General features: G+C 38.5%; 2 protein-coding genes across 2 annotated transcripts; one reads left to right on the forward strand and one right to left on the reverse strand.

The window, feature by feature from the left end:
- Positions 1-28185: 28185 nt before the first annotated feature.
- On the reverse strand, positions 28186-35991 carry LOC110924984. The gene is made up of 3 exons (XM_022168956.1): positions 35536-35991; positions 34869-35415; positions 28186-28319 (listed from the first exon to the last, which is right to left on the reverse strand). The coding sequence occupies exons 1-3, from the start codon at positions 35989-35991 to the stop codon at positions 28186-28188; spliced, it is 1137 nt and encodes a 378-aa protein (XP_022024648.1).
- Positions 35992-49733: 13742 nt separating this feature from the next.
- Positions 49734-56329, forward strand: LOC110921148 (protein pleiotropic regulatory locus 1). Its single transcript, XM_022165423.2, has 17 exons — positions 49734-49951; positions 50054-50078; positions 50990-51095; positions 51398-51461; positions 51557-51619; positions 52814-52898; positions 53637-53729; positions 53825-53888; positions 54037-54122; positions 54215-54316; positions 54819-54902; positions 54994-55054; positions 55147-55213; positions 55297-55374; positions 55518-55582; positions 55693-55770; positions 55961-56329. The coding sequence occupies exons 1-17, from the start codon at positions 49815-49817 to the stop codon at positions 56131-56133; spliced, it is 1431 nt and encodes a 476-aa protein (XP_022021115.1). The 5' UTR covers positions 49734-49814; the 3' UTR covers positions 56134-56329.
- Positions 56330-72089: the final 15760 nt, after the last annotated feature.

Genomic DNA, 72089 nt, shown 5'->3' on the forward strand with positions numbered 1-72089 from the left:
TGAGGGTCTCATCTGACAGACACTTCTTCAGATTCGACACGGGGAAAACGTTGTGCACTCCGCTGAGTTCTTCGGGTAGGTTCAATTTGTAGGCTACTTTGCCTATTTTCTCTATGATTTCGGAAGGTCCAACGTATCGCGGGTTGAGTTTGCCTCGTTTGCCAAAACGAACAACACCTTTCCAAGGTGAGACTTTGAGTAGCACTTGATCCCCAACCTGAAACTCGAGTGGTTTCCTGCGCTTATCAGCGTAGCTTTTCTGACAGTCACGAGTCGCCGCCATTCGTTGCCGTATCTGAGCAATCTTCTCGGTTGTATCTACTAGAAGTTCTGGGCCAGTGATTTGGCTGTCACCAACCTCTGCCCAACAAAGAGGTGATCGACACTTACGCCCGTATAATGCCTCAAACAGAGCAGCCTGAATACTTGTGTGGTAACTATTGTTATACGAGAACTCCACTAACGGGAGATGTTTACCAAAGTCGATCAAACATGCCCTAAGCATGTCTTCAAGGGTTTGGATGGTGTGCTCAAACTGCCCATCTGTTTGTGGATGATATGCCGTGCTCATGTCTAATCGAGAACCAAAGTACTTGTGCAAAGCTTGCCACAATTCAGATGTAAAACGTGAGTCACGATCAGAAATGATAGATGTTGGCACCCCGTGCCTTGATACTACTTCCTTTAGGTAAATGTCTGCTAGAGTAGAAAACTTATCCGTTTCCTTGATAGCCAGAAAATGTACAGACTTGGTCAGTCGATCCACAATCACCCAAATGGTATCATTTCCACATTGGGATCTAGGCAGGCCAGTAACGAAATCCATGGAAAATTGCTCCCATTTCCATTTCGGTATCTCTGGTTGTTGAAGTAGGCCTGATGGTTTCTGGTATTCGATTTTGACTCTCGCACAAGTCAAACATTTACTAACGTAGGTTGCTATATTGGCTTTCATACTAGGCCACCAATACGTAGGTTTGAGGTCGTGATACATCTTATCAGAACCAGGATGTACTGAGTAACGAGACTTGTGTGCTTCATCCATCACAAGCTCGCATAGATTACCATATAGTGGAACCCAGATACGCCCTGTTACGTAATAAGCTCCGTCTTCCTTTTGTTCTAACTGTTGCTTCGATCCTCGCAGGGACTCAGCCTTGATGTTCTCTGCTTTCAATGCTTCGACCTGAGCATCACGAATTTGAGTGGGAAGGCTAGAGTGGATGGTAAGCTGTAACGCACGTACACGCTTAGGTTTTGTTTCCTTTCGACTGAGGGCGTCACCCACTACGTTGGCTTTGCCTGGATGATACTTGATTGCGCATTCGTAGTCGTTAAGGAGTTCGACCCATCGACGATGTCGCATGTTCAACTCCTTCTGATCGAAGATATGCTGGAGGCTCTTGTGATCGGTGTAAATGGTGCACTTGGTACCGTACAAGTAATGCCTCCATATCTTGAGAGCAAACACCACTGCTCCCAACTCCAAGTCGTGAGTAGTGTAGTTCTTTTCGTGAACTTTAAGTTGGCGCGATGCATAAGCAATGACTTTATCCCGTTGCATCAACACACAACCACGTCCTTGGATTGACGCGTCGCAATAAACCACGAAATCATCTGTGCCCTCAGGCAATGAGAGAATAGGTGCGCTACAAAGCTTTAACTTCAGCTGCTGAAATGCGGATTCCTGAGCATCACCCCAACGGTAGGTGACACCCTTCTGGGTAAGAATAGTAAGAGGCTGCGCAATCTTCGAGAAATCTTTGATAAACCTTCTGTAGTAACCTGCCAAACCTAAGAATTGACGGATTTCAGTTGGTGTTCTAGGTGCAAGCCAATTCCTGATTGAGTCAACCTTGGATGGATCAACGTGAATTCCATCCTTGTTTACCACGTGGCCTAGGAAATGGACTTCACGAAGCCAGAAGTCACATTTCGAAAACTTAGCATAAAGCTATTCTGTTCGAAGAAGTTCAAAAATGAGTCGCAGATGACGCTCGTGTTCCTCCTGACTCTTGGAATAGATCAGGATGTCGTCGATGAAAACAATAACGAACTTATCCAGGTAAGGTTTGCACACTCGGTTCATAAGATCCATGAAGACCACAGGTGCGTTCGTCAACCCAAAAGGCATAACCAGAAACTCGTAATGTCCATAACGAGCCCTGAATGATGTCTTGGAGATGTCCTCGTCTCGGACTCTCAGCTGGTGATAGCCCGATCTCAGATCAATCTTAGAGTAGAAGCTCGATCCTTGCAACTGGTCGAACAGGTCATCAATGTGAGGAAGAGGATAACGATTCTTCACAGTCACCTTGTTGAGTTCACGATAGTCAATACACATTCGAGAGGTACCGTCCTTCTTCTTCACAAACAAGACTGGAGCTCCCCAGGGCGAAGAGCTAGGACGAATGAAACCCTTGTCCAAAAGCTCTTGTAGTTGCGTAGACAGCTCTTCTAGTTCTGATGGGGCAAAGTGATAAGGTGCACGAGCTATTGGTGCTGCTCCAGGAGCTAGCTCGATTTGAAACTCGACCTGACAATGAGGTGAAAGACTAGGTAATTCCTCAGGGAATACCTCAGGGAAGTCGCGTACGATAGGAATGTCTTCAATTCTCTTCTCTTTCGTTGATGTGTCAGTAACGAGGGCTAGGACAACTGTGTGGCCCTTTCGCAAGCACTTCTGGGCCTTAAGGAAAGAGATGATGCCTACAACTGCACCACTCTTGTCACCACGAATCACGAGGGGTTCTTCACCAGAACGAGGGATGCGGACAATTTTCTCATTGCAAAGAATTTCCGCATGGTGATGAGATAACCAATCCATTCCAATAACAACGTCGAAACTACCCAGAACGATAGGAATGAGGTCGATAGAGAAGGTCTGACCAGCAAGAACAAGCTTACAACCCTTAACTATGTGTGTGGCCTCTAGACTTTTACCATTTGCTAATTCTACAACGTGCTTGGTGTTCAAAAGTGTTGAAGTATGCTTAAGCAATTGACTAACTTCTATGGACATGTAGCTAGTATCGGCACCCGAATCAAATAAAACAGTAACATAAAAGTCGTCCAGTAGGAACTTACCCGTCACAACATTGGGATCGTTCCTTGCATCACCCTCACCAATCACGAAGACACGTCCCCTGGCACCATTACCGTCATTGTTACCCCCATTGTTGTTCTCATTTCCTTGGTTGTTGTTGTTGTTGTTCTGATTCTGATTCAAGGGAGGACAGTGTCTCTTGAAATGACCTTCAGCACCACATTGAAAACATCCCTTATTACCCTGCTGTTGCTGTTGATTCTGGGGAGCTTGTGGCTGCTGCTGACGATTCTGATTCGCAGGACGTGAGCTCCTGCAATCCTTGGCTTCATGACCAAGCCTGTTACATCTCTGGCAACGACCCTTGTTGCACGACCCACTGTGGTGCAAATTACATCGATTGCACTTAGGGTGATTTCCCCTGTATCCACCCTGACCCTGATTCTGACTACTTGAAGATTGCTGACCAGGGCTCTTGAAGTCGTCAGTCCTTCGCTGCTGAGACTGAGACTGAACCGAAGTAGAACCCTTGCTCGAATTTCCATCCCACTTGCGCTTGTTGTCGCTAGGAACATCTGAAGTAGTTGTAGCACTGATACGCTTGGGGAGCTTGTTTTGCTCAACTGCCTGATCTGTGAGACGATGAGCTAGTCGTATAACTTGTTGAATGGTACCAAGGTTAGCCGCAGTCACATGGCTCTAAATTTCTGGTACAAGACCCTTGAGATACAGCTCAATACGCTTGATAGGAGGATCCACCATAGTAGGACACAGGATAGCTAGCTCATTCGACCTCTTCGTATACGCCTCGATTTCAGACCCCGTCATCTTTAAATTGTAGAACTCCACCTCTAAGTTGTGAATGTCGTCGCGGTGACAGTACTCCTCCTTGATCAGATCTTTGAAATCATTCCATGGGGTGGCGTTAGCAGCTGCCGACCCTAGCATTTGTACTTGCGCGTTCCACCATGTCAAAGCAACACCTTCGAGTGTTCCAGTAGCAAATTTCACCCTACGAGCTTCAGGGCATTCACACATTTCAAAGACAGATTCAAGCTTCTCGAACCAGTGAAAAAGACCTATAGCTCCCTTTGTGCCGTTAAAGGTACTGGGTCGGCAATCCATGAAAGTTTTGAACGTACATACAGGAGGCTGAACATGTTGACCTCCTGCAGGGGCTGCTGCGAGTGCCTCAGCAACTCGTTCATTGATTAGAGCCGTCAGCTGGGCTTGAGTCAAGTTCAGGTGTCCACTCATGATCTTCACATCGAAGGAAACACAAGTAAGAAAAGTGTCGCGAAAGTGCGTACGTGTGGTGTGACAGAAGAGAGCAAACACATGGGGTTTCAAGCAATAGTTGTTACGCTAACTAAACATACCATGATCAAATGCACTACTTAGACTAACAGGCAGGCAATATAAACATAAACCATATTACCTATAGTGTCGAGTCTTGCACGTGGAGCGAAGTGTCGTTGTGGATCGTTGAGCACTGTACAGGTTATAGTCTAGTCTTGTCAAAAAGCTTTTTCCCCTTTTTACAACCAAGTTCACTATAACCAATGGCTCTGATACCAATCTGTCACACCTCCAAATTCCACAAGCGGAGTATCACCGCAGGAGGCGTGACATGACCAGGATCAAGCCACCAATCATATTGAACAATAAATAATAATAAAGATAAAACCAACCACAATATAATTGGTGTCCAAAACAATTTAACCAAGTTCAAGTTATCAGCAGAAGCATAAGGTGTAAAACCAAAACATAAGTTTTAAAGTTCAAAGGTTTAACATGGAACTCAACAGTCCATGTCCCACAACGACTCCTCCTTCTCGTGTAAGCTCCATAAAAGTACCTAACGACCTGCAAGGCATGTAACAACGAGTCAACAACAAAGTTAAGCGAGTTCACAGTTGGTTGTTCAGTTTAAAGTTGTTTCAAAACCAGAAGTTCGTTCGAAAACCAATAGTTGATTAGTTCTTTGGTTCCCAAAACCATAACCAGTGGGGGCTACCCCATACTGTAAACCACTAGACCGTTACCATATCGACAACTGACTGAGGAAGTTGTGCCCTACGTCAATGTCTATCATCATTGACTAAGTGCCCAGGTCCATTAGTACACGCCCGTCTGTAACATCCTGCTATTATTTTTGTGATATCGTATAATGTACGAAGGTAACCTTGTAATTATGATTACATATCAATTGAAAATACAAGTTAATTAAAACTTTTCTAAATTTTATAACGTTACATCATGACCGGTAAAAATTTGTTGTTTTGAAATAACAACTAAACTATACGCGGAAGCTTGTGACTGCATCGTGTTCGGTTCTACGTTGAGCTTGATCTTCATCCGGTACTCCTGATATTCACCTATGATCAAAACCAACTAAAAAGTTAGTTTTGATATCTTAAATAATAGTATAATCAAATTCTAGTATCAAAACAATCGAAACAAAACAAATTTTCAGACTTTTGGTCTGTCGCGCCCCGCGACAAATCACACTGATGTATTGCAAAATACATCTTTTATTCGTGTAAAGTTTGTATAGTTTTCGTTATATTTAGTTTTGATTTTTGTTAGAATATGCATACTATTGGTTAAATCGTGTTTCACATGTCTTGACGTTCAAATATGCGAGAAACCGAGTAAAACGAGAGAAAATATTGAAGTGTCAAGTCTTGAAGCGTGTTGGAAAGGTCGAGGAGTTGAAATAGAGTTTAAAAGCTGAAGAATCACTTTCTGGCACCCCATCACCCACTGAGCAAGTTTCTGGCACCTGGCGAGAGTCTGAAGTTAATACATGAGCTGAAAAACAAGGTGGCACCCCACCACCAAGTCCCTGATTTTCTGGCGCCCAGCCAGAACGTTCTGATTGGTAATTATTATGAATTTAGTAAAGGGTTTTTATGGAAAGTCATATATAACCATCCAAAACGTGGGAAAACCCTAATTTTCGACTGGAGGGACTTCTTGGGCGATCATTGAGCATTCTTTGAAGGCAATCGGAGATTTGAAGGCACGGGAATCATTGGTACGAGTCAAGAGTGAAGAATCGAAGATTTAATCGGGTTTTCTAATCCCTTATTTTGTCGATTACTTTCTTGAAACTTTGTTACAATGAATTCTTTGTTAGACATTTTCGTTTTGTGTTTGATTACTGAGATGCTTGGCTAAACATTTAAACCACCTAGACTATGATGATTGGATTGATATAAAGATTTTACCTTTTTCGTTATTTGCACGATGTTTATGGATTGATTGTGTCTTGTAAAAGGTTTGATTTAATGATTTGATGTGTATGCGTGCTTTGATTCGGTTTATTATTGTTATTTGCTTCATATGATTCTTAGTGACGGTCTATATCACAACATAGAGTCATATTAGGGTTTAGGGTTTCGGTGAGTGTCTATATCACATAAGAGAACCTTCACTCTTTAGGGAGAATCGCGCGATAACCTCTAGAAGTAACTAATAATAATTTGCTAGGTCTTAGTGTTCTACTAGTCCTAATAACTGGGAAGTGAGGGGCTATTGGTAGGTCTTACCCGGCGAATTGCTTTAGATAGGCCTTGGGAAAGGTTATGTCTTGGTTTACCTGTCGGTCTTATTAGTCTGTCAAGTCAAATCTATTACTTCAAACTACCCTAGATCTAGGATTGGGAAAGAATAGGTCAACATTAGGGTACTTACGCAATAATTAGATAACTGGGAAGAAGTCTAATAACCGGTAGGATTAACGGCCTAGGTAGTGTCACAGGTTTCTCCTTGAGAAGGGTCGAGGGGCCTCGTTGATTCTTAATAGGTTTAGTATCATACGATCCCGGTTCCATAACTCGTGCATTTAAATTTATTGGTAATTTCTTAAAAACAATCCAGGATTCTTGTCTAGGTAGTCCAGTTCTCATATAAGTAAAGTTCACAGTCTTTGTTCGTCTTTAGTCTAGTTCTAGTTATTTTAGTAGTTTAATATAGATTTCCTTAGTTTTCAGTAACCCCCCCCCCCCAAACAAATAAACAAGTTAAGTCATGTCTGTCAGTGTCTAGTCAGAGTCTAGTTTACGTGATAAATAGAGTCTCGTGGTTCGATATCCGGACTTCCTAGTTTATACTACATTGATCGGTACACTTGCCGATTGTGTGGTTTAGGTCAAGTCTAGAATTTAAAGCTTTTTAGTGTCTAGCTTAGAGAGTCTAATTTAGTTAGTTTTTAATAGTCTGTTTAGCACACATCAAGTTTTTGGAGCCGTTGCCGGGGACTCTTGGTAATTGCGTTCATTAGCTTTGATAGATTTACTTGACAAATACGTGCTACGTGTTTATTTTGTTTTGTGTCTTTTGTTTTCATCTTGAGTCGTAGTAACTTCTGTTTTCTTTTCTTGTGTTCAGGTTTTTGCTTGTAGTGGATGCCACATCTGCGCTCGCACGGACCACCACCACCAGTCAAGCAGTCATCATCTCAATTGGGACAAGGCCCTCAGGTTGCTTCTTCATCCTCTTCTCATTTTCCCAATTTCGATTCAACCCCGTTACCCACCCCACCTCCTACACCACCACCTTCGCCAAACCATTCACCTAAAACTTCACCCAAGGTTACACCACCCGATAGCCCTACTTCTAGTAACCTAGAAAACTTAGAACACATGGCCAACCCTAGGCAAACCGTCCATCAGCAGGCTACTCAGGATTTCACCGGCCTTGCTTCACCCATCACCGTCCCACCCATAGTTAATGAAAATTCATGGCAAATTCCATCTTATGCCATGCAGGCCATCACCAATAGTATCCAATTCCATGGCCGAGATGATGAGGACGCCCCGGCCCACATTAACCGTTTCTCTAGGATGCTAGCTACCTTTAGCCTTAGCGGTGCACCCAACGATGCCACCTACTTACAGCTTTTCCCGTTTTCATTAGCCGGCCGTGCGGCTACTTGGTTGGACTCTCAACCAACCGGTACCTTTACCACTTGGGCGGGGCTTCGTCAAGCCTTTTTGAATAAGTATTTCCCGCCCGCTAAGGCCTCATGGCTTAGAGACGAAATCCACTCTTTCCGCATGGGGCCCGATGAGCCTTACTACCTTGCTTGGGAGCGTTTCCAAAACCTTTGTGCTCGTTGCTCCCAGCATGGTCTTTCTGATTAGGCTTTATGTGAGAAATTCTATAATGGTCTTACCCAAGAGACTAGAGATAGGTTCGATACCAATGCGGGGGGGCATATGATGGGTATTCTTACAGTTGCAGAGTGTCTAGAGCGTTTTGAGTCGTTTGCTCAGTCTCAATCCCAATCGCGTTCCGATCAGAGGTATCAAAGTGGTAATTCTAATACCACTACTAGTGCACCCACCCGTGGGGTAAACCATGTCACCATGGACCCTAGTTTAGCCTCTGTTTTGGAAAACATGAATAGGCAACTTAACGAAATTAAGGCTAAGGTAGACAAATGTGAGTATTGCCGAGGGGGTCACGATACGAATGCGTGCCCATTGCTTGTAGGAGAGGAGCAGGTAGACTACTTAGGAGGAGGTTTTGGTAGAGGTCAGTCTAGTGGTTTTGGGGGTAATAACAATTTTGGGTCGGGTTGGCGTAATAATAATAATAACATGAATAATAACACATTTCGCCCAAATGGACCTCCTGGCTTCAAATGGCTCAAAACCCGAATAGGGGCCAAAATTCACTCTTTGGTGGGGGTTCAACTGGGCAATTCAACAAAGGTTTCAATGGGCAGGTCAAGGATGGGGGGTCAAATACTCAGGTTCAAACAGGTCAAGGTTCAAGTTATGACCTAGGAGGTAGTCTAGAACGAATGGAGTCCATGATGAGTCAACTAATTGTTAGAGACCAAACTACCCAAAAGACCTTAAGTGAACATGACCTTTTGCTTAAAAACCATCAAGCTTCGTTTCAGGACCTTCAACGAGTTGTAGGGGATATGTCTAGGAAGCTAGAAGAGAGGTTACCCGGTCAGTTCGCAGGTAACACAAAACCCAATCCTAATGCCCATGCTAAAGCCATTACCACCCGCAGTGGCAAGACTGTAGGAAACCCTAGAGTTGTTGAGGAGAAGGAAGTAGATGAAGATGGAGATGTGATAGATGAAGTGATAGAGATGGAGGCTCCCGGCAAAGTGCAAAACAGGCTAAGCCCAGCAAGTACCGCACAGCCCGGTGAGCCTCAAGGTGAGAAGAAAGTCGAAAAAACACCGATAGATGTTAGACCTTCACCCTTAGTGAACCATGCGTATGTTCCCTTTCCCTCCCGCCTTAAGAACCAAAAATACTCTAGGGAATACGGGCAGTTTTTGGATATCTTCAAGCAATTGAAGATTAACCTTCCCTTCATTGAGGCACTCCAATCAATGCCCAAATACGCTAAGTTTTTGAAGGATCTCCTTAGGAACAAAGAAAAATTAGGAGAGTTGTCCAACGTCCCGTTGAATGGGGGATGTTCCGCCGTTGTGCTAAATAAGCTTCCCGAAAAGCTTACCGATCCGGGTATTTTCACCATCCCTTGTCTATTCGGTAGTAACACCAACACTCGAGCCTTAGCCGATTTAGGTGCTAGCATCAACTTGATGCCCTTTTCTCTTTATGAGAAGCTAGACCTAGGAGAGCTTGCACCTACCCGAATGACATTGTCCTTAGCCGATCGGTCCGTTAAGTACCCTAGGGGTATAGTTGAGAACTTGTTAGCTAAGGTAGACAAATTCGTGTTTCCCGCTGATTTCGTAATTCTAGATATGGAAGCGGATGAGAGAGTGCCCATTATCTTAGGTCGTCCTTTCTTACGTACCGCCAAAGCTCTCATTGATGTCTACGATGGTAAGATCACCCTTAGGGTCGGTGAGGAGAGAGTTACCTTTGAGATAGACCGTTCCATGAACCACCCGAGTGGTTCGGATGACTATAGTGGTCCTTGCCATTCCGTCTACTTTTTGAACTCGTTTATCTCGTGTGTCGACCATTGCTTAGAGTACATTAGTGGAGCGGACCTAGTGGTAGGAGAGAAGGAAGAAGAGAAGTTAGAGAGTGTAGGTGAAGTCGAAGAGGAGGGGATTCCTTTAATCCCCGATGTGTTAGCGGTTAGTGATGACACCACCCAACCCCCACCCTTAGAGCTTAAGGTACTTCCATCTCATTTAGAGTGTGCTTTCTTAGGGGAGGGTTCCGAGCTACCCGTTATTATTTCATCCGCGTTAGATGAGAGTGAAAAAGTGAGGTTGTTAGATGTTTTGAGGGCCAACAAAGAGGCCATTGCATGGAGGTTGTCCGACATTAAGGGCATAAGCCCTTCCTATTGCCCCCACCGGATACTCATGGAGGATGATTATAAACCGGTGGTGCAACCACAAAGGAGGCTTAACCCTAACATGCAAGATGTAGTGAAAAAAGAGGTTCTTAAACTCTTAGATGCCGGGATGATATATCCCATTTCCGATTCACCTTGGGTTAGTCCCACACAGGTTGTCCCCAAGAAGGGGGGGATGACCGTTGTCATGAACGAAAAGAACGAGCTTATCCCTTCACGCACGGTCACGGGTTGGCGCGTGTGCATCGACTACCGAAAGTTGAATGATGCCACCCGTAAAGACCACTTCCCACTGCCTTTCATAGATAAAATGTTGGAGCGTTTAGCCGGTCAACAATTCTATTGTTTCTTAGACGGCTTTTCCGGTTACTTCCAGATCCCCATTTCACCGGAGGATCAGGATAAAACCACTTTCACATGCCCTTACGGCACCTATGCGTACCGACGCATGCCATTCGGGTTATGTAACGCTCCGGCTACCTTTCAGCGTTGTATGGTCGCCATATTTCAGGATATGTTAGAGACTTCCATGGAGGTTTTCATGGATGATTTTTCGGTTTATGGTGATTCTTTTGAGGTGTGTTTGAAGAATTTGGAGAGAATGTTAAAGCGATGTGTAGAGACGAAGCTTATGCTAAACTGGGAGAAGTGTCACTTCATGGTGACGGAAGGTATAGTTTTAGGGCATAAGATTTCTAGAGAGGGTATAGAGGTAGATCGTGCGAAAATAGATACCATTAGTAGGTTGCCTCCACCCACGAGTATTAAGTCGATTAGGAGTTTTCTAGGGCATGCGGGCTTTTATAGACGCTTCATTAGGGATTTTTCGAAAATCACCCGCCCCATGACCCGCTTGCTAGAGAAAGATGTTCCATTCGTCTTCGACGAGGAGTGTCTTAAGGCCTTCAACTTTTTGAAGGAACAGTTGGTTAGTGCACCTATTCTTATCTCGCCCGACTGGAGCTTGCCCTTTGAGCTCATGTGCGATGCGAGTGACTATGCCATTGGAGCGGTTTTAGGACAAAGAAAGGATAAGCACTTCCACCCCATCTACTATGCAAGCAAAACACTCAATGATGCTCAAGAAAACTACACTACCACGGAGAAAGAGCTTTTAGCCGTAGTTTTCGCTTTTGATAAATTCCGCTCATACCTCGTTTTGTCCAAGACCATAGTTTTCACCGATCATTCCGCGTTACGTTTTCTCTTTCAAAAGAAAGACGCTAAACCCCGACTCATTCGGTGGATTCTTTTGCTTAGTGAGTTTGATATTGAGATTAGGGACAAGAAAGGGGCCGAGAATGTAGCGGCTGATCACTTATCGAGGCTAGAGGATCCCAAGAGGGAAGATATTCGTGAGGAGGAGATTGGAGATACGTTCCCTCACGAGTCTATAGAGTTTATTGAGGCCGAAAAAGAGGGATTGCCATGGTTTTGCGATTTAGCAAATTATCTCTCTAGTGGCAATGTTGTGAAAGGGATGTCGAATCAACAAAGGAAAAGATTGTTTAGTGAGGCGAAGAAATATGTTTGGGATGATCCGTTTCTTTTTAGGATAGGAGGAGATAGAGTCCTTAGACGTTGTGTGTCGAGAGAGGAGGGTTGGAACATTATAAAGCATGTGCATGAAGGCCTTACGGGAGGGCATCATGGTGCCCACGCCACCGCCCAAAAGGTATTTGATTGTGGTTTCTATTGGCCTACCGTTCTTAGAGATGCCGAGGAGTTCGTGAAGATGTGTGATGCATGTCAACGAACCGGCAACATTTCCACCAAAGATGAGATGCCTCAAAATCCAATACAAGTAGTAGAGGTTTTTGATGTTTGGGGCATCGATTTCATGGGACCCTTCCCAAACTCCAAAGGAAACCGTTACATACTTGTGGCAATCGATTACGTTTCCAAATGGGTTGAGGCTCAAGCTCTTCCCACTAACGAAGCCCGAGTTGTTTTGAATTTCCTTAAAAAGCTCTTTTCACGATTCGGTACTCCTAAAGCCTTAATTAGTGACCGTGGCACTCACTTTTGCAATGCATTAATGGAGAAGTTGCTTGCACGCTACGGTGTCACTCATCGTTTATCTACCGCATATCATCCACAAACGAGTGGACAAGTGGAGAATGCGAATCGCGGTATTAAACGAATCCTAGAGAAGACCGTTGGTAAGAATAGAAAAGATTGGACCGACAAGCTAGACGATGCTTTGTGGGCGTTTAGAACCGCCTACAAAACCCCGTTAGGAACTACACCTTTCATGATCGTCTACGGAAAAGCTTGTCATCTCCCCGTCGAGTTAGAGCATAGGGCGCTTTGGGCTTTGAAAACCGTTAATTTAGATATGACCGAAGCCGCTAGGAAGCGTTTCTTCCAAATTCATGAGCTTGAGGAGCTTAGAGATACGGCATATGCTCGATCGTTGGGAATAAAGGAGAAAACGAAGTTGTTGCATGATAAGAGGTTGAGGAAAGTGAAAGAATTTAGCAAGGGTGATAAAGTGCTTCTTTACAACTCGAGATTGAAGCTTTTTGCGGGAAAATTGAAATCGAAGTGGTCGGGACCTTTTATGGTTCATTACGTGTTTCCGTATGGAGCGGTGGAGATCATGGATGAAAAGGATGGCCGTAGTTGGAAGGTGAACGGCCATCGTTTGAAACATTATATTGGAGGAGCGATAAACAAGGACGAGAGGGAGGAAACTCCTCTCGAAATCCCACCAAAAGCCGCCAACTAGTGTTTCGGGTGAAAACCCCAGTGTATATTTTGTACCGCTTGTATCTTCGTTTATTTTTCGTATTTTTTGATAGCTAACGGTCGTTTTTGTTAGTTTTTCGGGTCCTTGTTTGTGATTTGAGTCGTTTGCAGGAGGACACTACCGAGGATTTGCAGGAAATTGCGAGAGAAATTAAGGTTCCAGGTGAGTTTTGATACTTAGAAACATTTTGGGTTGCTTTTTGATGGGTTGAAAGGAAAACAACAATTTTTCGGAAATTATTACGTGGTGGCAGGCCGCCACCCCATTCAGATTTTTCTGGCCACCCGCCAGAAGTTATGTCTGCAACCACAACTATAAAAAAATTTTCGGAAATTAATCACGTGCTGGCGGGCCGCCACCCACCTATTGATTTTTTTTAGCCGCCGCCAGCACGAAGAAGGAGTTTTTTTTTCGGAACCTTATCGTAACTCGGTGGCGGGCCGCCACCCACCACATAATTTTCTAGTTGCCCGCCACTTACCACATCTGAAGCAAATTTTTATTAAACAAATTCAAACAGCAGACCTGTACCCTCACCCTACCTTTATCCACTAAAAACAACTTTCCCCTTTCTCTCCTTCGTCTACACAGCAGACCCTATTCCCCTTTCTCCCTTCCCAACTGCCGATAACCTACCTCCCTTCCCCTCCATCCATCACAGCCGACATCACCACACCACCGTTCACTGCCGACCACCGCTTCCCTCCTCCCTCTCCTTACACTTCGCCGGCCGACCTCACCACACCATCTTTTCCCCAATCGCCGACCACCATTACCCCTCACCCTCCACTCTACACAGCCCCCTAGCCTACAACCGCCGGTCATCAACCTCCTCCCTTCCGCCGCCGGTAACACTTCCTTTCCCCTCCCCTTTCACCAATCGCCGACCACATCTTCCCCTTTTCACAATTGCCGCCAACCTCACCACACCACCGTACATCACCACCCATCCACCCTATCTCCCCTTCTTTTTCTTCTCTGCCGACAGCCCCTAACCCACCCCCACTAATAGCCACCGAAATTTCTACTGTGGAGTTGAAGTTTAACCAAAATTTCTTCTATTTCTTCGTGTTTCTCTCATCCCCGAGGTATGTCTCTTGCAAGCTATGTATTGTGAGTCAATTAGTTTACTTTTTATGTAGATTAGGGATTTATTTAGGGTGAGTCTAGTGTCTAAGTTCGTGTAGTAAAGATATGGTGTTGCAGTTTGTGAATCGGTTGAGTATAGTTTGGTATGTAAATGTTGCGGTTGGGTTCGGTTTCGGTGTTTAGGCAGAATATTGTTGGCGGGTCGTTCGGTTTGGGGTTCGGTTGCAATGTTCATCAAAACTTGGTTTAGGGTGCGCTAACATTGAGTGTGGGGATTCGGTTGGGTGAACTGGTGAAATAAACACAGATTTAGTCATTGTTTTGACCCGTTTCGCTAATGCAAAATGTAAGTTTTTCAACTTTCATCGGTTTACACTCAATGTTGGTTCGGATTGCGGTTTGGTTTGGGATGTGAATGATTGTCGGGTTGGAGTTGAACTTGATTTGCTGAATTTTGTTTGGTTTATGGTACATTGACGCGCTTGTATCCAAACTGGCATTTTTGAACCGAATTTTTGCGAAGAATTCAAACCTCCTTTAATTAGGCGGCACTTTTCGACGCTAAAGTTTGTTTTAAATTAACTCAAGGCTGATTTTAAGCAAGTTTGGATGGCGATGTCGGTTTGGTAGACACTTGGGTTTACTTGAGGGCAAGTAAAGTGCCGGGAGAAGGTATAGTTTGTAATTTGTGTACTTTGCGTCTAAGTTAGTTCGAGTCTAGTCCAATGGTTAGTTTAGGGTCTTTAGTGTCGTTTTAATTGTGTTGGAGTCGTCTTAGTGTCTTATGGCGTCTTTTGCTTACTTGAATTGTGATACCACTCGCCCGTACTCAATCTCCATTCGGGCGAGATTCGGTTTATGCTTAAAAAGGATTTGCAAAACGTCGCTTTAATACCACTTTGTTTCTAAACTTCGGCCGCGAACGAAATGCTATACGGCCGTTATTTTTGTATATTTTATATATATTTAAAAAAAATAAAAATAAAAAAAATAAAAATAAAAAATAAAAAAATACCAAAAAAATAGTTCGTAACTAATATTCTGCTTTTCTTTGTCTTGTCATACTTGAATTGTTTTGCAGAATGCCAGGTGCAGGAACTTCGAGTCGGGCTAGCAGGAAACGGGGCACAGACACTCGCCCAGTGAGTAGGGAGCTCGAGCCGGTTCAGCAGGATGAACCGGAACCGGTACGGGTTGTGAAACAGTCGGATTCCAGAAGGGCTATTGGGTATACGGGGCCGGGACGTCCGCATGGTCCACGTCAAAGGATCTTAGATAGCCCTCTTTTACAGTTTGTGCAGAATTCAGAGGAGTTTCGGAAGTTAGGTGCTTTGTATACGGCAGAGCTGCTGCCGTATAGGAGGATTGATTGGGAGGTGTTGGATCGTTTAGGGGCGAGGGCTTAGGTGGAACAGTTGTTGGGACCGAAATTCAGGAAAATTTTGGATTGTGATGCGCGACAATACAAGGAAATCACGATAGAGTTTCACTCGACTTTCGACTATAAGCTAGGAAGTTTTAACAAAAAAGGTGCAGTATTCTTTGCCTTGGGTAGGAAGTCTTATGAGATGACGGTCCCTGAGTTTGCAGTGGCAACTCAGTTTTACACGGAAGAAGAGGTTAGGGCTCCCGAGTTTATTAATAGTTTGCAGGGGGTGGTTAAGAAGCAGCGTAAGTTTTGTGTTCCGAAAAGTGAGTTAGCGAGGTTTTGGAGCACCATATCGAGGGTGCCATATGCTTTAGGGGCAGTTGCTAGTGATATTACTGATCCAGTTCTTCGTTATATCCACAAAATTCTAGCAGCGACTCTGGTTGGTAGAGGAGAGGGAGACAACAAGGTTAATCAGGTGAGCTTATTTTGTCTGATGTGTATGGTTGAGCAGAGGCCAGTCAACTTGGCGACTGTGTTTGCTATGTCTATCAAGAGGTTATGGAGGGGTGGTGCTGGAGCCCGTATTTACTGTGGGCCGTTGATTACTTGGTTGGCCGAGAGTTTAGGTGTGTTCGAAAGGTACCCGGCTGATAGGATGAAGAAGGGCCCTGACCCTTGCTTTATGAGTGTCAGGGATTTACAGTCTGCTGCGATTATAGCTCGTACTGATCCGATTACTTGGGAGCCGATACGAGAGGGTCCACAGGTTCAGCCTCCGCCTGGTTCAGGTGCTGCGGAGGCTATGCAGGGTGCGGTCCCCACCCGTTGTCAGAGGCCTTATATTCCCCGTATTCGTCAGGATATTCTTGCTAGGCAATATCCGTTAGCGCAGCCACGACCCGATCCACTTACTTTGGATTCTTTATATGATTCTATGCAGGCGGGTTTTGATGAGTTGCGTATGTTTATTGATGATCAGATTAGTGGGCTTAGGCAGGAGGTGTTAGCAGAGATTGTGGCAGGTCAGAGGCGATTGGAGGATGGTATGCGAGTCATTATGCAGGGTATTCGTGTGCAGCCGCCGCCTTCTTGGCAGCCGTCTGAGGCAGGTCCCAGTGGGACGCATGCAGGTGATGAGGAGTAGAGCGAGGATGCAGCGAGGATGACAGCTTATATCTTTTGTTTATTTTTATCTTTATGCTGTTTTTGATCCTCGTTTGTTGGTTTGTACTTACATACGTTAAACAGGTTGGTTGGGATTTTGGGGATGGTTGACTTTTGGTTGTTGGATGCTTGCACTAACACTTAGTAGCTTACATATTATCTTTTGCTAGTGTTTGGTGTTTGCTTGATTAGGTTGATGTTAGTAGCCGCTTTCATTCGCGTGTCCGAGGTTAGGAGTTGTTTGCTGAGCGCGTATCGAATTGGAGGGCTTATGTGGAAACGACTGGCACTTTGACAGTCTCACATACTCAGCTAAGTCGTTTTCCTTTTTGTTGTTGTTGTATATTTTTATTTATTTCGTTGCAGTTTTTATTTGTAGGTAGTTGTAGAGTCGTATTTTCGTTCTTGCATTAGGGACAATGCAATCTCTAAGTGTATGGATGGGATACATGTAAATATCGAGTCTAAATTATTAAAAATACAAAAAAATTAAAAAATTGAAAAATCCAAAAAAATTGAAAAAATCAGAAAATGTCCTTTGAAATAAAAGAAGTTTGCATTTTTAAACGGAAAATGATAGAAAAGATAAATTTTTGCTCGGGTTCAATTAATAATAATATGAGATTATAACAAATCGAGCTTGCGTCTAGTTAGGGATATGTGGATAGGCCCGGGTTTGATTTTAATTCCCTTTGAGCTAATATACCTTAATTGTCAGTCTGCTAGTGGGTTTTCGCCTGGGAGATATGGGAAATTAAAACCGCCGATAATAGTATAAGGGGCACCGTTATAAGTTAAAATCGTTAGAGTTTTTGATCATGAAAAAAAAGAATAAAAGTGAGCTAGAAACTAAATGAAAGTAACACAGGTCTATGTAATCCGAGTTGGGGATAGCGACTCTACAGCCGGAATGCCTCTGGGATGTGTGAAATCGAATTGCCGATTAAAAGTACCGAAACCTAAGTAATCTGTGGTTGGGGATAGCGACTCTACAGCCGGAATACCTCTTGGTTAGGGAAAGCATCGTCTAGACTCACGAAAAAGAAAAAAAAAAGAAGCAAAGCAAAAATAGAAAAAAAAAGAAAAAAAAATATGATTGTAAACTCTCCTGGTTTTGATATAAGACGGTTGGGAATTGGTCAAATGATCGTTCCTTTAGTCCTATAAGCTTGAGGTGGGAGTAGATGGACTGTAGATTCTAGCGTGAGACCCTAGGTAGACTGACCGTACTTAAATTAAATTCACATGATAAGGGCTTAGGATTGGATGCGGGTTTAAGGGGACAAGTATATTCGCAATCGCAGCTAACGCAAGCTTTGGTTTTAATTAAATATACCTATGCTTTTGACCTGAGTGAATATTTGTCTATGATTCCGTTGCATAATTCTTTTTCGAGGACGAAAAAAGAGTAAGTGTGGGGATGTTTGATGTATTGCAAAATACATCTTTTATTCGTGTAAAGTTTGTATAGTTTTCGTTATATTTAGTTTTGATTTTTGTCAGAATATGCATACTATTGATTAAATCGTGTTTCACAGGTCTTGACGTTCAAATATGCGAGAAACCGAGTAAAACGAGAGAAAATATTGAAGTGTCAAGTCTTGAAGCGTGTTGGAAAGGTCGAGGAGTTGAAATAGAGTTTAAAAGCTGAAGAATCACTTTCTGGCACCCCATCACCCACTGAGCAAGTTTCTGGCACCTGGCGAGAGTCTGAAGTTAATACATGAGCTGAAAAACAAGGTGGCACCCCACCACCAAGTCCCTGATTTTCTCAGCCAGAACGTTCTGATTGGTAATTATTACGAATTTAGTAAAGGGTTTTTATGGAAAGTCATATATAACCATCCAAAACGTGGGAAAACCCTAATTTTCGACTGGAGGGACTTCTTGGGCGATCATTGAGCATTCTTTGAAGGCAATCGGAGATTTGAAGGCACGGGAATCATTGGTACGAGTCAAGAGTGAAGAATCGAAGATTTAATCGGGTTTTCTAATCCCTTATTTTGTCGATTACTTTCTTGAAACTTTGTTACAATGAATTCTTTGTTAGACATTTTCGTTTTGTGTTTGATTACTGAGATGCTTGGCTAAACATTTAAACCACCTAGACTATGATGATTGGATTGATATAAAGATTTTACCTTTTTCGTTATTTGCACGATGTTTATGGATTGATTGTGTCTTGTAAAAGGTTTGATTTAATGATTTGATGTGTATGCGTGCTTTGATTCGGTTTATTATTGTTATTTGCTTCATATGATTCTTAGTGACGGTCTATATCACAACATAGAGTCATATTAGGGTTTAGGGTTCCGGTGAGTGTCTATATCACATAAGAGAACCTTCACTCTTTAGGGAGAATCGCGCGATAACTGGGAAGTGAGGGGCTATTGGTAGGTCTTACCCGGCGAATTGCTTTAGATAGGCCTTGGGAAAGGTTATGTCTTGGTTTACCTGTCGGTCTTATTAGTCTGTCAAGTCAAATCTATTACTTCAAACTACCCTAGATCTAGGATTGGGAAAGAATAGGTCAACATTAGGGTACTTATGTAACGCTCCGCTTTTTCGTAACTTTCCTTAATTAGAAAACGTGTCTTGTATTTTTATTTTTGGAAGCTTGTTTCAAACCATTCTAAATCCGAGACTTCGATCATAATAAAACTTATTATTTATGAGAATTATACATTACCTATTCATGTTTACATAGTCGTTTAAATTCATATTCAAGTTTGATGCTTATTCGTCATTCGTATAAACACAATACTTTTGTGCACAACCACTCCATCCAATATTTACAACACGTCACCTATGATTGATATACTCCGATTTATACTTGAACCACGTTATACATACTTGTTACTACTTAACCACATACTTCCTTCTTTTCTTACCTGAAAACATATTTATTTTGTATATGAAATCTTAGGTTATACCTTAAAAAAAACATCATGTAACTAGGATAAGTAAAATATGTTATATGCATTACTTATATTCTTAAAACAAAAAAAAAAACAAAAAAAAATATAAAGATGGTAACAACTTCGATCACAACTCATGGTTGTGTAGTTGTTTTGTTTTTTTTTCTTTCTACTCTCCCCACTACACAATGTTATAATTAATTTAGAGGTTAGTTAGGTGGTAAACTAATATAACATGACATATTAAATACCTAACTTATGTTTTTAACAAAAAAAAAGAGATAAACAAGCATGGCCTTGCGATCGGCCAGCCTTATTGGCTGCAACTTATTGTTTTTTTTTTATGTTAACATTGTTACTTTTGATTAATAGAAAGTGGTGTGATTAATAAATACTACAACTAACCTTTATTGCAACAAAAAGGATATATGTTGGCTGTATGCCTCTCGGCCGCCAGCCTCAAAAACAGCAACAATTTTATTTTTTTTAATTACTTAACACCCAACTAATTATCATTATGTCCACCAACCCAACCCTAATCCATCTTCTATATAACCCAAGCCTCCTCTAAGCCATTTTCACTTTACAAACACCCTCACAACTCTCTCAATCATCTAAATTCGCAGCAACATCAGATTTTCGGCCAGATTCAGCAAGCTTCACTAAAGTGAGCATAACTTCTTCGTTTCTTATCCGTTTTGCCTCATTTTTTTTCCTATGTGCTTGGATTGACCTTAGCTTCGATCCCATGGGTTTTTCACAGTAAATAAGTCCCTGGAACTCTGGCAAAAAGGCTCCAAAGTTCACTGTTCGTTTTTGTTTTTATTCAAACTTTACTAAACTTGTTCAAACTTGAGTCTAGCTCATCTCAAACCTATGTCCTTATGCTTATAACCACTTTTATGGTTAGTTAGGCTTAAAAACAAGGTTGAGACATTTAAAATTAGAGGATTTATCCTCACAAACTTTCTGTTTTGTTCAAGGGTTTAACCCACAAGTAATGTTCAAGCTCAAAGCTTGATGTATGTGTGATATAGGATTAACTTGGGTTGTCCTACATAAAAATCCACACATTGCTTGATGATTTCTTATAGATTAGTTGTTTATATTCTTGTATTACTTGTAGTTCATGACCCTCCTTGAATGTTTTTACATCAAGTGTAGTGGTGAACACTTAGAGGTGCCTAAATGGAAGCGTGTTCTTCCTACCTCCTACATGAATTCTATGACACAATAGAGGTACCTAAATGAAGATTTATCTTCTACCTCATGCTTGACTAATGGACTAAATAATATCTATAATACTTATATATATATATATATATATATATATATATATATACTATTCTAACCCTTGATGTTGGACTCGTGTTCATTCGTCAAGATATTAGAATAACATCACCTAAGACATAAGACTTGTCACGATTCTAATGGAACCTTGTTCCATGAAACCATATAAACTCCTTGGAGTACATAGTGTCAAGAACAAGTATCATATGTATTAGATGATTATTTTCACATGTTATTCTCATATGTTATTTTCATGATGTTTTATTCCGAATCTCGACTCTAAACATACTTGAACTTTAACCCATATACATTCGGACTCTAAATCTCTACTCGTCAACAATTGGATAATCGGAAAGCATATGCAAACTTAGTGAGTACACTCGACCCATATACATTTTAAACCACTTTTGGGTTGTAACATGTTACCATACAAAAATTTCACTTACACACACTTAAACATACTTTGTGAACTCAATCCGTTATACATGCTACTTGTTATGCTAGATAATACATGCTTTATACCATTACTATGTTATACCCTCGCTTAACAATTATAGCGCTATAGGAGTAGCACACCACCCGACGGGGGTTTGTTAAGTCAATATACTATACGGTCTCGTCACTTTTGTGGCGAGGGATGCTAAATACTAGTGGACACTTTGGGTTTAGACGTAATGTTATGCATGATAATTACCTTGTATACAAATTGTCATGTGGATTCGAGTAAAATGCTTTATACTTATGCTATACTATTTAAACCTTGTGTACTCGCCTTTGCTTTTGCATTGAACTTTATTTTAACATGTTACAGGTTGATGATGACGATGCTATGAAATGAAGTAGCAATGATGCCTAGATACACACATAGACGTTTAGGTTTAATTATTGTATCAATTTTGATTATGTTGTTTTGTATTTCATTTGAACTTGTCGTTATTTGAATTTCCTTGTATTGTTGACAATTTAGTTTATGAAATGAAATTGGTTTATTAAATATTGACGCAAATAGTGTTATGAAGTCTCTAGCAATCTTCACACTTCGTCTCATCCCGATATTTCCGCCATTGGTTGGGGTGTGACAACTTACGCAATAATTAGATAACTGGGAAGAAGTCTAATAACCGGTAGGATTAACGGCCTAGGTAGTGTCACATGTTTCTCCTTGAGAAGGGTCGAGGGGCCTCGTTGATTCTTAATAGGTTTAGTATCATACGATCCCGGTTCCATAACTCGTGCATTTAACTTTATTGGTAATTTCTTAAAAACAATCCAGGATTCTTGTCTAGGTGGTCCAGTTCTCATATAAGTAAAGTTCACAGTCTTTGTTCGTCTTTAGTCTAGTTCTAGTTATTTTAGTAGTTTAATATAGATTTCCTTAGTTTTCAGTAACCCCCCCCCCCCAAACAAATAAACAAGTTAAGTCGTGTCTGTCAGTGTCTAGTCAGAGTCTAGTTTACGTGATAAATAGAGTCTCGTGGTTCGATATCCGGACTTCCTAGTTTATACTACATTGATCGGTACACTTGCCGATTGTGTGGTTTAGGTCAAGTCTAGAATTTAAAGCTTTTTAGTGTCTAGCTTAGAGAGTCTAATTTAGTTAGTTTTTAATAGTCTGTTTAGCACACATCACACACCACAACTTACGGGGCCGCGAGTAAGCCCCGCGTGTCGCGATGGAATGAATGTCTCCCTCCGCGTGCTGCGGGGGAGACTGTTTTCCAGCGATTGCAGGTTGCAGACCTGCATTTCCAGCCCAGGTTTATTTTCTGAAATTCCAACTTTAAACGGTCATATCTTTTTATCTACTAGTCCGTTTTAGGCGATTCTTTTTCCTATGCGTTCCAAATTCAATTATCCATCTTATGGAGTTAAAACCTGACAGTCCACTAGTTCAAAAATTCAGATTTCAAGCTCTCGGCTTGAAGTCTCTTTTTAACACTTTTGACCCGTTTCATGATTCCTTAAACCACTTTCACCCATCATTTTGCTACATTAAAGTATCTACTTTTATTTCGTAATCTTAGTACTAATTCCTAAACAACCTCTAAGGGTCGTTTGCCCGGTTTTCCCATCAAGGGCTTTTTGGTCAATTTTAATCCTTCATTTTACGACAAAGGACTTTCGCTAATATTTGACCAAGAATATCGCTTTTAACAAAAATTCTAAATATGCGTACCTGGCTCGAGTCATAGGATTGACCCGTTTAAATATCTTTCACTATTAATTTCTAATTAATACCAACGCGAACCGTATGATATCTCCTGTAATCACAAAACTCAACAAGCAATCATCAATTAATATTGTCAAATGATCTCGCCAATGTCATTTAACCCGTTTAGTCCGAACGACCCTTTTCTGTTATGAAATGATATCTAGTTACCATCTCGCCCATTTACCCATTCCGGTTTACACCATAACGTAGTGTTTCAAAATTTCTTATTAGTTCATCGTCATATGACTAATTTACCAATTTACCCCTTTTTGCCATTGTTTATGATTTCTCACCATTGCACTAGTTCCGACTCATATTATTTGCGTTGGAACATTATAACTCTATTACCAACTTTTCCTTATTCATGTTCAATACACACAACTGATGTATACTAAAAAGGGTGTAAGCTTTTACTTACCTCGCATCCAAATTACGCTTTCCTTTTCGTACTTGCTCCGTTTGACCCGCTTCATTCCCAAGCCTCCATCTAGCTTGTCAAGAGTCAAACTATCATCATAATTCACAAGGTGGTTAGATTAGTCATTATAACCACGACTATTCCACCTTACGTATTTTCTATGTCAAAACTACCATTCGACTCCGTCCATGGTTAGTTTAACTTTTCAAAAGTTAACTACCCTTAATTATATGATATGTGCATATAAGCTAAATCGACTTCATAATTAAAATTTGTATTACCCCACATCACACGTAATTAGTCGAACTAGGAAATTACGCGTTTGATTCATAATTTCAACATATGAACATTGTGGGCATAATTTATAACATCAACAATCAAGTTTCGTATCACTGAAAATAGGCTGTTTTTGGTGACCTGTTTAACCTGTTTACAAGTCTTCAAAAATTATGATTTTTTTATGTAGCGTACCTATCAGAGGGTTAGCCCTTGTGTTAAAATTTCAAGATCTAACTCTTTACCAAAAATTTGTAAAAATTCATCTACTAAGCTGCAATCAGATTCGTCACTTCTGACTGCAGCTTACGGAAAAATTCATTAAAAATTCCTTGTTTATCCGATTGACGAAATGCCAATTGGTGATTCTTCTAATCACTTAATACTTTCTACAGTAAGAATTTGAGATCATAACTCAATTCCTAAATTGAGTTATGACATTCGTAATGGGCTGCAAATTCAGCCAGAAAACGCAGCTTGAACCTTTGAAACGGAAAAATTCATAAAACGCTCAATTTTCGTCAAAAAATGCGATTCCAGCGGGGTTTTAAAGATATTTCCTGGAATTACATTTTAGACTCAAGAAACAAACGTTTTTGTCACGTTTTCTCCATGTTACAGCCAATACAAGTCGGCTGTAAATTCTGATCAGAAGCTGTTTGAATTCAGCTTTCAATCGAAACATGTTTATGATATTATAACACTATTTTTAGCCATCAAAAACCCTAAAAACATCACATTACACGAATTTAGCATCATCACACTTATCACCTTCAATGGTGATCATGAATTCACAAGATTTAGACCTAATTTCATCATATGCTTGTCTAGGGTTTACTCCTAGACACTACAATGTTCCTATTTCATCATATAACAAACATGCAACCATCTCATTCGAATTATTTAAGTTCATCCAGAAATTCAAGTAGAGAATTTTTATCAAATATTGCATACCTTATGATCTCCTTGCGATGGGGATCATTAATCTATGCTCGGAATTTGATTTGGGACTGAAATTTGCCTTCAATTGATCAAATAGCATGAACTTAGGGTTTGAGAAATCTGGGTCGCCCCTCCTTGCTCTGGTCGATCTCCAGAAGACTCCAAATGGAATGTTTGTGTTTTAATAGAATGTTTTTATTAAAACTAGTTTCAAGTTAAACACTTTTGGTCCCTCTAGTTTCTCTTAGTTTATTTTTAGATCTTTAACTACACACAAGTCATCATCTAACTAGGTTAATTATTCCTAGTTATTTTAACGGGTTCGGGAAGTTATAACCCGTTATGTTTTATGTCCCGTTAATTTGGGCTTTTTTTTATATATACTTTGTTTTCTCAAAGTATTTATTTTTCCTAATTAATTAATATTAGGTTTATTTATTTAAGTCCTAATATTTACCGGGTTAAATTTTACCACTAACAATATTTTACCCGTCCTTTAGTATTAACGTGGTTTGATTACCAAACCCGTTTTCGGGGTGTTACAAGTCTACCCCCTTAAAGAGGTTTCGTCCTCGAAACCTTTTCTTACATAATTCATTGAGTTTAAACTCAATGTATTCGATCCGAGAAATCTTTTAAACATTACTTATACTTTTAACCAATCGTTAGCATTACCCGAAAAGTATGGTAACATCTTTTTGGTTACTAATTGTCTACATATCTCATACGACATAGTGTAACTTTGAAATAACGTAATCTCGTTATTTCCACTAGTTTAGTTAACTTAGCGATATCCATTGCTTCCATATACTATCGAATTCTTTATGAATCCGTTACTTTGACCCATTTAAAAGCCTCTAGTGAAATCTTTCACTTTTAGCTGCTATTTCTTTTGTTTTCAAATTTATTTATTCGGTTTAGTTATACCGAATCCACCGCTTACAAGCAAACTAAATTTCTTGATTTGAATTGCTGACCTTAACCAGTTTCACTAGCTAGACTTATTAGTCCAGTTACTTTTTACCACTCGCTTGGTTGTAATGTGATTCTACTTCACAGTACATTTCTTAACCGTGATCGTGTCATATCATGTTTAATTTATATCACCCTTTTTATTTTCGAAAATATCACTTTATCGAATATATCGTCTTACGCCTATTAGCATCAAGACTTGTATCCTTCATGCTTACTATTTAAATTCCTATCAGAATTTATATTTGTAAAAACGTTATTTCTTACTAAAACCAAAGTTTTAGTTTTAGGATCTTCTCTTTGACTTTTGTCAGAATTATGGATATTGACAGTCCATAATTTATTCTTTTACAGTCTTAGTTTTATGAAGGGAATCGTAACAAGTTCCCTCACCTTACACTATTGACCCGTAGGTTCCTTTACTTAACCTCGTAGGCTATTTCCTTAAGCTCTCACCTCTTTAAGGCGAGGCCCTTATGATCCCTTTGCTTCACTTCATGACCCGTGGGTCATTTTGGCCTCGTAGACCTTTACACTAATTAATATCCCGTAGGTTATGATGATCCCGTAGATCATCTTTTATTCGAGTCTTTATTCAAATGTGTATGTGTTTATATACACATATGGCGTTAAGGCACCCCTTTTTATGTTTAGAATTATTCACCTTTACTTTTTGGATTTCGTTTGACCTTGACCGTAGCCTAAGGCTACATTGTTTTCTTTCGAATTATCTTTCCGACTTCTTGACTTCTAACGTCAATTACTCGTCGGTTTACCCTACACTTACCGTTACTCGGTTCTTACCTATACTTCTTTACGACCCATTACCCGGGTTCTTTATCTTAGTGTTTTTTTTAACATTTTTGTTTCGCTAGTTTGCGTTTTTCCTATATATATTCCTTTATGACCCATCATGTAGGTTCATTAATGTTTCGCGCTTCCATTATTCAGTTTGCGCTTACTTGCACTACCAAGTTTTTATACCTTATTTATCTCGTTTGACTTGTTCGTGTGAAATTTCATCACTTGTGAACATCAAACTCCATTCTTTATTCGACCCGTTCAACTTTAAAATAGTTGAGCGTAGTTATTAACATTTTTGTTTGCAAATTCTCATTGTCTTTTAGTCATGACTCATATTCCGAGTCTTTTGACTTTCTATCTTGCGTTCCCGTCTCTTGGTTTACGCATTCTTTCCAAATCCTACTCATTCATCGGGTATCTTTACCGTAATCATTTCCAGGTAACCATTCTTATATGGTTTTAAACGTTATTTTAATTTATTTGGTCGTCTTAGCGAGATTCATCGCTTTTATTCCATCAAGTCCTTTATTCTTTATTCAATTCGTTTGACTTGTCCGTGTGAATTTCATCACTTGTCACAGTCAAACTTTTATCCCTATGCCTTAGCATTCCTATTAGTCGGTTTGTATTTTCTTTTTACTTGATCCTTGTCCCTTCTCTCGGGCTCGTTTTTCTTACGTAATACGCTTCCGTCATCCAACTTACATTTACGTTTATTATCAAACATCTTACTTATTTGATTCATTTGGGTACCATTTAAGTTAGTCCCATTCACCCCACCCTTACTACATCGGACATAAATGTGTCCGCTATAAGAAGTTCACAGTATCATATGCCACTACTTACTTGGCCAGAGTAAGCGATTAACACATGACACACATGACCTTTTTATAGTTTTCACATCACGCCCTATGTAAGTAATGCCTCTATTTGTTTCTCTTGGAAACAATATCCCGAATACATTTTCTATTCGGTTTTCCAAGTTTCTAATTTACATATGCAACAATCATTCCCTACATGTTTGTTGCATATTGCTATTTGTGCATTTACATTTAAAAGCGTGCACCTGGTAATGTTTGCCCCGACGGGCGTTCCTTGCCAATAACCTTGTTCGCGGTCGTTACGCGATTTAGTCCTTGGTGAGCATGCTCCACTTGTCATACTTCGGACCATTCCTCTATCATATCCGTAATTTGTTCAACCCTCGCTATCTTCATATGCGAGTGTCCTTCAACTAAAACATTTACAATAGTTAGTAATATCGACCTCAGTAATCGCCCGTATTATAATACAAGGCTTTTTCTACTATGCAGGTCAATGCACGTATTTTCATCAACTATATCAATCATTTTAATTTGGGTAACGTGTATTACACGATAACCCTATGTGTTGTTTACAACACTTTAACACGCTAAACCATTAACATACTTGTACTTACCAGATTTGCGATCAAGCCTCGAACCGAACACTTTATTCTTTTAACCTTGAGCTCTGATACCAACTTGTAACATCCTGCTATTATTTTTGTGATATCGTATAATTTACGAAGGTAACCTTGTAATTATGATTACATATCAATTGAAAATACAAGTTAATTAACACTTTTCTAAATTTTATAACGTTACATCATGACCGGTAAAAATTTGTTGTTTTGAAATAACAACTAAACTATACGCGAAAGCTTGTGACTGCATCGTGTTCGGTTCTACGTTGAGCTTGATCTTCATCCGGTACTCCTGATATTCACCTATGATCAAAACCAACTAAAAAGTTAGTTTTAATATCTTAAATAATAGTATAATCAAATTCTAGTATCAAAACAATCGAAACAAAACAAATTTTCAGACTTTTGGTCTGTCGCGCCCCGCGACAGATCACACCACAACTTACGCGGCCGCGAGTAAGCCCCGCGTATCGCGACGGAATGAATGTCTCCCTCCGCGTGCCGCGGGGGAGACTGTTTTCCAGCGATTGCAGGTTGCAGACCTGCATTTCCAGCCCAGCTTTATTTTCTGAAATTCCAACTTTAAACGGTCATATCTTTTTATCTACTAGTCCGTTTTAGGCGATTCTTTTTCCTATGCGTTCCAAATTCAATTCTCCATCTTATGGAGTTAAAACCTGACATTCCACTAGTTCAAAAATTCAGATTTCAAGCTCTCGGCTTGAAGTCTCTTTTTAACACTTTTGACCTGTTTCATGATTCCTTAAACCACTTTCACCCATCATTTTGCTACATTAAAGTATCTACGTTTATTTCGTAATCTTAGTACTAATTCCTAAACAACCTCTAAGGGTCGTTTGCCCGGTTTTCCCATCAAGGGCTTTTTGGTCAATTTTAATCCTTCATTTTACGACGAAGGACTTTCGCTAATATTTGACCAAGAATATCGCTTTTAACAAAAATTCTAAATATGCGTACCTGGCTCGAGTCATAGGATGGACCCGTTTAAATATCTTTCACTATTAATTTCTAATTAATACCAACGCGAACCGTATGATATCTCCTGTAATCACAAAACTCAACAAGCAATCATCAATTAATATTGTCAAATGATCTCGCCAATGTCATTTGACCCGTTTAGTCCGAACGACCCTTTTCTGTTATGAGATCAAACTAGGGTTTTAACCTCCAATCCTTATGAACCCTAATAATATCCAAAACATAAACAACAACCTATAACATTAAACTACCCGATTAATGGTTTCAAATCATCATGAAATGCTTCATGTTTGACCATACAATTGATTCACATACATATACATACAGTCATTCATTCCATTCATTCGGTTCTTAACTATCTAGATCAATATTAAAGCATTTATCAATCCCTATGGTGATCGAACAGTTTGTTTATCAAGGGCTTTGATAACATAACACTTTAAACATCGAATAACATATAGCCAATCATTCAACAAGCATCAACCATAACCAAAAATCAAACAATGATATGACACTAACCGGTTAGAAGACAGAACAAGGATGATCCGAGTCAAGAAAGTCTTCGAGGAAGAGGGATGGGGTCGTCGGCTTCGAGAGAGGGGGGGAGATTTAGGGTTTGCTAAACATTGTGTGTTTTGGTGAAGTGTAGGATTTATACTAACACCCTAGGTGTTATGCGAGCTAAGGTAGTGGGCCGAACCCTTCATGGGCTGCCCTTGGGTTTCGAATACAAATAGTGTGGCCCGAATGGGCTTGTGCGGTTACATTACATACATACGTGTAAGACCCTCAAATTTTTCACTTGATTTTAATAATAAATACACCATTTTTATCAAAATATTGGTTAAGTAACATAACATTCGTTAACGGAGTTCATAAGTACGTCAACCTTAGTCAACTAATGACTAGGTTAAAACATTTCAAAAGTAGTTTAACAAGTGTTTACAACCCATACATAAGACTACTAAAGATTTAAAACATTGCGGAAGCTTCAAAATGTAGTGTTCGGTTCTTCATCATGTGCTTGATCGCCATCCGCAAGATCCATCATGTTACCTATGGTCAAAACCACTAAAATGTTAGTTATAACCTTTTCATATAATATATAGATGCAAGATCCGACATCGAAGTATGATATAAAAGAAATTTTACAACTTTCTAAGTTCCACCGTAACTTACGGTGTCACCGTAAGTTACGGTAGGTTCTGGAAATTTTTTTTGATTCACCGTAAACCAGGGGAATCCCACCGTAGCCTTCTGATCTCTACCGTAAGTTACGGTGACATTGTAACTTATGGTAGATCCTGCACATATGAGCTTTGGCTTTTTGTTTGTTTTGCCTACACACTTTTCTCGAATTCTTATTCTAACAAACCAACATAGTGATTGATCGTATTTTAATAACTCAATGTTTAATCAATAACAATAAACAAATCAATCGTATTACAAAGCAAAATCCCTGCTTTATTTGATTATTCGACCCGTTTGGCTCGTCTAAGGAATCCTCCCATATGACGACTACCAACGAGTCCCAACCAAATTTTAGACCAACTATTCGATATAGCGACATCGCCGCTTTAATTCAAAACAACCCTTATTCTAAAATTCACTACACATATTATAAACATCAACACATACTTAATTGTAACGGGACAAATTACATACCTTCAAAGTAGGCCTTTTAAACGTGGTTCGCCGCCCGCTTGTCCGCTTGACGCTCCTGCGCCCGTTCCTATAGAGTTCATTTATCATATGTTTAGAACTCTCCTTTGAAATTATAATTCGCATATTACACCAAACATCGTGATTAAGCGTTTAAACTTGAAATTTCAGTTTTAAGCCTTCATAGAGGCATTTCAACAAACACTTCATGAGCAGATTTTTTTACATGATTATACATCACATCTTTAGTTTATCATTTAGCCATACTTTCACATAAATCCACCATTTTACATGATTGTAAGCTTCTAATTTCTGGAATCATTTCAAAATTGCCAAATTACACTAGATTAACAATCTATTTCCTAGTGTTCATTCCAAATACACATAACCCACTAATCACCTACAATGGTGATCATAGTTTCCATCAAAATTCTACATAAATTTCAGCTTGTGTTTGTCTAGGATTTGTTCCTAGACACTATAGTTATTCCTAATTCATCATAACATATGCATGCAACCCTAATTTCAGATTATCCCAATTATATGAGAATTTCAAGTTGAGAGATTTCATGAAATTTCACATACCTTGTAACCCCCTTGTGATGAGGATCACGAATCTCTATTCAGATTTCGATTTCGGGCAAGGATTAACCTTCAATTGATCAATTTGGTGAAGTTAGGGTTTGAGAGTGGGGATCGCCCCCTTTTTTTGCTCCTGATCGACCAACACCTCAAAAATGGGTGTTTCGTTTTGTTTTACTAACTTAGTAATACAAGTTTCAAATTTTGACAACCCAGGTCCCTCCATTTTGATTAACATTTAATTTAGTGGCTTTTAACCCTACTATAGGTTATTTCTAAACTATTAACCAACTAGGTTAAAATTTCTAGTTGGTAAATTCTCATTTATTCCGAAGTACGTACCAAATAATGTTGGGTGGAGACGTCGCATCTCCTCTTCGGGCTCCCACGTGGTGTCCGAACCTTTCTTGTGCTCCCATTTGACCCTGACTTGGTTAATCACCTTGTTCCTCAAACTTTTCTCTTTACGATCTAAAATTGCAATTGGTTTTACTGCATAATTGAGGCTGTTATCCACCTCGATATCATCATAGTGGATATGAGTAGTTTCGTCGGCCAAACATTTTCGGAGGTGCGACACGTGGAACGTGCTATGAATCCCACTCAACTCCTCGGGTAATTCGAGACGATAAGCTACTTTACCAACCCGTTCAGTGATCCTGAATGGCCCAATAAATCTCGGGCTTAGTTTCCCCCTTTTTCGGAATCTAATAATGCATTTCCATGGGGAAACTTTCAGCATAACCATGTCTCCAACCTGAAATTCAATTGGCCTATTCCTTTTATCCGCATACGCCTTTTGCCTGTCTTGAGTCGCTTTCAAATGTGCCCGAACTATGTCGATTTTCTTATTTGTAGTTCGGATTATATCAGTAGGTGCTATCCCTCGTGGACCCACTTCTCCCCAACATACCGGGGTTCGACATTTTCGGCCATATAACAGTTCATACGGGGCCATTTTAATGCTCGTGTGATAGCTATTGTTATATGCAAATTCGACCAATGGTAGATGGACATCCCACCTACCTCCGAAGTCAATAATGCATGCCCGCAACCTATCTCCCAACGTTTGTATTGTTCTTTCACTTTGCCCATCCGTTTGTGGATGATAAGCAGTGCTAATGAACAATTTAGTCCCCATTTGTTCTTGGAATTCCCGCCAAAATTTCGAAGTAAACCGGGTATCCCTATCAGACACAATGGATACCGGCACCCCATGACGTGCTATTATTTCATTCGTGTAAACCTCTGACATCCTTTCTGACGTATAAGTCTCACGGGTCGGAATGAAGTGAGCACTCTTCGTCAATCTATCTACCACTACCCATATGGCATCGAAACCACGGTTCGTTTTAGGCAACTTGGTTAATAGGTCCATTGTAATATGTTCCCATTTGCCGTATGGTTTCTGGTGCTCCGCCTTAACTTGTAAACATGTCAAACATTTTTCCACATGCTTCGCCACATCCCTCTTCATTCCGGGCCACCAATAATTTTGTTTCAAATCATTGTACATCTTGGTCGCACCCGGATGAATTGAATAACGGGATTTATGAGCCTCATTAAGTAGAAGCGCTTTCACTCCACAAGTATGTGGGACCCATATCCTTCCGGATCGAGTCTTCAACCCGTTATTCCCATCTGACAAATCTTTCAACTGACCTATTATTCTTTCTTTTTTCCAATTCTCTTCTTTCATTGCTTCTAATTGCGCCTCTCGAATACGTTCAAGTATACCCGAGGTCACCACGAGTTGCATCGACCTTACTCGTATTGGGACATAGTCCGCTTTTCTGCTCAGAGCATCCGCCACCACATTAGCCTTTCCGGGGTGATAATGTATTTCACAATCGTAGTCTTTCACCGTTTCCAGCCATCGCCTTTGTCGCATATTTAACTCTTTCTGATCGAAAAAATATTTTAAACTCTTGTGATCGGTGTATATGGTGCACTTTACCCCGTATAGGTAGTGCCTCCATATTTTTAAGGTAAATACCACCGCAGCCAATTCAAGGTCGTGTGTAGGATATTTCTTCTCATGTATTTTCAATTGTCTTGAGGCATAAGCTATAACTTTGCCCCATTGCATCAAAACGCATCTGAGCCCCGACAGTGAAGCATCCGAATAAACTACCATATCTTCGACCCCGTCCGGCAATGTCAGTACCGGAGATTGTGTTAACTTCTCTTTTAGCGTCTGAAACGCTCTTTCTTGATCGACACCCCAAATGAACTTCTCTTTCTTTTGGGTTAGCTTTGTTAACGGTAACGCAATCTTGGAGAAATCTTGAATGAATCTCCTATAGTATCCCGCAAGCCCCAAAAAGCTTCTAATTTCCAAAGGGTTCTTTGGGGGATTCCATTTCGACACAGCCTCAATCTTGGACGGATCCACCAATACTCCGTCAGCACTTATAACGTGGCCAAGAAATTGTACCTCTCGTAACCAAAAGGCACACTTAGAGAATTTCGCATACAGCCTTTCCCGCCTAAGTGTCTCTAACACTTCTTGTAAGTGGTGTGCGTGTTCAGCTTCACTTTTGGAATACACCAAGATTTCATCGATAAACACGATGACCGACTTGTCCAACATTGGCTTGCAAACCCGGTTCATGAGGTCCATGAAAGCCGCGGGTGCATTTGTTAGCCCAAATGACATTACGAGGAATTCGTAATGTCCGTATCTCGTGCGGAAAGCCGTCTTCGGCACATCTTCTTCTTTGACCCTTAGTTGGTGATACCCGGACCTAAGGTCAATTTTTGAAAACCAGTTCGCACCTTGTAATTGGTCGAACAAATCATCTATCCTCGGAAGCGGGTATCGGTTCTTTATCGTGAGTTTGTTTAACTCCCGGTAATCGATACACATACGCATGCTTCCGTCTTTCTTTCTTACGAACAACACCGGTGCGCCCCAAGGAGACACACTCGGCCTAATGAATCCCTTATCAAGCAGATCTTGGATTTGGGACATCAACTCTTGTAATTCCGACGACGCGAGTCGGTATAGTGCTTTAGCTACGGGTTTTGCGCCCGGAATCAATTCGATTCCGAACTCTACTTCCCGTTCAGGCGGTATTCCCGGTAAATCCTCCGGAAATACATCTCGAAAATCTCGCACTACCGGTACATCTTCAATCTTCCATGATTCTTTCTCGGGCTCATTTGCGTATATCATGAACGCCTTGCATCCTCGCTTCATAAGCTTGTGAGCTTTCAACATTGAGCACACTATGGGGTTACCTCCTTTTTCACCATAAATGGTGACGTGTTTCCCGCTCGGAGATATTAGTTTTATCTCTTTACGAAAACACACGACTTTTGCATGGTGTTGGGCTAGCCAATCCATCCCAACGACTACTTGAAATTCTCCCATTGACATCGGAATTAGATCTATCAAGTATTCCTCATCGTCGATGCTTAATTTGCAGCCTCGATAAACATCACAAACTATAAAACTCTTGTTATCCCCTATTTCAACTTCTAAAGGCACAGGTAATTTCGTCAATACAAATGAAGGATGTCGAATAAATCCATGCGAAATGAAGGATTTATTCGCACCCGTATCAAACAATACACGTGCTGGAATTGAGTTAATTGTGAATATACCTGAAACCACATCGGGTTCTGTTTTCGCTTCAGCTGCGGTAAGTTGGAAGGACCTAGCCTTCGCCTTGGGGGCTTCTGCCGGAGACTCCTTAGCATCTCTCTTTCCAACTAAGTCCGGGCATTCGGACTTTTTGTGGCCGGGTTGATAGCAATTGTAGCAAACCGATACCTTTCCCGGACATAGCGAGGCCGTGTGCCCCGTCTTATTACATATGGGGCATGGCTTGTCTTTGAATCGACATTCCCCCTTGTGTCCCTTCCCGCAGACTTTACAACTTGGCGACCCACCTTTAACATCCATCTTCTTTCCCGATTCTCCCGTTCGGGCTTTCTTTGTAGGGCTTGGATTCACATCATGTGCCCTTCGCTCACCTCTTTCCACTTGTTTCTTTAACTCGATTTCCCGTTCCCGGGCGGTGTTGATAATCTCCGTGAGGGTTTCGTATTTTGACGGAGTCATAAATTCCCGGTACTCAGCACTCAGCATGTTGTAATAGTAATATATCTTTTGTTCTTCAGTGGTGACTAACTCGTCACAAAATCTGAGCTTATCCATGAAGATGCCCATGATCTTATCGATTGTTTCACCCTTTTGTCTCAGCTGGATGAATTCTTCTTTGATTCTGTTGATAACCGCTTTGGGGCTATGGTGTTTAAGGAACGGCACCTTAAACTCATCCCAAGTCATGACCCTTGCCGCTTCGGCTCCGATCTCCTTCTTCTTATTGTCCCACCAATCCTTGGCTTGATTTCTCAATTGGCCGGTTCCGTAAGCAACATAATCACCTACGTCACAGTGGGTTCGTTCAAACACTCCTTCGACGTCACTCAACCATCTTTGACAAATTATCGGGTCGACTTCCCCGTTATAGATTGGCGGTTTACACGCCATGAATTCCTTATATGAGCACCCTTTACGATCTCCCGTTTTGTCTTTCATAAGGTTGATAATATCCTCCAACCTTTTAACTCGCTCTTCCACAAGCGACAACACCGTGCCTTGAATTTTGTCTATAAACCCGGATAGACTGCCTTCAATTGCCTTTCCTACTTCTTCGGCAATTATTTCTTTCATTTGTTCGGTGCTTGTTTGCACCGGGTTATCATCATTCCCATCAGACATCTTGAAACTGAAATGTTTACATCTGAACGTTAAACATTTCATTTATAGCATTGCTTCGTTTGTTTCGGTTTAGCCAAGTTCCTAACTTGCTTTAACCGTTTACATTTAATGCACTTTCCGGGTTTGAGTGTGTTAACACGCTCTTCCCATGCATATCAACTCGTTTATCATTCATTACATAAAACATAATTTGTTAACATAATAAGTTAATTCTTACCGGATGATCGATCAAGCTTGAACCGAACACTTGTTGACAACCTTAAGCTCTGATTACCAACTTGTAAGACCCTCAAATTTTTCACTTGATTTTAATAATAAAATACACCATTTTTATCAAAATATTGGTTAAGTAACATAACATTCGTTAACGGAGTTCATAAGTACGTCAACCTTAGTCAACTAATGACTAGGTTAAAACATTTCAAAAGTAGTTTAACAAGTGTTTACAACCCATACATAAGACTACTAAAGATTTAAAACATTGCGGAAGCTTCAAAATGTAGTGTTCGGTTCTTCATCATGTGCTTGATCGCCATCCGCAAGATCCATCATGTTACCTATGGTCAAAACCACTAAAATGTTAGTTATAACCTTTTCATATAATATATAGATGCAAGATCCGACATCGAAGTATGATATAAAAGAAATTTTACAACTTTCTAAGTTCCACCGTAACTTACGGTGTCACCGTAAGTTACGGTAGGTTCTGGAAATTTTTTTTGATTCACCGTAAACCAGGGGAATCCCACCGTAGCCTTCTGATCTCTACCGTAAGTTACGGTGACACCGTAACTTACGGTAGATCCTGCACATATGAGCTTTGGCTTTTTGTTTGTTTTGCCTACACACTTTTCTCGAATTCTTATTCTAACAAACCAACATAGTGATTTATCGTATTTTAATAACTCAATGTTTAATCAATAACAATAAACAAATCAATCGTATTACAAAGCAAAATCCATGCTTTATTTGATTATTCGACCCGTTTGGCTCATCTAAGGAATCCTCCCATATGACGACTACCAACGAGTCCCAACCAAATTTTAGACCAACTATTCGATATAGCGACATCGCCGCTTTAATTCAAAACAACCCTTATTCTAAAATTCACTACACATATTATAAACATCAACACATACTTAATTGTAACGGGACAAATTACATACCTTCAAAGTAGGTCTTTTAAACGTGGTTCGCCGCCCGCTTGTCCGCTTGACGTTCCTGCGCCCGTTCCTATAGATTTCATTTATCATATGTTTAGAACTCTCCTTTGAAATTATAATTCGCATATTACACCAAACATCGTGATTATGCGTTTAAACTTGAAATTTCAGTTTTAAGCCTTCATAGAGGCATTTCAACAAACAATTCATGAGCAGATCTTTTTACATGATTATACATCACATCTTTAGTTTATCATTTAGCCATAATTTCACATAAATCCACCATTTTACATGATTGTAAGCTTCTAATTTCTGGAATCATTTCAAAATTGCCAAATTACACTAGATTAACAATCTATTTCCTAGTGTTCATTCCAAATACACATAACCCACTAATCACCTAGAATGGTGATCATAGTTTCCATCAAAATTCTACATAAATTTCAGCTTGTGTTTGTCTAGGATTTGTTCCTAGACACTATAGTTGTTCCTAATTCATCATAACATATGCATGCAACCCTAATTTCAGATTATCCCAATTATATGAGAATTTCAAGTTGAGAGATTTCATGAAATTTCACATACCTTGTAACCCCCTTGTGATGAGGATCACGAATCTCTATTCAGATTTCGATTTGGGGCAAGGATTAACCTTCAATTGATCAATTTGGTGAAGTTAGGGTTTGAGAGTGGGGATCGCCCCTTTTTTTTGCTCCTGATCGACCAACACCTCAAAAATGGGTGTTTGGTTTTGTTTTACTAACTTAGTAATACAAGTTTCAAATTTTGACAACCTAGGTCCCTCCATTTTGATTAACATTTAATTTAGTGGCTTTTAACCCTACTATAGGTTATTTCTAAACTATTAACCAACTAGGTTAAAATTTCTAGTTGGTAAATTCTCATTTATTTATACTTTATATAATTCTAATATAAAGTTTTATATTTTCGGGGTGTTACAATACGTTACACAAAATCACATAACACGTAGCACTTATTCATTAAAACAAACATATCAACTTGCCACATAGAGTTCATACACGTTACATTAAACACAAAGATAGGTCCAGAAATACGAGTTGTCACAACCCAGAACCATATGGTCTGTATGGAGTGGCCAGAAGCTAAAAAATGCTTGTTCACCAAGCATTGCCACCTTCAATTGGTTAGAACACATATTAGGACACTAATTAACATCAAAACACACTTGGCAAACATCCTTGATCCAAGATTAGTATAAATAGGCCTCATGTTCACCCATTTTGTTCGCACTATTCTTTCTTTCTCAGTTACACACTCTTGGAGTTTGCTTCTGCATTTGAGGCGTCCATTCCTTAGTTCTCATTCTTCTTCTAAACACAAGTAAGTGTTTCTCCTAGTCTATTTCATTTTCTTAGTTAGTTATGAGCCAAAAGTCAATCAAATTGACTTTTGCTTTAACTTTCGGTTCTGACCATTTTGGTCAAGTCAAAGTTCAAAATGAACTTTGCTACATGATCGTAATAATGAAGGTGTTAATCCCTTACGATTACACCCTCTGATCATCACGTATAGTAGGTGAAATGACGAGTCAAACTTTTAAGAAATAAAAGTAAAAAATGCATAAAAATGTATTTTATGACGAATGAGTTTTCGGCTATTAAAACTTAAAGTTTTGACACCAAATCAGTTTTATAACATTAGTAGACATATTCTAACATGTCTAGCTTGTCATTTCTAGTTTAGTGCTTATTCCTTAGTCGAAAGTCGAGCGGTTTGACTTCTGCTTTGACTTTCGCATCTGACCCGTTTGGTAAACCTTAGGATCCGACCAAACCCATTTGTATGACCATAGTAATATAGGGAATAACCCTCTGAGCTTATACCTTATGGTCATGTCGTTTGGTTAGTCAAATGGCGAGTCAACTTTAGATACTTTTAAAAGGTCAAAAATACCATTTGCGTAGTTTTAAACCGATATAAGCAATTTTTGGCATCTAAACTGATCATACAACATTATTAAACTTGTTTTGACACATCGGACTTGTCATAGGACTCATTCGACCATCCAGACCCGTAGTTACGCATACGACCCGTTAAAGTGGCGTAAACCACTTTAACAAGCCGTAACGGGTCAAAACACCTATAGACACTTTCCAAATCAGAATGTAAGGTATTATGAACCATATTATATGAGATCCTTCACTCGTTTGGTTAATAAACCTCATTCTATCCGCTCATCCGTATATGCCACAATACACACTAACCTAATAATTATCCGAATTATTAGGAAACACTTGAATCACTTGAGCTTTACTAAACACGATTAGGCAAGACATCTACACAAACCTGTAAGTACATAGTTCCCCTCTTTTACGTTTTCTAAATGTTTTGGGGTGATTCATATGTGCTAAACTATTTTCAAGATTTCAAAACAATGCATATGGTTTATATATATATATATATATATATATATATATATAACAGTGTAGTTTTCACTAATGTGTGAAACTTGGTGGTGCATTATCCATGACACGAGTATGTTCATTAACTTTGGCCAAGCCGAGCGGTAGTATGTTATGGTACCATAAGACTGATAATCCCGTTACCAAATTTCCCGGTGTATGTGGGGAATGTTATAGGTGGAATTCTGAACCCATATCGTGACGATATATCTTGGTTTATGCTTAGTTATCTCATATCTGTGATCAGGATACCGAACCAGGATATTGGTAACATCCTGCGGGAGTATCTTGATTTTAACTAACGATTTGCTTGTAGGCTATGGCTACAGGTTGTTAACGTTCACAAAGGCCAATTCCCCTGAAGACTCACTCAAATTGGTTAGAAGAAAGATGTTGAAGCCGAAAGAAATGGACTGTAACGGTCGTTAAAGAATATTCAAAAGTATCCCGGAATAATAGGATAGTTTGTTTGTTCTTGTAACTATAAATAGGAGTGCCGAATCATAGGAAACACACACCTTTTCGAGCTCTCATACTCGTACACTCTCATTTCTAGTTGCGAACACACTCTAACACTCACAACTCACAATCATAGGAAACACACACCTTTTCGAGCTCTCATACTCGTACACTCTCATTTCTAGTTGCGAACACACACTAACACTCACAACTCACAATCATCGTAACACTTAGATTCGATCCGAGCATTACAACTCTAGCAACTATTTGAAGAACATACTAATAATAATACTTATGACCTCTAAAAAATAATAAGAACATGGACGTCTCTGACAATTCATGTGCCCTGTTCGAGCTCGAAAAAATGTGCCATTCCGTAATGTTTTATTATTTTTATTATTTAATTTTAAAATCAAATGGGTATTAGGCTCACTAAAGCTAATGCTAATGGGCTAACTTCCAAACCATAAAATTGTTTTGTAAATGGGCCTATATTGGAGTTGGTATAGGTATATTATTTAAAAAAATTTAACATATATATCGTATTTTTTTTATAAAAACCACGTGCCCCTCGAAATCACACCCTCATCATCACCCATGAATAAGAATAATACAATGGGTAAATTACTTTTTGAGTCCCTGTGTTTTTTGGGTTTTAACTACTCAAGTCCAAAAACAAAAAGTTTAACGCCCTGAGTCCCTATAAGCATTTTCTTTAACCATTTGAGTCCAAATTTTTAACATTGTTAAAACTTTTTGGTTAAGTATTGTTAAATGACTAAAATACCCTTGTATTATTATTATTATTATTATTATTATTATTATTGTTATTGTTATTGTTATTGTTATTACACACATTGAACACACACACTCTCTTCCTTATCTCTCTCTCTCTCTCAACCACACCACCACCACCACCATCACCGCAGCATCACCACTGCAGCATCACCCTCCAAGTGGCAGCACCTCCTTTATTTACTTGATCTTTTTGTGAACAAAAACATTAGTCGCTTTCAAGTGTCAATACAAATTTTCATTGAAATCCTTCCAGGTTAGCCATGTTGCCATAAATCACCAAATTATTCCAGAGTCCAGGTTTTATATTTAAGAAATTTGATCATTTGGCTCCAGCCACCATAATCTTGATTGCACCACCATGAACAACCACCACCCTTTCTGGTGAGAATTATAATGATCTAAATTATTACCTATTATCCGATAACAATAGTGGTACCATAAACTATCAATTTTTTTTTGTCAAGGCCAATCTCACCGGGAACAGAGACGAGGTGGTCCTGGAAAGTTAGGTTAAAGTCGTCGGGAACAAAGAACACGTCGGAGACTCCGATCTGGACGAGGCGGCAAGCGAGGTGGCGGCCGAGTGTGGCCTCGCCGGAGTTGAAGGGGACGGCAGACGCCGTTGTGGCTGTTGTTGGTACCGGATTTCTTTTTCCGGTGGAATAAGTTTTTCAGTCATGAATGTGATGGTTGAAAGATGAATTTGAACAATTGAAAGGATTTGGGGATCAGATCTAGATCTGGGAATATATAAGAGAGAGAGAGTGAGAGAAATCTACAAATAATTTATTTTTTTAACTATAAGGGTATTTTGGTAATTTAACAATACTTAACCAAAAAATTCTAACAGTGTTAGAAATTTGGACTCAAATGGTTAAAGAAAATGCTTATAGGGACTCAGGTCATTAAACTTTTTGATTTTAGACTCAAGTGGTTAAAACCCATAAAACACATGGACTCAAAAACTAATTCACCCTGATACAATTGTTAATCTGTTGTGAAACAACGACCTACTAACCTAATAGCAAACCATAAGAGAAAGAGATGTAGGGAGAAAGAGACTGATATTTCATTGATAGATATGATTACAATAGTGGTATATATAGGTGTACAAAACTTGGAGAGAAAGCTAATCTATTTTTAGTGTTGATAACCACATTAATAATAAATATATTCATAACACTCCCCCTTGGTTATCAACATAATACGCTTGATGCTACCTCGTTAAAAACCTTGCTAGGAAAACCCGGTGGGATAAAACCATAGCTAAGGGAAAAAGAGTGCAGCGTGTAATGCGCATTAGTTCCCCCTGATACTTCTAGATCAGGTATGTTGCCTTATTAAAAACCTTACTAAGAAAACCCAATGGGACAAAACTTAGTCAAGGAAAAAAGAATGCAACTTAAATAAGTCTCCCCTCATTTTAACATGTATCATTTAGGTGACGTGTGTCCATCTTCCTTGAAAGTTGATCAAAGCCTTTGTATTCAATGATTTGTCGCTCGATCCCTTAATGTGCAATTCTTTATGTTGATCAATGTTGTATAATCTTCTAACAAGACTTTAGGTGCCTCCTTCCAAAAAATATCATATGTCCAGGACTGTGTTTAGTTACATTCCTGCATCTTCAAGACTAACCAAACTTGTTTTGATGGGTTAGTAAAATATAATCAAATATCGTTTATACCTGAAATATTTCGTTGAACTCATTCCAATGTCTCTTCGCTTGACAAAGGTTATATCATGACAATAAGCTCAAGTGAAAGATATTATAACCATACATATCTAGCAAAACATTTTAGTGCACACATCATTTAATGATGGTACTTCTAGAATGAGAATCTCCACTTTGGTAGGAGATGGTAATAAGCATTTCTTATAACAAATGACTTAACAACCTTTAACATACTTTAAGGTTCAACTATTCCCAACATCATCTTCTAAATGTACTTGAGGGATTGATAAAATATAATTGCATATATACTCGAACTGCAGTTCGAGTAATAGACCGTACCAATGTCACTCAAAAATTCCCCCTCTAAAAGCTCGACAGTTTCTCTCGATGATGCATAGACATCATCACTGTAAACTGCGATTATAGTGAACTTTTAAAAGTAGAATGTTGATAAAACATGGCTATTTTAATCAAACTTATATCCCTTTTTAGGCGAATATCTCGAGTTGTACAACACTCGACCCGACTATTTTAGTCCATATATATTTTATCAACTTCATATAGTATGTTCTTGAGATTTTGACATCAATGCTTCTGCCATTATCAATCCATGAGGGACTTTGTTCCATCTTATCCAAATATGCACGTGCTTTCATTCTTTTGAAGTTTTGCTAAAAAAATTTGCCCATTTCACACATAGATATCTATATCATATGAAAAAAATGTCATGAACACTTGTTTTTATCTCTGAAATCTATATTGTACCATGCGTGTACACTATTTATTGAGATATCACAATAACCGGGTACAAGTTTTCTATGTATGTTTCTTGGTGCACAAGTATTATATCGTTAAGATGTTTCAATTAATCTTTTAAGCAATCAATTGCTTTAGAAACTTATCAGGAGTTCCAATTATATCCAACATGTAAAATAATCATAACCTGTTCAAATTCGAATATGTATAGATGATCACATTGTTCTCGAGAACTTACTTTATATGACTTACATAATTTAATCCTTCAGGTCTTTCATGTAAACTTTCAGTATCGAGTGATACATAACATTCGTAAGACGCATATCAATTCTCTCTTTATATTACCAGACTAATAAAATATTGGAAAGTCAATGCATCTCGATCCCTTAATGTGCAATTCTTTATGTTGATCAATGTTGTATAATCTTCTAACAAGACTTTAGGTGCATCCTTCCAAAAAATATCATATGTCCAAGACTGTGTTTAGTTACATTCCTGCATCTTCAAAACTAACCAAACTTGTTTTGATGGGTTAGTAAAATATAATCAAATATCGTTTATACCTGAAATATTTCGTTGAACTCATTCCAATGTCTCTTCGCTTAACAAAGGTTATATCATGACAATAAGCTCAAGTGAAAGATATTATAACCATACATATCTAGCAAACATTTTAGTGCACACATCATTTAATGATGATACTTCTTGAATGAGAATCTCCACTTTGGTAGGAGATGATAATAAGCATTTCTTATAACAAATGACTTAACAACCTTTAGCATACTTTAAGGTTCAACTATTCCCAACATCATCTTCTAAATGTACTTGAGGGATTGATAAATATAATTACATATATACTCGAACTGCAGTTCGAGTAATAGACCGTACCAATGTCACTCAAAAATTCCCCCTCTAAAAGCTCGACAGTTTCTCTCGATGATGCCTAAACATCATCACTACAAACTGCGATTATAGTGAACTTTTAAAAGTAGAATGTTGATAAAACATGGCTATTTTAATCAAACTTATATCCCTCTTTAGGCGAATATCCCGAGTTGTACAACACTCGACCCGACTATTTTAGTCCATATATATTTTATCAACTTCATATAGTATGTTCTTGAGATTTTGACATCAATGCTTCTGCCATTATCAATCTATGAGGGAATTTGTTCCATCTTATCCAAATATGCACGTGCTTTCATTCTTTAGAAGTTTTTCTAATAAAATTTGCCCATTTCACACATAGATATCTATATCATATGCAAAAAATGTCATGAACACTTGCTTTTATCTCTGAAATCTATATCGTACCATGCGTGTACACTATTTATTGAGATATCACAATAACCGGGTACAAGTTTTCTATGTATGTTTCTTGGTGCACAAGTATTACATCGTTAAGATGTTTCAATTAATCTTTTAAACAATCAATTGCTTTAGAAACTTATCAGGAGTTCCAATTATATCCAACATGTAAAATAATCATAACCTGTTCAAATCCGAATATGTATAAATGATCACATTGTTCTCGAGAACTTACTTTATATGACTTACATAATTTAATCCTTCAGGTCTTTCATGTAAACTTTCAGTATCAAGTGATACATAACATTCATAAGACGCATATCAATTCTCTCTTTATATTACCAGACTAATAAAATATTGGAAAGTCAATGCATCCACCACTGGAGAATACGTCTCCTCATAATCAATCATAGGTATTTGCGAAAATTCTTGTGCCACCAATTTTTCCTTATATCGCTCAATTTGATTTTCACATAATTCACATAAAAGACCCGTTTATATCCAACATATTTTACAACTTCAGTTGTATGGACTGTTAGTCCAGATACTCTCCATGTCATTAGAGAATTCAACTTTGCCTTATTTGTGTCTTTCCATTTTGGCCAATCATTTTTATGTTTACGTTCATAGGTAAATCTCAAATCTTGATCCTCATCATTTAATCATTTCAAGCGCTAGATTATATACAAAAGTATAACGACATCGATTTTTATTTCGATTTCATACATATCTTAGACATGATATAACTTATCGAGATCTCTTTATTTTCAGGTACCTGAGGTTCTTCTTGAACCATCATGTCTACTGTCTCTTCAGGGGATCTTATTACTATAACCTCGACTTGACCATCTTAATTATTTGCTCCAATTTTCGAGGAATTTTATTATTGGAATCAACTAGTCTACCACGATTTAGGCGTACAATAGACTTATTACAAACTATGTGGTTTAGGCGTGCAATAGACTTATTACAAGCCAATTACAAGATGAATTCTTATATTTAACTGTATTACTTTTATGACATACTAAATTGTCTAATATTTACTAATCAATGAAATTTAGGATCATATTTTAACATATTATGGGAAACAAACATACCCCTTCTAAGATCTGGTGGTGCTAAAAACCCAAACAATGAATATGCATGAAAACTTTACCTTGTATTTTGTTGATTGCAAGTTTCTTTTCTGTTTCCTTGCGACAAGCTTCCATGAAGGTAGGTAGTAACCGACCATCACCTTAAACCCCTTAACCAGTCCCGGTCAATCGGTCATGGTCGTCTCTAACAACCGCAACCGCCGCATTCCTTATGATGAAGCAATCCAACTTTCAAAGCAACTCGTGCTGATAACGTGTTGTGAAACAACGACCCACTAACCTAATAGCAAACCATAAGAGAAAGAGATGTAGGGAGAAAGAGACTGATATTTCATTAATAGATATGATTACATAGTGGTATATATAGGTGTACAAAACTTGAAGAGAAAGCTAATCTATTTTTGATGTTGATAACCATAATAATAAATATATTCATAACATTATATATTGTAACGATTTCAATTCTCTAAAAAATTAATAAGAACTAGGATTATTCCCAACGCGCGTTGCGCGAGAGAGTCGGGTTAATTTCTTACAATCATAGCAATGTTTTATTTACAAAGTAAAACCGAACTATACAGATGGGTTCTATAAAAATACGAAGTAAAACTGAGCTATACAGATTGGTGCATTTAGTTATGCTCCTTACTTGCTGGGCTATTTGGAGAGCCAGAAAGAATGTTATTTTCATCAAAAAGAAGTTCAGCCAGAGTTCTTGCGTCGAAACGAACATGTATCTCATCCTCCTTTTTCCTTCAACTTCAGCCAGAGTTCATCTTTGTTCTGATCCCTGGTGCGGCTTTTTAACTACGCACGTTGGTATCCTCACATATGCATTTTTTACACTAAATTCTCATATACATTCCTTGTAGTTAAGAGTATATATGAAGTTCTCCATTGGATATATGTGATTATAAACGACTCTTGCCTGAATAACAAAGAAGAGTGAGTTACTTGAATCTCAAAAAAGAGTGAGTGATTGGAGTCGTTTGTTGGTAGTAGTGTTCCGCCACCTGTAATAATCAATTATGAGAACTCAGAAGCATGCTTATAAATAAAATGTCATGAAATTTAATAGAAAGCTACCAACGTATACAGTCACATAATATTTTTATCATTATTAGTAGCATCCATTTTCAAAATATTCAAAGTTGCTGGGGAATGGGAGGCATAACAGATCTAAGAGTAACCCTTTTCAAAATATTAAAAGATGGTGGGCATTAATACAGTAAGCAACATACTTATTTCAAACAATTGACCCTATTCATATGAGAGCACAACAAAGTAGTATGTATTACGTTTACCTTGTATCAGGCTTCAGTGAGAACATAGCACGCATCCGGGCCAAAGCTTTTTTGAAATTTACATACGTACAACTTCTCATCCTTAGACCACACGGTGTGGGCATGGTGGAGCGGCGTTGTTGCCTTTACACGCCGCACACACCCACCGGGCCCGGTGTTGTAGACGGCGTTGTTGAAGGGGCAGCCAAAATTCCACCGACGTGGAGGGTGGGAGACAACGTGGCCGCGTGTGAACGCCTCATTTCTGACACGTGTTTACGTGTCGTCCACGTGTCGCACAACGCCCCATTTTCAAGCCCCCACCGTATGGTCTTACAGTCTATACACACCTTTTGTGAAACTTACATACCAAAATTCCGGATCCAACCCGTTTTTCGTCTTTGCTACATATCTTCTCTTACCAAAAACCCACCGCCATAGCTTTCCAACCCGACGCGCTGCTGATTAGCATTCGTCACTTTGGATCTCATCCTAAGCGGGTTAAGCATTTGGAGCTGAAAACTTTCATCGTTGCTGCCAGTACTCAGCCCGGTCTCCTTGCTAGGTGAAAGTGTGAAACATAATCCTTTGACAAAGCGATCAAAACTATCAATTTAAGGACAACAATTAAAATGTATTGGGTGTTATGAATCAAAAAACAACATACTACTACAAATGAATAAAAAACACTACAAGGAATCTGCGCAATAGCGATGACAAAAGTCGCCGCTAAAGGTTTTAGCGGCGACATGTCGCCACTATTGCTCAGTCGCTAAAAGGTTGTATGCCGCCGCTAAAGATCTTTATCGCCGCTAAAGGAAGTACACTATTAGCGGCAAGATTGCATGTTCTAGCAACGACAATTGTTGTCGCTAAAAGTCAAAACCTGGGAAAAAAAATTTACCCAGCAATTCTGAGTTTTACCGAATACAATAACTTGCTATTCTTTCCGTTTTCCGCAGTCAAACAATACTTCAAACATAAAACACCGAGTTGTAAACATAAGACACCAAATTTTATACATAAAACTATAACAAAAGTATTTTGTTTGGTTAAGTTAAAGTTTTGAAACCCTTAAATTCTAAGCAAATATATCATTAATCTACCTAGTCCGTGTCATTTTCGTTGCTTTTTTTATCCCTTCTTCTTATCCACAGCTCGGTAGAGTTGTTCCATGAATCTCGGGTCTTCAAACGAATCGTCAAAATAATCCTACAAAATAAAATATATATTATTAGCTGACCCATTTGAACACTTTTAACTGAGATACAAACCCAAGTTTTCTGATTAACTTACCAATGTCACGATTTAACACTTTAAGTTAAAACTCACTGATGTCGCAGATTAACTTTCCGAGAAACCGACACGCTGGAAAGAAAAGAGGTAAACTATACCCATTGAAAACACTTAAAACTTGATTCTATATCATTAAAAAATGATAATGATATAAGCATTACACTCTTCCCTTTCTAGTTGAGTTAATAAGAACTAAAAATGAATATTATAGATTGAAAATAATAGTTTTTTTCCTTGTAAGTTTAGCACAGCAAAGATTAGCACACATTTGAATTATTTTGTGATTGAACTGGAATACTCATATTAGTGATTTAAATAGGCCTTACCAACACTTTTTTCAATTATTTTGTGTTATAAAATCCTTATAAAACAGAATTAACAACGAAAGATGGATATCATTTTTATAGTTTTCAAATCTTCTTCCTCATTAACCTACTCCCTACAGCAAGGTAAACATTGGAACATATGTACAGGCATCAACAGATAAAACAATAATATACAATAAAACCAATACCTTTTAATCTTTTCGGTATCCGCATCTACAACTTTAAAAGCATCATCGTCTGGGTTTGAACTTCCATTGATGAAACAAAAAACACTTTTTTAGCAATAGATGAACGCTAAAAATTGAGATGAGAAGCAGTGGTGGCCGGATTTGGTGGTGCCGGAGATAGATGGTGGAACACGGTGATGGTGGGTTGGTGTATTCTTGCGTTTGCCGGACACCCGATCTAACCAAATAGCGAACATGCAACAGAAAAGGGCTTACCGAAGTTGATCGAAACCCTAACCGCTTGACAGCCGTCTATGCATCCGATCAAACATACCTCGTCGCTCTCCATCATAAACCATGTTCGCCGCCATAAAAAACTACCGCCACGACAATCAAACAATCACAAACCCTAGTTTGTGCCACCAAAGACTGCCGCCACCAAAGACTGCCGGTCTGCCGCCACCATAGTTATGAAAACACCATCGTCGTCTAGTGTTGTTGACACTGACAGACTGGTGGAACCATTGTCATCAGCCCCCTCTCTCTCTGTCTCTCAACGCACACTCTCTCTGTGTGTAAGTCCTCATCTTTCTCTATCTAATCGCGGTTGTGGCAGTGGTCTCTCTTTTGACAAGCTTTTAAACCTATTAAACAACGAAATTACAAAATTGCCATTTTACTGTTCAATTGCCATTTTACTGTTCAAAGCGTAGGTTTATTAATATATAGGACTCTGTGTGTAAGTCCTCATCTTTCTCTATCTAATCGCGGTTGTGGCAGTGGTCTCTCTTTTGACAAGCTTTTAAACCTATTAAACAACGAAATTACAAAATTACCATTTTACTGTTCAATTGCCATTTTACTGTTCAAAGCGTAGGTTTATTAATATATAGGATAATAATACAATTGTTGAGCCCAAAACCGACTTATCATCACCAAAAAAACTATTTAAACCTTTTATATCATCCGCCAAACAAAATTCCCTTTATTTCGTCAAATCCCTCTTTCCCTTCAACTTCTTCGAGTCGCCGATCTTCTTCTCGACGCAGCGATGACAGGATCAACAATGGCGTCAGAGCTCCCGGTGGAACCACAATCGTTCAAGAAACTCAGTTTTAAATCGATTAAACGCTCTCTAGATCTCTTCTCTCCTACTCACTCTCAGCTACCCCCTCCTGACGCCGAAAGGTTTTTTTCTAACCCTAATTTTCGATTTCTCAATGTTCATATATATTTGTTCCTGTTTCAATATTTTGTTTATCTAATTGTTGTTTGTTTGTTGCTCTACAGCAAGAAGATACGCATGAGCCATAAGGTTAGTTCTTCATCACCGTATTTCATTATTTCCGCTCAGTTTGATATAGAACAGTTTATGAACCGTTGGGTGGATTATAGGGATGAGCATTTGCCGGTATTTACGGGTAAAACACCGGTAAGTACCTGTACCGAACCGCTGTATTCGGTATAGGTACTGGTACCCACTTTTCCCGGTTTTTCGGTACAGGTACTTTCGGTACCGAACGGGGACTGTGCTCATCCCTAGGGTGGAAAGTTCGTTTAGGTTCGTTCCTTTAATATGAACAAAGGTTGCATTTGTTCAATTGTAGCTTTCTGCAGTATGTTTGTTTATGTCGGTTCATGGTAATTTGTTTAAGTTAGTTTATTTTCTAAGTTATTAGAAACTTAGAATCTTTGGAACATTATTAAGGATTGATTATGTATATGCTTATTATGTCTATACTTGTGCCTTTATTTGGGATAATTATGTTTATGAATATTATAAAAAGTGCTTAACAATGAGATTATGTCTAATGTTTGGGATTAAGAATGTTTGTTTTTTTTCTTTTTCAAAATGGTATATGTTGGTGAACAAGTTCAATTTCTTAATGAACAAAAACGAACAAGAGTTTTCGTTTGATATGTGTTTGTGAGTCGTTCATGAACAAGTTTAATGCTAAACGAACAAACATGAACAAGGCTTAGTTCCGTTTGGTTTGTTTACAACCCTAAATTTCAGATTGTTCATGTTCAACAGAAAAGTTGTAGAAACGGTTTTAATTGAACCATGTCTTATTCAGTTTCCAATGAATGTATATTAATTTTGATTTTGGATAGTGTTAGGTGTGGTATCAGGTTATGATTTTTTTTTTTAATTTTAATATTGTTTCCTGTGTTTGTGCTTGAGAATTTTTGGTTAATGATATGTTTGTTTTGATGATTATGAAGCTACATGTTGAGTACGGTGGAATAAAGAGTGTTTCAAACCAGTCTACCAAGAATTCCACACAAAATCATGTTGCACCTTCCACCTCAAATGCTCTTGTGCTATCAGGTAACTATAATCTTTTATCACTAAGTATATAAGGTTGTTTTCATGTGTTGGACCACGGTGTTCATGATGTCTAGTTTGGCTGGTTGTTCATAGTATAACACACATAAAATGCATATTTCAAAAATAAAATGGTTAAAAGACCGGTTCGGTTACAGTCATTTTTAATTTGCTTCAGTTTGGGGGGTTCTGTAGGTTTTAACAGTGTATGAGCAAAGTGTTATTGTGACCAACATACGACTGTGAGAAACTGGAAATATAAAAAAATAGCCGTCATCTTTTGACTTATTAAATAATATATGTAGGTTCTGCAAATTCTGAGAAGACTGGTACTCAAAGTGATTTAGCCATTGTTCAACCAAAGAACTTGTAAGCGACCTTTTTTTTCATTGTTGCTGTGGTTATCTTTTGTCTAGATCTTTAGTTGTTAACTGAACTGGTTATGATAATTTTCTATTTTGCAGAGGTGATGGCAATAAGGCCGGAAAAAGCACTGCCGTCATTCCTGCTCGTGGTACTTCAGAAAGGTTGGAATATGACGTATGCTTGTACTTTTTACATATACCGAGAAACTTGTTTTTTTTTTTATTTTAAACTAGTTATTTTACCCCACACGTTGCGTCGGGAGTCGGGCTGGCTCGTCAAGTTAGCAAGAAAAAAACACTAAAAAACGAAATACTAAAAGGAATAAAAGTATATGGACTAAACATGTATATTATCAAAGTTAAAGTAGAGGGACTAAACACTATGCAGTTAATATCGGTGAGATATCGGTGATATATCGGTTATATCGGTCATCTCGGTCCCTTAGTAAAATATCGGTGTCAAATATCGGTCAAAATATAGGTACCGATATTATCGGCGATATTGACCGATATTTGACTGATATAACCGATATATCACCGATATTTGACCGATATAACCGATATATCACCTATATTTGACCGATATAACCAATATATCACTGATATATCACTGAATTATTGGTGTTAAGTTGCTATATATATAAATTCTGCATTATATTAAAATTACCGATATCCCACCGATATCTTACCGAGATAACCTATATTTCAAATATCGGTCCTTTACCGATATCCGATATTTTACCGCATTAACTGCATAGACTAAACATATATATAAACAAAGTTAACTAACAAAAAGAAAGCTTTATCAAAATAGAGGGACTAAGCATGTATATTAGCAAAGTTAAAGTTTTAAAAGTATAATATAAAAGACTTAGAAACAAAAGTGGAAGCTGCCACAGGGCAGCACGTGATTGGCTACATGAATAATGAGATGGAAAGGGTTGGGTGTTGATTTTATTTATTAGAATAAACTGCAATATTACACCCTGTGGTTTGGGGCGGGTGGCAACTTTACACCCTATTTCAAAAGTTTTGTGATATTACACCCCTTCTCTGCCCGATTGCATCAATCTTAAACGTTCTGTCAAGTGTCCGTTTGAACCAACGTTATTTGACAAGATTGATGCAATCGAGCAGAGACGGGGTGTAATATCGCAAAACTTTTGAATTAGGGTGTAAAGTTGCCACCCGACCCAAACCACAGGGTGTGATATTGCAGTTTACTCTATTTATTGTTTAGCATAAAGATGCTGTAGGATTTGTTATTGTTCGGTTACTGAATTCTAGTTATTGTTTTGATCCAGTTGACTTTGATAATATATTAATATGTATAGTTTGTTGATTTGTTTCTTGTAGGAATCTGCCAACTGCAGCTCTTATGGAAAGAATCCCGAGCAGATGGCCACGTCCTGTATGGCATGCTCCATGGAAAAACTACAGAGTAAGAATCTTGATCTTTTTAGTACTTTAATTTTTGTTTCTATCATATCAAATGAGATGTATAGGTTTTTGTGACCCTGATTACTCACCCTATGATTAGTTGATTTAATGTTTGTATTGTAAATTAATGGCATATTTGATAGGAGTATGACCCTCGAATCACCGGTTCAAAACAAACAATAAAATTTAAGATAGTTCTACGGTTCATTTTGGATACAGATACACCACCAAAACCAACAGTAGGGCTGCGAATCACTCCGGAAGATACAGAAATCACCACTTCGGTTATAAATTCGGGTCTAAGAACACCACCCAATGTGCCAAAATGGAGCTAGCATAGACGATTAATTTAACTCTCACACTCAAGAGATAAATCAACGAAATTCTTTTCTCAAACATAAACTCACTCCCTTGCTTCTTTCCATTAGTACATATTTAAACTACAATTACAATAACCGACCACTACTCTCATTATCCTTGTTCATGGGTTTTACTAAATAAAATAAAAATGAAAAAGCACATGTTGGAAATAAACAAACTACAAATAAAAAAGAAAAACACAAAATATAACTTAAAAAATATTAGATGAAATAAACGTGATTTAAGGATGGCTATCAATATTAGCGCTTAAAATGAAGTTATCAACGGTTTGGCTTAAGTAATCTGATTTTTTTTTTCCATTTTTCATATCATTTTTGGCCTTGCTTATCTTGACTAAACTGAGCTATTATATACGCAGGTCATTAGTGGCCATTTGGGGTGGGTGAGATCTGTTGCGTTTAGTCCAAATAACGAGTGGTTCTGTACCGGTTCTGCAGATCGAACAATTAAGGTAATTGTTTTATTCAATAATGAGTGGTTCTATACAGGTTCTCCATATTTTCTTGAAACTGACATTAAAGGATTTTTTTGATATAATTTTGACAGATTTGGGATACTGGGTCAGGACGGTTAAGGTTGACACTAACAGGGCATATAGAACAAGTTAGAGGTACGGTTCTTAAACTAACGTACATTCCCAGTTAGTTGGTTACACATTTTGACCCGCTACCTGTGCCACTCATTTCGCCACCTCATATGATGCCATTGATTTTGTACACTTAGCTTCTGAAACAAATATCGAATTTCTCATATTGCAGGTCTCGCTGTTAGCACCAGGCATACCTACATGTTCTCTGCTGGTGATGACAAACAAGTTAAATGCTGGGATCTAGAACAGAACAAGGTTTGTTTCAATCACCGATCACCAGTATAGTTTTATTTTCTTATATTTTTTTGTGACACTTTCTGAAATTTGTTATTGTTTTGTTCTAATAGGTTATTCGGTCATATCATGGCCATTTGAGTGGTGTTTATTGCTTGGCACTTCATCCCACTATTGATGTTCTTCTTACAGGTGGTCGTGATTCTGTTTGCCGGGTATGAAATTAATAATTTTATTAGAAAAGTGTTGAGTAAAATGCCATTTTTGTTCTTGAGGTTTTAGCCAGTTTTGCGACTTTCGTTCAAAGGTTTGTTTTTCCGCATGTGGATTCAAAAGGTTTGAAATCTTGCCATTTTCACCCAGCTCGTTAACTCCATCCATTTTTCTCTGTTAAGTCAGGGGTATTCGATCTATTTCAGGGGTATTCAGTCTTTTTGTATTAAGCGAAAAAAAAAAACGAATTGCCCTGGAAGTTGACAAAAAAAAAACGGAAATACCCCTGATTTAACGGAGAAAAAATGGATGGAGTTAACGAGCTGAATGAAATTAGCAAGATTTCAAACCTTTTGGATCCAGATGCGAAAAAACAAACTGTTGGACGAAAGTCGCAAAACTTGTCAAACCTCAGGGACGAAAATGGCATTTTACTAAAAAAGTTCAGTTTATAAAAAAAGTAATAATCTTTGAAATTAACATTTGGCAACTTAACATTTTCAGGTATGGGACATTCGCAGCAAGATGCAAATTCATGCTCTTTCAGGCCACGACAATACAGTCTGTTCAGTGTTTACGCGACCTACTGTAAGTAATACAGCATTACAGCTAAACCCAGTACATCAATAACTTCTTTCTTTAATCGTTAAAAAGCTTAACACGGTACACTTTCTATCAGGATCCTCAAGTTGTAACCGGCTCCCATGACTCTACCATTAAGTTCTGGGATCTTAGATATGGTAAATATATTTTCTATTCCTTTTATAATACATGTATTTATTTTTGTGATCTGGATTTAACATTTTAACCTATTGTTATGTTACTCTGGTAGGTAAAACAATGGCAACTCTTACTCATCATAAGAAATCTGTACGTGCATTGGCCCAGCATCCTATCGAGTATGTACCTTTACTTTTAATTGTTTTTTCTCGTATCATAACTTGAATGCATGTAATTTAAAAGAAATTCCTTGACGTTGCAGGGATAGCTTTGCTTCAGCATCAGCCGACAATATAAAAAAGTTCAGTCTTCCTAGAGGAGAATTTTTGCACAACATGCTGTGAGTTTTCTACCTGTCTTAGATGGTTAATTTTTTAATAATAATATTTGTAAATAAATATGTTCACTTTTATCTCATCTTGCTACTTTTTTCCTAATTATTATTTTTCTAATGTATCTTATCTCATTTTCTTTACGTCTCAGTTCCCAACAGAAGACCATAATTAATGCAATGACGGTGAATCAAGAGGGTGTTTTGGCAACTGGAGGTGAGTGTTATATCATAATCATCGTACACTATGTTTTTTTTTTTTTTTGAGATTTGCTGAATTTATCTTTCATTTGATTTTAATTGATTTGTCATTGTTTCGATGAAAAGGTGACAACGGGAGTTTGTGGTTCTGGGACTGGAAAAGTGGTCATAGTTTCCAACAATCTCAAACGATTGTTCAACCTGGTACGCTCCCTTTAATTCTTTCAATTTACTCTATTTTTAATGCATACAACAATCTAAATTGTTTTATTAAGAAATTATATTATAGTTGAACTAATAATTTTTTTTGTCAAATGGACCTGATCGATACCAAGATATATATCTGTTACACGTATATTGGAAGAATATCTGACTGTTTTTTTTGATGTTTTAGGGTCATTGGATAGTGAGGCTGGAATATACGCGCTATCGTATGACATAACAGGCTCGAGGCTGATTACATGTGAAGCCGACAAAACGATCAAAATGTGGAAAGAAGACGAAAACGCCACACCTGAAACTCACCCGGTGAACTTCAAGCCACCTAAAGACATTCGTAGGTTTTAGACATAATTTAAGGGCCGAGTTTTGAAGAAATTATATTGTGTTAACTGTATTGTAATTTTGAGTTTAGTAGCTCTGGGAAAGTGTTGATTTAGTGTTTTTGATATGATAATGAGATATGGCGACACAAATGGGCCAGGTTATGTCTAAGAAATTGCAGGATGTCATGAAGACATGCTTCCTCAAAGGTTAAGTAGCATGCCAGCTGCCAGCATCTACACTTAATTATTGTGTTGTTGGTTGACTTGGCCAAACAAAACTTTTTCTAAATGTCCACTTCAATAGATCAACTTAAAATATTTTTTTTTCTTTAAAAAATATATATTTTACAAGTTTTCTCATTGTCTTGTGATGTGTTGTCCAAAAGATTTAGCTCCAAAACTCCAGATTATGAGAGATGTTAATCGATTTTGCCCCCCAGTTTTTTTTTTTTCGTTTATTAATATAACCAGAAAACTTGTTAAGTTACATCAAAACAGAAGGTAGACGGGCAACAAGCTGCGCCGCCAACCCTTTCTGAATTGCAAACCCCAACCTCCCGAACACAAACCCCTGCCCCCTTGGGGTCGAACAATTGCTGTGGATAACCCGTTGAACCCTCGTCAAGAAGTTGATGGCTTCTGGCGTCAAGAAGTTTTAAAATAAAATTTTGGTTTTGTCCCTGATTCAGAATTATGATTTTGCCTTTGGTTAAAAATTATAATTTTACCCTCAGTTTAAAATAAAATTATGGTTTTCCCCTAGCTAAAAATTACAATTTTGCCTTCAGTTCATAAAATGATTTTGCCCCCATTTCAAAATTATGTTTTTGCCCCAGTTCAGTATTACAATCTTGCCATTGTTTTTTTTTTTTTTTTTTTTTTTTTTTTTTTTTTTTGCAAAACTATGGTAGTGTTTTATTTTACTTGGTGGACTCAATGTAGTTTTTATTCGTATTAAGCAGCTGTCTAGTACTCGCTCATTAGTCCTGACAAAATACTGTTTTGCCCCCGGCTCTAAATTACATGTTTGCCATCGTTTTAGTTTTTTTTTAGCAAAACTATGGTAGTGTTTTGATTTAATTGGTTGACTCGATGTGATTTTTTTTTTTTCTTGAAATTGTGTTATAAGCATCATATACAAGTAACCGAAATACATGCTTACATGTTATCAAACTAAAAAATATTTGATTTAGCGCCCCACAACACGGTCGACGCATAACACTAGATATACAAAATACTATGCATTCTATGTCCTTATAAACAGAATTTAGTTATATTGCATTTGTTACCATATTGGTTTTCTCCACCTTACATTCTTAAAATCGTCTCACCATTCTCAAACCATACCAATAACGCTTGTGCTATCAATGAAATTTTACTATGTATATTTGCTGTTTTTTTAAATCATATTGGTTTTAATCACTTGAGTTCAAAATCAAAAATTTAACACCCTGAGTCTCTAACCGCTCATTTTATAACATTTTGAGTTCTTGTGTTTTCGTTGTTTTAACTACTTGAGTCCAAAATCAAAAGTATAAGTGTTAAATATTAAACTTAAAACGTTATAAAATAAGTGGGTATGGACTTAAGGCATTAAACTTTTTAATTTTAGACTCAAATAGTTAAAACCATTAAAACACTAGGACTCAGAAAATAATTTACTCTTATTTATATGTGTTTAGCATCTTTTAATACATGCCGCTGGGGTGTTACTTTTAGAACCCATATGCGATATTACGTTGTTATGTGGATAACCGTAAAAATTGCATATAATATATGAAAAAGGTAAATATGAAAGAAAAAAGTTTAATTTTCACTACACACTATGTCTTTAATTTTATTTCAAAAAACAGTATGTCTCGGACGTTGCGGTGTAAATTTGTAAAAGTAATTTAGATAGTGATGTAAAATCCTGAAAGTAATTTAGACGTTAACGTAGTCAGGCGTAGATGTTAGTGCGCAGTTTAGTAAAGTGCACACTTCAACAAAGTGCGAAGTGAATATTTCACTAAAGAGTGTACTTCAGCAAAGTGCACACGGGTAAAGTGCACACTTTGGGAAGTGCACTTGTTAACTGTCGCGACATGCAAAGTCTAAAGGCGATATGCGACAGAACCGGGTCGTTCAAACATTTTCTTTCGTCAATTTCGATCCGTTAACACAAAAGATATATAAATACTAATTGTTTTTTGTGTTTATGTTAGGCTTTTACAAAGGCGGGGACCGGATGGATGACCAAGCATGCGAAGAATCGAACACTATTAAACCGCTATCTCTTTAGAGACGTTTACGGAAAGGTTGAAGCATGATCATGCACGACAAAGTTTTTGAAATTAAATATCTATTATTTAGAAACTACAAATTAAGTGTTATAACCCGTTATGTTGGTTCGTCTGGGTTATCAGTTAACCCAAACGTATCAGTTCTGTGTTAAAAAAAATATCTGGGACCAAAATATCCGATTGTTTAAAATATTGATATAAACCGGGATAGAGCGTTACACATATTCAAAAATAAAACATTTCAAAATTTGTAAATAGTTAAATGTATTCACCTTTGATAACTCGTGCTTAGAGAAAGCTTAGAAGTTAGAACTTCTACACCTCATGGATTGTCGGACAGCACTACGATCGCATACTAGTAAATATCGCAGTCTCTTGCTTTCTTATTTAATTATTTTCTTTCTCTCGAGTGATTTCTTTCTCAATTTCTTTTTATCTCCTATAAGGAATATTATATATAAAGTTTAAAAACTAATACTGCTTACGGCATATTTAATTGTATTTATATCTAGTTAACAACAACAATAATAATAATTATGAAAATATATCGAGTAGTTTACTTATCAATACCGATGAATCGCTTACACAAGACTCGTATTTACCACTCGTTTATGCTTATAATCTGGTTCGTCATGATGATCCCGCTACCGCTTCAGTTTAAATATGGACTTTCGGCATCAGTTAACTCGATTTTTATTTTCCACCGTAGAGTTCCCTCTTTTTGATGACAAACACTATCTCACTTAATCTTTTTGTGTTTTCAACTAGTTTTATGCCCGCTCGTGTTGTGGGGCGGTAAGCGGAATATTTCTCAGTTTAGCAACATGCATGTCTGTGTTTTGGTTACTTGTACTTACTATTCATAACACGATCTCAATAAAAATTACATCGAGACATAGATAAAAATACGTGTGTCAAAGAATTTTTGTCTTAATAAAGTTTAGGAATTATAAAGCAACTTTATTAAAGTCCAGGAGTAGTAGCGGTTGTCCACAAATAGCAAACGGTCACTATTCCCTCGAGTTGATTTGTTACGGCAGCAAGGGGAAATGCTAAAAGATGAAATACTAAAAGGAATAAAAGTTGAGTGATTAAACATGTATGCTACCAAAGTTAAAGCAGAGGGACTAAACACTCATATAAACAAAGTTAAGCAATAAAAAGAAAACTTTTTTTTTTCTAAAATAGAGGGGAGCTAAACACGTATATTAGCGAAGTTAAAGGTTTAAAAGTAAAATACAAAAGCGACGATCACTTACTAAAAAGAATAAAAATAGAGGGACTAAACATGTACACTACCAAAGTTAAAGCAGAGGGACTAAGCACGCATATAAACAAAGTTAACCAATAAAACGAATATTTTTAAAAGCAGAGAGGTTAAACACGTATATCAGTGAAGATGAAGGTTTAAAAGTTAAATACAAAAAGAAACGACCAATAAGGGGGGTGCCAGACAGCTGCCTGGCACTATTCCCCCTCATGAACTTTGTAGTCATAGGTAATACACAAATACGCATGCAATACTAGGTTATAAACTCGTGTAGTAAACAGATTGTGTGCCAATGTGAGGCTAGCTCACTTGTTGGAGACTTATGAATCTTAGACGAGAGGTCACGTGTTCAATCTTGGGCAAGAGTGCATACTTTAGAATTATTGGTGTAATAGAGTAGAAGCAAACGTTATCATTAAAAAAACGAGTTGTTTAAAGGGAATGTTTAATGTTAGTAATAAATATTTAGAAATTAAATAGTTAATAAGAAAGCGATGATTTGATTGCAAAAGAAAAAAAGTGAGTCATTTGTGGTAGATCATACTAGGTTAATAAAAGAAATGAGAAATACAATGTAGGATCCTAGAATAGTGATAAAGATGATTTGTTACTATTGTTTTTAATTAAATTTTAAAAAAATAAGAAATAGAATATGATAAGTGAAATGAGTGAACACGGATTTTTTTTTGACTCACAACTCACAAGTGGCGAAATTAATTACTTATGTATTAGGTGTGAGTGTGTGTATCAACGATGTTTATCACCCAGATAAATCGTATTTGATGTTTCACTTTATAAATACTTTAATTTAGTTGTTCTTAAGGGAACATCAAGTGGTAAAGTTATGTGTTTCCTAACTAAATGGTTGTATGTTTAAATTTCATAAAGTGCGTGTATGGTGATTTTAGAAGCATAGTAGGTGTAGAGTAGAAAGTGTGTGCGTGTTTGTGATAAAAACAAATAGTTTACGTGACTGTTAAAAAATCTTGTGGTGTATAATATGGTCAGTGTTCAGAACAACTGCATTACATATGTTGAGCTGTTCAACACTCGTTTTCTAACAATTCAAAAATGGTATAAATTAATCAGGTACAAAAGCATTGTCTCAGTTCTAATGAGGATTGAGAACTTTAGATATTTGGTCTATTTCCAATTTTATTGTAGAAAAAATTACACCGTTGGTCTTTGTGGTTTCTGCCAAATTTTAGTGTCGCGTACTAATAGTTTTTTGTTGCAAAATCAGGTATTAACGTTCTAATTTGTCACAATGTTGAGTACTAAGGCCAAACCTTATTAAGGGGCTGTTTGGTAGCCTCTGAATGGTCATTAAGAGGCTACCTCTTAATGGAACCATTAAGAATTTTACCAATGAGAAGGTAGAAGAATGTGACATGTGATAATTTACCATTCAGAGGTTACCTCTTAACCATTTAGACTTTAGGTTACCTCTTATTCATTCAGAGGTTTTAAACCATTAAGAGGTAGCATCTGAATGGTCATTAAGAGGCTACCAAACAGCCCCTAACTTTCTTTGTTAAGCCTTACTAACATGACTAAAATGACCATTAATAACTTGAGAGTATATTTTAATAAATTATATTTGACGAAAATAATTTAAAGTAATGTTTTCTATTTTATTTACATTTTTTATAAAATTAAATGGATTTGAAGTTTATTATTTACAAACTTTGAGTTTATATACAATAATATGTGTTGATGCAACAAACACGAGACCAAAGATAGTAGCTGAGTTGGTTAGGCAAAAAGGTTGAAGGGTTCAACCTTGCCTAACGCAGGTCGCGAGGTCCCCCCACGTTTGCAAGACGTGGAAGGAGGTTTACTAGTTTGTGATTATTGTTTGCTGAAGGTTCTTTCTCCGAGACGTACTCGAATCCAGAAATGAGAGCAAACAGAATGTGTGTGGTGGATGTGATAAGGAATGACTTGGACGTGAGCAAGTACTCCACGAATGACCAAAGATGAGAGAATCTCAACTGATCAGGATGTTTTTTGGAGTAAATGAGATGTCTTTTTATAAGGGAAGACATCTCCCAAAGTGGCATGTACAAGACTAGTAATCCTGCTTGCAGTGGAGGGTTTCCCCTTTTGGGGTTGAAGGCTTTTGACCCCTGGGTAATAACCTGTATTGTGCAGACCTGCTTTGCTTTTGCGGGCGTGGGTTGGTGAAGCGAGCTCTGGATGTGATTGATTACTGTTTACTCCTCGCTTTTCCCATTTTACAGCTTTTCAACCAGTGAACCATTTAACCATTTAAGCATTTGCATATCTAGTCACTTTATTTAATCTTGGGCTACCCCCGTCATCAGCCCCCCAAGTCAGAGGTTTTTGGGTAGTATGCTCAAAGACTTCTGACTTTTATGCATGTGTTTTATTGCTTGAAGGTTTCAAGGGTTCGTTGCTTGACGGGTTGAAAGGCTGAAGGCAGTTAATATTTGAATTTGAATTTTAAATGATTGATAGTTGATTTGATTGATGTATGGCAGTAGATAGGGTGGCGGTTTTGCAGAAGTTATTATTTACGTTTTTGCCCCTATATTAACTTGTTTTATATTTTCCTTAACTGCCGTTTCATTTTTGCATCAAGTATTTTCTGCAAGTCTCTCCCTTTTCTTTCAAGGTTAGTGTTGTTTATCCTCTGCTTTACTTTTTCATAATTTTCTTGCAAAAATGAGTGCCCTTAAGGATTTAGCAAGATCATTTTCTCGGTTAACCCAAGAGGATGTAGAGTTGTTTTGTAAAGAATATGGCATTGGGATTGAGTTTACACCTACTGCTCCTGCGTGTGATGCTTCGATTGATAAATGCCCAACTGGTTTCATTGCCCTTTATTGCCGTCACTTTGAATTTTCAAACCTTCGCTATCCGTTTTCTCTGTTTGTTTTGAATTTGTTAGAGTATTACCGGGTTTCCTTTTGTCAGATTCATCCGAAGGGCATGGCTAGGGTTTTACATTTCGAGGTTTTGTGTCGTGCCCCCGGATATGATCCCTCCTTATTGTTATTCCGTCGCTTTTTCCGACTGGCCAAGAATGGTGATTGGTTTACTTTTGAAGCATCTAAGGTTGATTCTGGCCTTATTTCATCTATGGTTACCACACTTGGGACTTGGAAGAATCGTTTTTTCTGGGTTTCAGACACTATTGTTCCGTTTAAAACTGTGTGGCGTCACCCAGATGCTGTTCTCAATGAACCGGAACCCCTTGAGTCTGATTTAAATGATGCTTTTCTGCAATCTATTCGTAAATGCCCTGCGAGGGTTCGTCCCTTTCCTGAGCATTTGCTGGTTTTATTAGGGGTTAGTAAGTTGTGGGAAAAAGCTGACCGGGATCCGGTTCTGATGAGAGATGGCACGAGTATGCATTTTTGTTTTCTTCTTTCTTTTATCTTTCAAATTTTTGTCTCATGTTCTGTCTGTTTGTTGTTTGCATTATGTCTGCCTTGGATTTCATCAAAAGTGATGACACTTCGGACGTGGTTTTTGGGGATGTTCCTGTTGTTCCTGATGAAAATGTTGTGGTTAAAGGTACCGAACAAAGGTTTGAAGGTGGTGGGTATGTTAGTGTGTCGAATGTTAAAGGTTTCTCTAAGCCTCTTGCTCCCAAGACTTCGACTCGGCGGTCTACTCGTCGTTTGAAAGCTGCTCCTCAATCCACCTCTACTGAACCGGTGGAGTTGAGTGATGATGTTGAAGAGTCTGAGGACCAAGGTGTTTGTGACAACCGGCAAATTTTCAGGTTAATCCGTACGCCTTATCACTATTTATTTATTAAATCACGTGCATTTAGACTTAATTATATGACTAATTGAGTCCATAAAGTCTAGCAATGTCCGGGTAAATGCATGGGTTCGCATTTGATGTCGTTTGGGATCGTCTTATCGTGTAGCGATAAAAGTATATATATATATATAAAAAAAACAAGCGTTGGTGGATTATCCAGCACACTAAAAAAAAATACTGAAGTTGTGCCAATATGCCCGAAACATTAAATCGATGGCCTTATTATGTGTACGGTGTGAATAATAAATATATTTTGGATAAGTAAAAGTGGTAATTATTCGATGTATCGCACAAGTATTCTTTTTAGTCCATTTTAACGTCGGAACTTGCGACCTTTGCCAAACGAATACAAAAAAAATGATTAATATGTGACGTTTTTTTGTGAGTGTTAGAGGAATAAAAAGTGTCATGTGGATACCTAGTTAATAAATCCAAAATTTTTATTTCGTAAAAGTTCGTTAGACGAACAACTAACGTAAATAATAATCGTTTAGCACCAAATTGCCTAAAAAGCAATGCCTAGTAAAATAGTTAATTGTAACTAGTGAACTAATGCATTATTAGGATCCTAAACATCCTAATTAATCTGATGACCGAAATATCTATCCTAGACATCATTCTTAGTGTCATTTTAGTCAACATATTAAACCAACCCAATACCCCCACCCATGCCTTCATACCTACGTGTATGTGATGGCCCCACCATCACCATTATTTTGTGTTGTGTATTAGATAAACAAGCATGGTGAATGTGGACTTTTAGGGTGAAGTTGGTGTATGACAAGTATGTAAAAGGGAACAGTTAGATAACAACAATAAATTTTAACTTCACAACCAAAAACAATTCTCTTTCTCTTCATCATTCACGACCAAACCACAACCCACTTAAACCCTTTGTTCATTTCATTAAAACACATAAAAAACCATACTAAAATCCCTTGAAGGTTAAGGTGTTAGATGTTTTAAGAGGACAATTGGAGCTAAACCTCAACTTGCAACCTTCATCCATCTATTTTAAGGAGTTTCCTTAGCTGGGGTATGGATCCTAAACTTATTCACTTTTCATTTTGCTTAGTGATTACTTCTGCAAGTTTTGTCATCAAAGAGATGATAACAAGTGTTGTGATCTGAGTAAACACTTAGTAAAAATAAAGTATTTTTTTTTTAAGTATAAAAGTATGTTATGTTGGTAGTGGGTTTGTTTGCGTGATTGTAGGTGCTCATGGTTAGTGTTTCTATGATCTAAATGTACATATGTGTTCATACAGTGTTAATTTACTAAAAATATAATTTTAATAAGTGCATGTGCTCATGAGGGTTGACAATGATGATGGATGATGTTGATCATGGTTAATTTGTAAAATATACGAAAGTATAGTTTAATGGTAAACTTTATATGATAAATGATTATTGATGATTTAAGCATATTTGGACATGTTAAGTATATTTTTGAAGAAATATAGTCAAATATTTGAAAATAGTGAAAATAAATATTAAAAATGTATATTATACTAAACGGTGAAATTTTGTATAATATGGTTTGGATATAATAAATTGTATGATTATGCTTGGTCTACATGTCAAGTATACATTTGGTGATATATAGCTTGTATTTTTAAGATGGTGGTTTTTGGTATGTTAAAATGGTATTTTAACATATAGGTCACCAAACTAGGCGAAATTATGGTTTGATGACTATGTTAGAATCATCAAGGATTATGTGACAAGAATTGGAATTTAAAAACAAGACTTAGGAGATATTTAGTAAAAATTGTCCTTATATATAAATTCGGGTTTACCAACACGAATAAGTATTTTAGTAGAAAATATATCGTCTTATAAAAATAGAGTTTTAAATATAAACGGCCAAATCTTGATGTCGTTGCCAAAACTATATACATTCTTGCCTACAAGCATTTAAAAATACAAAATATATATTTTTGAATCGTAAAATAATTTGGAACATATTCTCCGCAAAGGGTCAACAAGTCGTATAAGTGCGATCCGTGAAACTTTGTGACTTTTGATGGATTATTTTTTTATAGTTACGGGTTATCATGTTAATGATGAAACGTGTTTACATGGTTAAGTGCTTGTCGTATATAAGTGTACGCATGTATGTGAATAAGTGTATACAGTATGTGAGCAAAATGTTCGTGTCAACGAACGAGTTTTCGATAAATATATAATTAATACTAAAGAAATTATTTTCTGACTATTTATCGTAATCGGAGCGTATATTTATTTTAATAATAAATATATATGCACATTTTTGGTCGAGTTCGACATACGGATTTTGTGGTCGTCAAACCATGTGAATAAATATGATATTTAGTTGTAAAATATATATTTACTGGTTTGAATTTGTAGCTCGGGACTAGGTCTCGACATTGTGTGACAATGTGTGAAATATATATATTTCCTGTAATATATATAAATACTTGGGAATTCTCGGATAACCACCCACCAACGCGTCGTAAGAATTAAACATTTTAAATAAAAGGTTAACATCTCATTTTGTCTAAACAAGTTTGGTGAACGACTTGTCGAGTAGACACATATTTAGACCTAGTGTCTTATTGAATTAGGACACGTGTAGGTCGGGAATTATTTTGGACATTTGGTCTTGCTAGCATACGCACGGAACGCAATTTGTGAGTCTTCACGGCCCCTTTTACTTATTTAAATGTTTATTTAAATCGGGGGAAAATCATGCTTGGTTACGGGGTATGGTAGTGGGAATGAAATCCATTTTTGTCTATTTTGTGCGCATAAGTTGGTTGGTTTTAGAGCTCGGAAGTCCTCGTGTTATTGTTTCTTTAGTAACCATTAGTCGTGGTAATGACCGCGGAACAGTCGAATAGATCTATTGGGTTTAACGAGCCCCGCTCCTGGTCGGTCGTGACCCTGTGGGAGTGCAATTGTGTCCAAATATTCTTAGACATCGTCATGGTGCATGATGTGGCGAGGCATCATCGTTATGGTTTGGTTACGGGCTTATGTCGGCACATGTATCACGGTTTTTGCAAGACCATGATTCGACTTTCGTGATTTCATTAACTACGCATACTAAATTTTTATCAAATGAGTCTAAGTTTCATTTGTGTCATTTAAACCTGTGAACTCACCAGCATTATGTTGACATTTTTAAGCATGATTTTCAGGTAAGTGAAATTTGGTTCGTGGCTTTAAGAAGTTGCATGCATCATGGACGATACCTTTTGGGGGTTTTGCCTTGTATATTTCATCGTATCGGAAATATACTTGACAAATCCTAGGAACTTTATAAACAATATAACTTTTGGTCGTATGTGTTTTTGAAACTGGAAGTTGTGTAAACTAAATATATTGTTATGGTTTGTAAACTTTAAACTTCGGTATCGTTGATGCTTAATCATATTAGTTGTTTGCTTATCGTATGCTTGAAATCCTTTCATGGTCGCACCTTGCGTTTCCGCCTTCGGCGGGGTGTGACAGATTGGTATCAGAGCCTCGATTATAGCGAACTAGGATTCGGTCTCGAGTCTAGACTATAATCTCATATCTAGGTGCCACGCATTAAACGTTTTCACTTGCCTGAAAAGTTTCATTGCATTGCATCACGTTCATGGTTGGGTCTACGAGTCGTAGGCGGGATTCATGGTTTAGTCTACTTAGTGTAGAAAGGAGTTTTGGGTATGCATGGTTTGGTCTATATTGTATAGGCAAGTTATTTGGTTCATGTGGAGGGTTTTGTGATTTATATACATATATATAATTTATATATACATGTGTTTGTACGGATTATCTTGCCAGGTCACGATGTCGTCAGCTTCAGATCCTATCGACATTTCAGATTCAGACGAGGGGATCATTGACCTCGTGTCCGATGAGGAGGTGATCGAGTTGGAGTCGGATGATGAGCCCGCTATGGAAGTAGTGCCGGAGACGGTTACTGAGCCGGAGGAGGATCCGGACTACGTGTCTGTCGATGTGCTGAGTGGCGTTAGTGGTGAGGGGGAGATAATAGCCTTAGGTGGCCCTGTGCTGATGGATGATATTCTCGATCTGGGGGATGTTCTAGTCCCTGGTGTAGTTGTCATAGGTCACCCCGATGGACACCTTATTATTGACATCCCTCCCCTTGCGATTGAGGTCCCTCGTGTTGATGTCCCTGCTGGTGGGGACAAGGTTCCAGTGTTTCATGTTGATCATGTCGACGATGACATAGGAGTGGGCGAGGCGTTTGATATTGCGATTCTAGAGGTCTCTTCCCCAGTTGTGTCCGTCATGGACATTTCATCTTCCGACACTACTGATAGTGTATCTTCTTCTGCTCTTAGAGCCGTAGGTCCTAGTGCTCACGCTACGGACTGTGGCACTGCTGCAGAGCTTATAGCTCCCACTACTCTTGAGATGGGTGGACCATCTCGCGCTATTCTTGCTCAAGTCGATGATGAGAGAGTTAGCGAGCCCAGGAGGGAGATTCCTTCTGTTTTTGAGATTGGAGGACCTTCATGTCCCGCTACAGCCAGCCCTTTCATTGAGAGATTCCGAGCTGCTGGCTTTCCTGTGCCCCCCAAAGCTCGAGACGGGCGGACCTTCTCGACCCCCAACCACCATGTCGCCTTCCGATCCTTGCTACCGTTCTCCCATGTTTCCACCCACCCTCGAGAAGAGGATAGATTCTATTGAGATGCTCCTACATGTGTTTATGCATAGGATTGATAGGGAGTTGGATGTTATACGACAGCGAAGAATCAACGATGCCGAACAGATGATTATCCTCACTTCAGCTTCAGCACGCCACGATGTGACTTTTGGTATGACGGATTCTAAGATTTCAGAGGTTCAGGCTAGGGTGACTACACTCGCTCATGGGATGAGAGTTATCGAGGAGGACTTAGCTAGAGTCAGGGCGGCACTCGAGACACGACCACCCCAGCCCCCACCCCAGTAGTTATGATGTGATGATCTTACTTTTGGTTGCAAAGATTGCTCGTGGAAGAAATTTTACCTTTTTGTATATTGTCTAAACTTGTAAGCCAAGGTGATGTAGCCTTGAGCTCTTTTGGATCCTTCACGAAACAATGTAACAAGTTTGAATGATATGTAAATTATGGTATTTTATTTTGATGCGTTGTATTTTGTTCTTTTCATGATTATTATGATGTTGTGGTTGTTATGGTGTGGTACTTGTATGACACTGCAATTATTATGATGGTGATTAATCATATAATTTTTATTACTCGTGCACTCATGATTGTTAGTGATACTTGTCAATGTCATCATATGGTTATTACGAATGGTTGTATTCTTATATTCGTACATGGTTGGCAATATTTGTTGAAATATATGTCTAAAATTCTTTTGATATTTTACATCAGAATACCATGGCTCCGAAACGAAGAAATACTCGTAAACAACCGAATTACCAACTTCCCACCATGGAGGCAGAGTTGGAAGCTTTGTTGGAACAGCGCATTGCTACCGCCATTGCACAGTATGAAGCAAACCGTGTCGATTCCAGCGGCGGTACTGGAGGCTCCGGAGGTTCTGGACCTGGAGGATCAGGAACGGGTGGGAACATTGTGATTGGTAATAGTTGGTTTTGCATGGCAACTATGGATTTTCTTGATTATGTTATTCTTATAATAATTATATCTTGATAATTCAGGAGGTACTACCATTCCAGGGTGCACTTATAAGGCATTCCTCGACTGCAAGCCTCTAAACTTCAATGGTACCGAGGGAGCCGTTGGGTTTGTACGTTGGGTGGAGAAGACGGAATCGGTGATCCGTATCAGCAAATGTACCCCGGAACAAACGGTGATGTATGTTACTTGCCTCTTTCTGGATGAGGCGTTGACTTGGTGGAACCTTCAGGTTCAAACATTAGGTGATGAGGCCGCTTATGGGATGACATGGGAAGGACTTCGGGAATTGATGCGAGAAGAGTACTGCTCGAGAGCTGAAATCCAAAGACTAGAGACAGAATTTTGGAATCTAACTATGATCAGCGCTGATGTTGCGGGGTATACGCAACGGTTCCATGATTTGTCCAGGGTAGTTCCCTACCTTGTGACACCGGAGTTCAAGAGAATCGAACGATATATATGGGGTTTGGCACCTGAAATCCGTAGCATGGTTACCTCGTCTCACCCTGCTACAATTCGAAGTGCAGTGAGCCTAGCTGTTAGTTTAACTGAAGATGCGGTGCGCATGAAGACCCTAACTAGGAAGGGAAGTGACAAGAAGGATTCAGTCGATGAATCAAAGAGTTTGGGTAAACGGAAATGGTCTAACTTCAAGAAGGGTAACAACGCTACAAACCAAACTGCAACAACTCAAGATGTGAAAGCTTTCTCTGCTACTATGAACGCAACAAGCTCTGGTCCAAGAAAGTATACGGGTCCTCTACCCAAGTGCAACAAATGTAACTACCATCATGTGGGCACTTGTGAAAGTGCCAAGTGTAAAAGGTGTGGAAAGGTGGGACACAAAATGGAAACTTGTAGGGTGGTGTTACCAAAGAAGGACAAAGGATGCTACGAGTGCGGTGCCGAGGATCATTTCAAGCGGCAATGTCCTAAGTTGAACCCAGCTAAGGGTCGAGCCTTCGTGATTGGAGCTAAGGATGCTCGTCAGGACCCGAATGTAGTTACGGGTATGTTTCTTCTCAATAATCATTATGCTTCAATTCTTTTTGATACTGGTGCCGACCTTAGCTTCGTATCTACCGACTTTAAACGTATGTTGAATTTAGAGTCAAGCAAGCTAGATATACCCTACTCTATTGAATTGGCCAATGGAAAGTTGGTTAAGTCATGTGAGGTTGTTAAGGGTTGCACGTTGGTCTTGTGCAATCAAGAATTTAGTATAGATCTTCTACCGGTCCAACTGGGTAGCTTCGATGTCGTAGTCGGCATGGATTGGTTGTCGAAAAACCATGCCGAAGTGATTTGTCATGAAAAGATAATTCGTATTCCTCTATCCGATGGTGAGACGCTTTCTGTCCATGGAGAAAGACGTGGAACCCCATTGCGAATTATTACTTGCATGAAGGCCCAAAAATGTCTACGGAAGGGTTGCTTCGCATTCTTGGCGCACGTAGTTGATAAGAAGACAGAGGAGCCTAAACTTGAGGATATTCCTGTTGTGAGGGAATTCCCTGAAGTCTTTCCTGAAGACTTGCCAGGATTGCCCCCACAAAGGCAAGTCGAGTTTCGCATCGACTTGGTCCTAGGAGCTGCCCCTGTAGCTAAATCGCCTTACCGTTTAGCTCCGTCAGAGTTGCAGGAATTATCTAACCAACTTCAAGAATTGCTAGACAAGGGTTTCATCCGACCGAGTTTCTCGCCTTGGGGAGCTCCGGTCTTGTTCGTGAAAAAGAAAGATGGAACCTTCCGTATGTGTATAGATTACCGGGAGTTGAACAAGCTCACTATCAAGAATAGGTACCCTTTACCAAGGATCGATGACTTGTTTGATCAACTTCAAGGTTCTAGTTTCTATTCGAAGATTGATTTGCGTTCAGGCTATCATCAGTTGCGAGTTCAAGAGGAGAGTATTCCCAAGACGGCGTTTAGAACCCGTTACGGTCATTATGAGTTTCTTGTCATGGCTTTCGGCTTGACTAACGCACCGGCCGTATTTATGGATTTAATGAATCGCGTGTGCAAACCTTACTTGGACAAATTTGTGATTGTTTTTATTGATGATATATTAATATATTCGCGGTCAAAGGAAGAGCATGAGCAACATTTAAGGCTTATTCTCGAATTGCTGAAGAACGAGAAACTATACGCAAAGTTTTCGAAATGCGAATTTTGGACTCGCGAGGTACAGTTTCTCGGTCATGTAGTAAACGAGAAAGGGATTCATGTCGATCCGTCCAAGATAGAGGCTATAAAGAACTGGGAAGCACCAAAGTCTCCAACTGAAATACGCCAGTTTCTAGGATTGGCGGGGTACTATCGACGATTCATTGAGAATTTTTCAAAGATAGCACAGCCTTTAACCGCCTTGACCCAAAAGGATAAAAAGTTTGACTGGGGAGATAAACAAGAATCAGCGTTCCAGTTACTTAAAGAGAAACTTTGCGGTGCTCCAATTTTGTCTCTACCCGATGGTACGGATGATTTTGTGGTTTATTGTGATGCCTCGCATCAAGGCCTAGGTTGTGTGTTGATGCAACGAGACAAAGTCATCGCTTATGCATCGCGTCAGTTAAAGGTCCATGAGAAGAACTACACCACCCATGATTTGGAATTGGGTGCGGTGGTGTTCGCTTTGAAGATTTGGCGACATTATCTCTACGGTACACGGTGTACCATTTTCACGGATCATAAAAGTCTTCAACATATATTTGATCAAAAAGAATTAAATATGCGCCAACGTCGCTGGGTGGAGTTGTTGAACGACTATGATTGTGAGATAAAGTATCACCCGGGCAAGGCCAACGTTGTTGCGGACGCCTTGAGTCGGAAAGAAAGGGTTAAGACTTTACGTGTTCGTGCGTTAGGATTAACAATCCAAACGAGCCTCACCACTCAAATTCGTGACGCACAACGTGAAGCTCTTAAACCGGAGTTTATTAAGGAAGAATCTTTGCGCGGCATGGAACAACAATTGGAACCTAAGGAAGAT

This window comes from Helianthus annuus, chromosome 17 (genome assembly GCF_002127325.2).
Source record: "Helianthus annuus cultivar XRQ/B chromosome 17, HanXRQr2.0-SUNRISE, whole genome shotgun sequence".
In the NCBI taxonomy this organism is placed as follows: domain Eukaryota; kingdom Viridiplantae; phylum Streptophyta; class Magnoliopsida; order Asterales; family Asteraceae; genus Helianthus; species Helianthus annuus.

Bases quoted from the DNA above. Each gene is read 5' to 3' on its own strand.
- LOC110924984 (XM_022168956.1), bottom strand. From the start codon at position 35,991: ATGTCTGATGGGAATGATGATAACCCGGTGCAAACAAGCACCGAACAA. The intron at 35,416-35,535 runs GTGCCGTTCCTT...TTCATGGATAAG, and splicing joins TGACTTGGGATGAGTTTAAG to CTCAGATTTTGTGACGAGTT. The intron at 28,320-34,868 runs GTATATTCACAA...TTTTGATCATAG, and splicing joins AGAACCCGATGTGGTTTCAG to GTGAATATCAGGAGTACCGG.
- LOC110921148 (XM_022165423.2), top strand. From the start codon at position 49,815: ATGACAGGATCAACAATGGCGTCAGAGCTCCCGGTGGAACCACAATCG. The intron at 53,730-53,824 runs GTAATTGTTTTA...TAATTTTGACAG, and splicing joins CTGCAGATCGAACAATTAAG to ATTTGGGATACTGGGTCAGG. The intron at 55,375-55,517 runs GTGAGTTTTCTA...TTTACGTCTCAG, and splicing joins GAATTTTTGCACAACATGCT to TTCCCAACAGAAGACCATAA.